This window comes from Lycium barbarum, chromosome 8, assembly GCF_019175385.1.
Source record: "Lycium barbarum isolate Lr01 chromosome 8, ASM1917538v2, whole genome shotgun sequence".
NCBI lineage: Eukaryota > Viridiplantae > Streptophyta > Magnoliopsida > Solanales > Solanaceae > Lycium > Lycium barbarum.
This window is the reverse complement of record NC_083344.1, coordinates 132,135,603-132,200,374: the sequence shown is the minus strand read 5'-3', so window position 1 is coordinate 132,200,374 and position 64,772 is coordinate 132,135,603. Positions and strand designations below refer to the sequence as shown.

Here is a 64,772-nt window from a genome sequence, read left to right as displayed (position 1 = left end):
CCGCCGCCCGACTAAACATACCAATAGTCACCAGATTCATATGAGCTACTGAGGAGTAAGCAATGATCTTCTTAAGATCGATCTGCCTTAAAGTGGTCGAGTTTTAAATTAGTTTAAGTTAGTCCATATTTTTACTTTTTATTGACGCCTTTCAAAAGAGGTAAGATCCGGTGAATCGGAAACAATCAATTAAGAATTCAAAACTTTTTTATGGAACAGACATATGAATATAAAAGATCATATAATAAAGTGGCGGGTTAGATAGCAAGAGCAACTAGATCAGAAATATTATTTTTATAATATTATTTATTATTTATTGATGTTATTTACCATTTATCATTTGCTATTTTAATTTTATTCGTCCGGTTAAATGTAAGTTTTTTTTTTCATTTTCTCCTGTAATTTTGTGTCGTATATGCTGACAAACATAAGAAATTAACAAAGATTTCACTTAACGTAGGATTAAGTTTTAAATTAAAAAAATAAATACAAATAACTTGTATCATAGTTAAATACTTTAAAAATGTATCAAAAATGCAAAGTATAGCCCTTCCGTCTCAATCGAAATATGAATTTCAAAGTACGGTAGTTAATTTATCAAATTTTACATGTGCATACTTTTGACATAAAATCTATCTCATAAATTACTATATTAAAAGAGAAATTATAAAAAATTATATTTATATATATTATGGAAATGTTCTTTTTTTTTAATATAAAAGTAAGTTATTGCAATGTAAATTTCACAAATAGTTCATTAAATTAATATAAAGAGAAAGATGTTATTTTTTAACAGGCATCTTTTGGAAGTAAAAATATAAGCCTAAAGTAAAAACAATTTAATTTTATACAGTCTTCAGTATTTTTTGTGTGGTTTAATTTGAAAGGAACGTCTACAAAAGTATCTTCCAGTATCAAGGTATTTAATTATTTATATTTATTTGTAAGTTAATTTTATTGATATCATCATAAAATAATATTTTGCATTAAATAATTTTGATATTAATTGGATAATGTAGTATCTTTTAGTAAAAAATAAGTTAGCCAATATGGTTCAATTTGAAGAAACAAATGAGATTAATTTAACATATAGAAGTTTGATTTGGATCATTAGAGACTTTAACCTTAATTTTAATAAATAGAAATTAGAAGAGCTTTCAATAGTTGATTTAAAAAAAATACTATATAAAATAAGAAAAATATTTTTTTTTTGACTTTCAAATATGTTTTTGTGCTTTAATATTTTAGAAGTCATTCGAAAGTGTTAAACTGATGTTACAAAAACAAAGAAGCAAGAGCAGAAAACAATTAAAAAATATCTACAAATTGAATTTTAACGTCAGTCTGGGCCCGGGCTTAGCACAACCCAAACTAAATTAATATATAGAGAAATGGAGGAAAAGGCCTCATCACGTGGTTTAGTATTGCCTCAAAATGGAGGCTCCATGCATTCATTTTTGGAAATTTTACATAGTGTAAAGAACATATAAGAGATATTTATATTTAGTAAGTACACTTTAGTTTAATTACATCTATCAGCTAAATATTGTATTTCAATTACACAAGGTAACTAACTCAAAACCCATCTCCTCTTATTCCATTGTATCAATCTTTTCCCTCAATCTCCTCTCTCTTTATCTTCTCCCTCAACTTTCTCTCCTTTTTCACTCTCTCTTCTCCGTCGGTCAACCGCCGCTGGTCGTCTTCTCCGATGGAGTTAGCTGCCTTCGCCGCCGGTCATCTTCTTTTGCCTTCGTTGAACCTCTGCCTAAAAAAAAAAAATATACACTGTACTCTAGTTTTTGGTCCAAAAATTAGTAGTGGAGTCCAATGGGCTCTTCTGGAACATTACTCATGGAAGACATGGAATTAACAGATAGACCTGTATGCTCCTTTTCTTGAAGGATGAAATACATTGCAAAAGGTGTCTGTGAAGATGTCTATTAAGACTCAAGATCGATCGCAACGGCTGACTTCGGCGCTGACGGTCGGACTACCCGGACGATGGCGCCGTTGTTGGATCTGAGTGTATTTGCTCATATCTGAATGTATTTTTCAGATATGAGTATTTATCATTGTTGTTACTTGAGATGTATTTGTTTTTATGTTGAAAATATAGAAAGAAATGATTTCTGGTTGGATCCTTACCGGATGATGGTGTCGTTGCCGACGATGGAAAAAATCTCCGGCGGTGTATTTTAAGATCTGAGTATATTCTATTTCTTATATCTCAAATCTTAGTGTATTTTTTTTCTTGTATCTCAAATCTAAGTGCATTTTTTTTCTTGTATCTCAGATCTGAGTGTATTTCAATGCATTCGTTATTTTTTTAGTGTCAAATAGAGTGTAACTTAATGTATTTTTCGCTTGTATTTCGAAGGAGTTTTTTTTTTGTATATAAATGAATACAATAAATTTTGAATACAGCTGAATATTTCTGTAATTTTTTTTGCATTTATGTTGCTTGAATACAACCGAATTTAGATACAATAAGTTGAATACGGTGTAAAAGTTGCTGCGAATGAATACAATCAAATTGAATACAGCGAAATACGGCCGAATTAGAATATAACCGAATTTGAATACACGTTACTGTAGTTACGAAATGTAATTAGCAAAAGTATAGTTATGTTTAAAAAAAAAAAAAACCCAAACTGTAGTCATTTGTGTAAGTTGCCCTTCACTTTTCCATCATAAATGAGGAGCATGAAAGGTCCAAAAGCTATTATCGAAATGTTTTCATGCATTAACGTGTGATGTTGAACATTTAACTGCAATAAGTATTATTTTGTATGATTGTTTATATTCTGCTTAATGTGCTTTTCTATTTAACATGTTGATCATTTAATTGCAATAAGTAATCTTTATGCTTGTATTGAAATTTTGTTTAACTACATGAATATATTAATTTTTTTATCAGAAAAATGAATTTAAGAGGCCAAAAAAATGAGAAAAAAAAGATAAATAAGAATGGTGGCCATAGAGAGGTGTCACATCATCTTGTTTATGTCTAGTTTTATATTATATATAAGATTAATGCTCATAAGTTAATCTCCCCTTTCATCTTCCTTCGTTGAAATTACAATTGTTTGGTGTACTAATCTCAATTTGTCATCCTTAGTAGTTTCCTCATTGCATTTTTTTTATTTCACATTTATAAGTTATGACTACGCTAGCTGTCATTTAAATTTTCACCTTTTACATGATGTGTGGTCCGGCCCTTTTCCGAATTCCGCACATAATGGGAATTTAGTGCACCGAGCAGCCTTTTTAATTTTATATGATATCCTTTTTCTTGTGGAACCAACATCACTTGTTTGGTCCTTTTGTCTTATCCAACTTGGCCACCAGCCCACCACCACAGAACCTGCTTCTCTGTTCTTTGGAAATAACTTTGTGTCATTTTTATGGAGTTGGCATCAATTTCCACTCTCCTATTTCCAAGTGAAATATCTTTTGATTACTTTTTTAAAAATAATTTAGGTTCAACATAGTCATGCTTATATATTTGCACCTGTGGAACTTTTGTACTAAGTGGTGGGAGAATGTGATCGTGTTTCTTCGATTTGGAGTGCGTCAAGAACGGAAATAGCTAAATCAGAAGTCTATTAAGTTATGTTGCTCGGACTCTCCAAAAAATAATGCTACACTCGTGTCATATTCCCCAACGATGATACTTTTGAAGAGCCCGAGCAAAACAAGGGCACTTTGCGCGATTGCCCTTATTCAGTGTGGTCTTTAATTTTTGCCCCTCAAATTGCTGGACTTTAATTTCCCTTCGCATAAAATTCTTGGGTTCAGGTTCGAACCCCTGCTCAGTAAAAAAATTAAAAAATAATCGCAAAACAGAGTTTGAAATTTGCCTCAAACTCTACCTTATCAAGCAGAGTTTGCCTCAACCTCCACCTTATTAAGCGGAACCTCCACCTTATTAAGCGGAGTTTTCCATTAAGATAATTTTTTTTTATTCGGCTGGAATTTTGTAAAACTCTGCCTTAAGGCCTAATTTTGCTACGAAACTCTGTCTTGCGATTTTTTTTTTTTTACTGAGCCGGGATTCGAACCCCAACAGGTATGTGGCGAATGGCAAAAATTAAAGACAAGCAATTTGAGGGGCAAATATTAAAGGCCAGTGCCTTTGAAGGGAATCCGAGCAAAATAAATGACAGCTTTATAGTTTATGAATTTGATAATGCTGAAAATTACCTTAGCTTGCAAATAGAAGAAAAAGTATTAGATTCTGAGACTGGTTTCTGCTAAGACAGTTGAGTGCTCCCAGTCTGATCAATGCTCTTATTGAAGATCAGAGAAAAAAGAAGATGTTTGTTTAAGTGTCCTTTCGAACAATGAGCACTTCTAAATGAAATTCCTCTTCTTCCTTTTTTCCTGATGACCCAGGAGTCGGTCTGGAGCCATTAGTTTGGGCCAACCATAGCCTTCGAAACTCGGGAATGATAGGCCTTTGGGCGCGCCTCTTTTCCCATCTCCACTTAAATAACAGACTTAAATCACTTAGTAGAGTCTAAAGTTGTGACCTAAGACACAAGTCCCTCAACTTTTGCCAATTGAGCTAACCCCAGGGCCCTTCCAAATGAATTTCCTAGTTGCTACTGCACTAAGTAGTTAGTTACCTAAAGATGATCAAACTCATGATGGTTTACTTTGTAGTCTTTCAGGTGCCAAAGGCTCTGAATCTGCTAGTTTTCTTACAATAGTTTACACCAGCAATTACAATTGTCCATTACTCCATTGATTTTCATCTTTTAATGCTTTCTTCTTCTTGGCTGCAGTTCTGACATTATATCTTGAATATCCATATTTTGTTGCTGAACAGTCTGATTTCTGTAAAATGTATTGAAACAAATGACATACACACTAATCACGCCCCTTCTCTTTTCTCGATCATAAAGCCTCCAGATCTCTTTATATGTTTTTCATCCCCTTGAATATGTAAGACTTCTTTCTATTTATTTTTTTTTAAAATAAAAGGACTAGGTCTATTTGCCCACGTAGTTCGTCAGTCAAATTGATGATCTTCTCAATGTAATAGAGAGTCATTTTTAGCCCCCATGTCAACACCGGGTGTGGAGGGGGGGGGGGGGGGGTTGGCACATGAGACGTACAAAAGGGGGTTCTATCAACTTGTTCCGGTCTAGGCGAAAGCCTACAACAAACGCAGCATGAAGAGATTTTGTGGATTAATGATATTAATAGTCATCAATCAAGTATAGATTAACATTTCCGTTTTAATCTCCCCTTTTTGTCTAGCTCATACACCTTGCACTATCAACATTAGGAATAAATTCCACTTAAATAATTGGATTTTTCCTAGGTTTCTAACTTGATTTCCAATTCGAATAGTCTATGAATTCTACTCTTGAGGATGCAAAGGGAATTTGTAAATGTATAATTTGCGAGTTACTTTATCTATTATGACAGACGATAAGGATAGAACAACAACAACAACAATGCTCAATCTAATGCAAGTTGGGTCGGCAAAATTAAAAAGATAGAGTCAACTGGCAAGCTGCATGAAATTAATGACTCCTATATTTAAAATTAACATCTATCACTCAACAATAGGACCAATGTAATATGAATTTTTTGTAGTATTAAAGAAAATGAAATTTATTAATAGTAGTGATGCTCGATAGTACTCTTATTAATTGTATCAAAAATAATAAGAAGAAGAAATACCAAATAATAAGTGATCCTCCTATACACGTCGGTCATATAATTCGCAAAGATATACTGATTTGACAGCTGAAAAAAAAATCTTCCACATAATCCAAACAGCTCAATACACCACTCCTCCACCCAATAATTCCAATATTATAATCCAATTTTTAGGTGATTGCCCTTCAAAGGCATTGGTCTTTAATTTTGTCCCTCAAATTATTGATCTTTAATTATTTCTCTTCCTTTAAAAAAGTGATGGAAAATATTATGAGGTTCCAGGTTCGAACTCTCGCTCAGTAAAAAATTTTAAAAAAATTACAAGACAGAGTTTCTCCGCATTATGCCTGAAGGCAAACTCTGCCTTAAGGAAGAGTTTCATGCAAACTCTGCCTTAAGGGTAGAATCGCTACCTTAGAACAACCTCTGTCTTGCGAATTTTTTAATTTATGACTGAGTGGAGTTTGAACTCAAAATCCAAATATTTTAGACGAATGACAAAAATTAAAGATCACGCTCAAATAAGAGCAATACTGCAAATTGCCCTAAAAAAAGAAAGTTCCAAATATCATACTCAATTCTTAAAAAGAATGACGAGGACCAAAGTATAATACCCAAAACAATAATGTTTTAGAGCGAAACTCGACATGAAGTTTTACTCGCTCCGTTCCCGTTCATATGATATTATTTTACTTTTAGTTTGTTTTAAAAAAAATGATACATGTATTTAATCTTAAACGTTTTATGGTTATCCTTACTGACATAATTTTGTTGACATGAAAATATCATGACATATTTAAAATGACAAGTTTTAAATATTATTTGAAATTTTTATCTGCAATAAAATATATTCACGTAAAATGAGATCGAAAAATCAACAATAACAGCGTATCCAGTATATTCCCACAAGTGGGTTTGAGAAGGGTAGAGTGTACGCAAACTTACCCTTACCTCGAATAGAAAGAGAGACTATTTTGAAAGATCCCAGCTCAAATGACACAAAACAAGGAAGTTAGAAAAATAAAATGCAGAATTTAAAAGGCATAGCAAGTAAGACATAACCAACAATAAAGCAAGCAAAAATCGGAGCAAAATAAAGTGATAACTGAAGCACAAGCAACAAACGATAGTAACAGAAGTTAACGCTTAACTACGTTCTAATCTTTTACCCTAATCCACTATCTTCATATCTTTTGAAATTGAACCAAATATATAAATCAAGAGAACCCCACAAATGAGCCACAAAATTGTTGGCTACAGGCTGTATGACATCCTAAAGACAACAAGGCCACCCTGTCAACTAAAGGGCAGCTTCCCGGGCAGCAATCAAAGCCTCAAAAAACGCCAATAAAGTTCAAAAATCTTGAGGCATATCATGTGGTTGAATGAACTGTCTCTTCGGGCAGCACTGCCCGTAATACTACACATATCATTTTCTATATAAACCTTAGTCCCACGTTCAACGTCAATAGAATTCTTGCTTATTTCTTTCCTTGCAACAATTGCTTGTGATATCTTTTTCCTTAAAATTTAGTTTAATTCCTTCAAAATTTCACTAATGGAGGCAATGAAGATGAATGTTTTCTTGGTGGTTGTCATGGTCGTGTTGGCAGCCATGTCCGGAATTCAAAACGTAGTTGCAATGGATGCACCTGCACCTGCTCCAGCCTCAGATGCCAACGTATTTGTGCCGACTATTGTTGCCTCTTTTGTAGCTCTTGCATTTGGGTTTTTCTTCTGATTGAGCTAGCTTGCGTTGATGTCGACTAATCAAGTGTAGCTCTTTATTTTGTCCGACTATATGTTGTTTGTGTAGAGTTTTTTTTTGCTTTTTATTAATCGTTATTTCAACTCAATCTGTTAGATCATTGAGATGAGAAGGAGATTGAGGTTCATTTATTTGTATTTTTAATTTTTGTACTTCATTGGGATATTGTCACCTTGTATATATATATATTCTTGCTCTGGATATTCTTAAGTTGTTATGAATATATAATGTTACTATGTGATTTTCTACTCTTTAATTTCTCTCTTTCCATCAATTTAAAGCAATATTGGAAAATTGTGGAGTGCAAGTAGTTTTTTTTTCACAAATAAGAGTTGGGATGACTCATTTTGCACTAAATTAAGTAAAGCATGATGATGCAGCATTTGAATTCTTCTCAAGGTTGTTATAACTACAACATTATATTACAAAACAGGAAAAAGATGATTCAAATTCTTTAGGATTTTGTGGACTTAAGAAGATAATTACATGTAATCATCATAGGAAGTAGAGTTAATTAGAACTAGGAAAAAGAAACCAAATAATTTGCGAGAACAATTTAAAATATATTGCAAAGTTCTTCTATTGTGCATATACATTAAATTTTTAAAAAAGTATGACTATGATTTGGAAGCAATTTGGATATTGCATTGTTCTACACCTCACATTTCGTCGGTGTAGTTCGAAGCATGTGACCTTATCCTCCTCTATGCTAATTGCTAAGGCAAGCAAACAATGACATACGCATAATTTTACGTGAATAATATCAATTTATTACTCCATGTATCTCAATTTATATAATTTTTTTTTCTTTTTGATCAATCCCAAAAAGATTGAGACATTTTTTTATTTAATATCAATTTAAATTTAAACTTCTCATGTTACCCTTAATTAAATAATCTCTAGCTACACATTTCAGTATGACTTGTTTTAAACCATACATTTCAATCTGTATGAAAGAGATCGTCCCTCGGGCTTGTAGAATCTCGTCTTTTCATATTCAAGTTTTTGCACGGATTGCCTTTCAAATGCATTGGCCTTTAATTCCCCCCTACCCCCCTCCCCACCCGCCTATTTTCAATGAAAATATCCGGACTAGCTTTGCTCGGCATAATTTCAATAACTTTTTTATCTTCGGAAATTGAATTATTGCCTCACTCGATATAAATTATGTCGGAATTAAGTTATGCGGCACAAGTTTTGTAGTATTTTCAGATTATATGAAGTGTTGAAATTTTTGGCTTGTCCGACATAATTTTGTGTGGATTTTATGATACATACGCTGAAGTTAAACATAAAATATGCTGAGTGAAATCCAAAATTACCTCGTTTATCAGATTTTGAGTGTCGGAAGTTTTTTCTTGTCCAGCATAAATTATGTGGATGTTATGATACATGTGTCAAAATTAAACGTAAAATATGTCGAGCAAAATATAAATTATGCCGTGCTTTTGAGGGCTAAAAATTAAAGGCCACCCTGAAATAGGGACGTTTGTGCGAATGACCCTTTCATTTTCCCTTATGTGGCCCAAAATGCAGTCCATCTAGGTAGTGTCTTTTGGCCCATAGTTGGAGTTTGGGACTATTATGTACTAATTAGAGACATTGAGGATATCATTTGAGCCAGACAAATATTTGTGGACCATATCACATCAAAGACCAAATCTTTATGAACCAAAAGTGAACATTTTCTCTAGTCTTTAGCTATGAAACCCTAAACACTCTCTTTAAATTCATCATATCGTACCCACAATACATCAAGCAGCAATATCACACCACTTAACTATTGCCCTATTCTTATTTTTCTTGTTGTGAAAATACTTTTAGCTTGTAGATAATTTGCAATATGTTTTATCAGCTAGTATTGTTTACTCATTGCCTCTTTGAGTAGCCTTATGGACCTATTTTAGTTTCATATTTGGCTTAGTTATGGGGCTGAGATTAAATCTTTTGATGCTTTCTGTTAAGGCCTTTTGAAAGAACTATTTGTTCTTGTTCATCAATTGTCCTTTTAAGCATCTTTTGTACATACCCCTTTCTTCAAATCTTCTCTATAAGTCTTACGTATGTATAAAAAAAAATCTTTTTTTTTCTAATTTTGAACATGGTGTTGCTAAATCCAAAAGGGTGTAAGAATTGATTGTTAGTTATTAATTTTTGCCTCAAATATTCAATCTTTGGATCTTTTAAATTAAGTCCATTTGAAGGGGCTCTTTGTTCTACTTCATCAATTGTCCTCCAACAAAAAATAAGTTTTTTTTTTTTTATAAAACTCTAATGAAGATGGTTTTTTGAAAATCCAAAATCGTATAAGAATTGATTCTTAGGCCTTTTTGAAGGGTCTTTTTGTTCTTCTTCATCAATTGTTCAAATCTTGTATATGTATGTAAAAAAAGGTTCTTTTTTAAAAAAATTCTATCCAAAAGGGTATATGGATTGATAGTAAATTATTAATTTTTGCCTCAAGAATTCCCAAATGAGTTACTGAAAAATTCATTCGGTTCAGACAGGGGCATAGAGTAAATTTCGAGAACTAAATCTTGAGCTGAGAAGTTTCAAGATTTCTTTTTTTATTGAATTTAGTTTGAGGGGTTTGAATTGTTTCATTCCTCTCTGCTGTTCCTTTCTATAGGATCTTTCAAACATTCAATGTACATTAATCAATTAATAATTTAGTCTCAAATCCTAAAGTTTGCTTCTTGATAAAATTTGTTGATATTTTAAGGATGTTTTGCTTTGATACATAATGAGGCAGATGATGATTTATTATTATTTGGACTGATCAAACTGTGATGATCCAAAATTCGAGCTTTTTAAAACTGATGCCTCCAATTTCTTACTTTTAGCTTTTTTTTTAATAAGCATATTGTACTAAATAAGGGAATTTAGCTCTTGCTAAATTTTAAAAAACTAAGATTAAGACTCTGCACTCATCCAACCTAAAGATAATTAAGGTTAAATTAGTTAATCTCTCTTAGAGATGTGGTCTGATCAAGCCAAAGTATATATGTGGAGGCAGATGATGATTAATAATAATTATTTGGACTGATCAAACTGTGATGATCCAAATTCGAGCTTTTTAAAACTGATGCCTCTAATTTGATTTTAGTTCTCGTTGATTCATATTTCTAAATTGAACAATCATTTGAAAATCAATTGGACCGTGCTTTTACTGAGCTTAACTATAAAGTTTAAATTATTTTGTTTAGTGTAAATATGAGCGTAACTAAGCATATATTCGACTTAGAGGTGGCTTAATCAAGCTAAACCCTAAAAGCTTGTAGTCAAATAGTCTCTTTGTCAAGTGTCATTTTAGTTAAAAATATGTATTTTAAGAAATCAATAATGTTATGTGAAGTTTATCAGATTATCTCTATATAATAAAAATAAATTGTTTTTATTTTTTGAGTAGAGCATGCATAGAAAGTAAATTTTTTGACATTGGGAATTTAAAGTTTGCACTTATTGGAGGTTTGAATCTGAATGATTTAGACTTTAGGCTATTAAGTTCATTTGTTTGTATTAAGATCTAAGCATTTATTAGGTCTGAATAAGTCTTAATCATTAAGATCTTAAATCAAGTCTTAATATCATTAAGAGGTATGCTTGTATGAATTTTTTTTTACCACAAGCTCCACTCCTAACCTCAGTTACCCCCCCGGCCACTACCCACCCTTTACTCCAACCCATTCTCATTCCCAACCCTACCCCACCACCCACCCTTCATTCTAACCCCACCTCTCCAACTCAACCACACCCACACTCCACTCAAAACCACCCTGCCCCCACCCACTCTTCCTATCAAAAGACAACATCTTAATCATTTTGATGTATATTCGGATTCAGACGTTTTAATCTTAATAAAAACAAATAAGGCTTATGTCACGCCTCGAAACATGGCCTGGTCGAAACACGACACTCGGTGCCTTGCTGCATGTGACCGAGCGAACCACATGACTTGCTGAATCATTATGAGACATAACATGAGCGGAATATAACGTAACGTACATGATGAGCCTTTATAAAATGTAGCAAGTCATAATACTTAATAAAAATACATTTCCGTTTTAATCTCCCCTTTTTGTCTAGCTCATACACCTTGCACTATCAACATTAGGAATAAATTCCACTTAAATAATTGGATTTTTCCTAGGTTTCTAACTTGATTTCCAATTCGAATAGTCTATGAATTCTACTCTTGAGGATGCAAAGGGAATTTGTAAATGTATAATTTGCGAGTTACTTTATCTATTATGACAGACGATAAGGATAGAACAACAACAACAACAATGCTCAATCTAATGCAAGTTGGGTCGGCAAAATTAAAAAGATAGAGTCAACTGGCAAGCTGCATGAAATTAATGACTCCTATATTTAAAATTAACATCTATCACTCAACAATAGGACCAATGTAATATGAATTTTTTGTAGTATTAAAGAAAATGAAATTTATTAATAGTAGTGATGCTCGATAGTACTCTTATTAATTGTATCAAAAATAATAAGAAGAAGAAATACCAAATAATAAGTGATCCTCCTATACACGTCGGTCATATAATTCGCAAAGATATACTGATTTGACAGCTGAAAAAAAAATCTTCCACATAATCCAAACAGCTCAATACACCACTCCTCCACCCAATAATTCCAATATTATAATCCAATTTTTAGGTGATTGCCCTTCAAAGGCATTGGTCTTTAATTTTGTCCCTCAAATTATTGATCTTTAATTATTTCTCTTCCTTTAAAAAAGTGATGGAAAATATTATGAGGTTCCAGGTTCGAACTCTCGCTCAGTAAAAAATTTTAAAAAAATTACAAGACAGAGTTTCTCCGCATTATGCCTGAAGGCAAACTCTGCCTTAAGGAAGAGTTTCATGCAAACTCTGCCTTAAGGGTAGAATCGCTACCTTAGAACAACCTCTGTCTTGCGAATTTTTTAATTTATGACTGAGTGGAGTTTGAACTCAAAATCCAAATATTTTAGACGAATGACAAAAATTAAAGATCACGCTCAAATAAGAGCAATACTGCAAATTGCCCTAAAAAAAGAAAGTTCCAAATATCATACTCAATTCTTAAAAAGAATGACGAGGACCAAAGTATAATACCCAAAACAATAATGTTTTAGAGCGAAACTCGACATGAAGTTTTACTCGCTCCGTTCCCGTTCATATGATATTATTTTACTTTTAGTTTGTTTTAAAAAAAATGATACATGTATTTAATCTTAAACGTTTTATGGTTATCCTTACTGACATAATTTTGTTGACATGAAAATATCATGACATATTTAAAATGACAAGTTTTAAATATTATTTGAAATTTTTATCTGCAATAAAATATATTCACGTAAAATGAGATCGAAAAATCAACAATAACAGCGTATCCAGTATATTCCCACAAGTGGGTTTGAGAAGGGTAGAGTGTACGCAAACTTACCCTTACCTCGAATAGAAAGAGAGACTATTTTGAAAGATCCCAGCTCAAATGACACAAAACAAGGAAGTTAGAAAAATAAAATGCAGAATTTAAAAGGCATAGCAAGTAAGACATAACCAACAATAAAGCAAGCAAAAATCGGAGCAAAATAAAGTGATAACTGAAGCACAAGCAACAAACGATAGTAACAGAAGTTAACGCTTAACTACGTTCTAATCTTTTACCCTAATCCACTATCTTCATATCTTTTGAAATTGAACCAAATATATAAATCAAGAGAACCCCACAAATGAGCCACAAAATTGTTGGCTACAGGCTGTATGACATCCTAAAGACAACAAGGCCACCCTGTCAACTAAAGGGCAGCTTCCCGGGCAGCAATCAAAGCCTCAAAAAACGCCAATAAAGTTCAAAAATCTTGAGGCATATCATGTGGTTGAATGAACTGTCTCTTCGGGCAGCACTGCCCGTAATACTACACATATCATTTTCTATATAAACCTTAGTCCCACGTTCAACGTCAATAGAATTCTTGCTTATTTCTTTCCTTGCAACAATTGCTTGTGATATCTTTTTCCTTAAAATTTAGTTTAATTCCTTCAAAATTTCACTAATGGAGGCAATGAAGATGAATGTTTTCTTGGTGGTTGTCATGGTCGTGTTGGCAGCCATGTCCGGAATTCAAAACGTAGTTGCAATGGATGCACCTGCACCTGCTCCAGCCTCAGATGCCAACGTATTTGTGCCGACTATTGTTGCCTCTTTTGTAGCTCTTGCATTTGGGTTTTTCTTCTGATTGAGCTAGCTTGCGTTGATGTCGACTAATCAAGTGTAGCTCTTTATTTTGTCCGACTATATGTTGTTTGTGTAGAGTTTTTTTTTGCTTTTTATTAATCGTTATTTCAACTCAATCTGTTAGATCATTGAGATGAGAAGGAGATTGAGGTTCATTTATTTGTATTTTTAATTTTTGTACTTCATTGGGATATTGTCACCTTGTATATATATATATTCTTGCTCTGGATATTCTTAAGTTGTTATGAATATATAATGTTACTATGTGATTTTCTACTCTTTAATTTCTCTCTTTCCATCAATTTAAAGCAATATTGGAAAATTGTGGAGTGCAAGTAGTTTTTTTTTCACAAATAAGAGTTGGGATGACTCATTTTGCACTAAATTAAGTAAAGCATGATGATGCAGCATTTGAATTCTTCTCAAGGTTGTTATAACTACAACATTATATTACAAAACAGGAAAAAGATGATTCAAATTCTTTAGGATTTTGTGGACTTAAGAAGATAATTACATGTAATCATCATAGGAAGTAGAGTTAATTAGAACTAGGAAAAAGAAACCAAATAATTTGCGAGAACAATTTAAAATATATTGCAAAGTTCTTCTATTGTGCATATACATTAAATTTTTAAAAAAGTATGACTATGATTTGGAAGCAATTTGGATATTGCATTGTTCTACACCTCACATTTCGTCGGTGTAGTTCGAAGCATGTGACCTTATCCTCCTCTATGCTAATTGCTAAGGCAAGCAAACAATGACATACGCATAATTTTACGTGAATAATATCAATTTATTACTCCATGTATCTCAATTTATATAATTTTTTTTTCTTTTTGATCAATCCCAAAAAGATTGAGACATTTTTTTATTTAATATCAATTTAAATTTAAACTTCTCATGTTACCCTTAATTAAATAATCTCTAGCTACACATTTCAGTATGACTTGTTTTAAACCATACATTTCAATCTGTATGAAAGAGATCGTCCCTCGGGCTTGTAGAATCTCGTCTTTTCATATTCAAGTTTTTGCACGGATTGCCTTTCAAATGCATTGGCCTTTAATTCCCCCCTACCCCCCTCCCCACCCGCCTATTTTCAATGAAAATATCCGGACTAGCTTTGCTCGGCATAATTTCAATAACTTTTTTATCTTCGGAAATTGAATTATTGCCTCACTCGATATAAATTATGTCGGAATTAAGTTATGCGGCACAAGTTTTGTAGTATTTTCAGATTATATGAAGTGTTGAAATTTTTGGCTTGTCCGACATAATTTTGTGTGGATTTTATGATACATACGCTGAAGTTAAACATAAAATATGCTGAGTGAAATCCAAAATTACCTCGTTTATCAGATTTTGAGTGTCGGAAGTTTTTTCTTGTCCAGCATAAATTATGTGGATGTTATGATACATGTGTCAAAATTAAACGTAAAATATGTCGAGCAAAATATAAATTATGCCGTGCTTTTGAGGGCTAAAAATTAAAGGCCACCCTGAAATAGGGACGTTTGTGCGAATGACCCTTTCATTTTCCCTTATGTGGCCCAAAATGCAGTCCATCTAGGTAGTGTCTTTTGGCCCATAGTTGGAGTTTGGGACTATTATGTACTAATTAGAGACATTGAGGATATCATTTGAGCCAGACAAATATTTGTGGACCATATCACATCAAAGACCAAATCTTTATGAACCAAAAGTGAACATTTTCTCTAGTCTTTAGCTATGAAACCCTAAACACTCTCTTTAAATTCATCATATCGTACCCACAATACATCAAGCAGCAATATCACACCACTTAACTATTGCCCTATTCTTATTTTTCTTGTTGTGAAAATACTTTTAGCTTGTAGATAATTTGCAATATGTTTTATCAGCTAGTATTGTTTACTCATTGCCTCTTTGAGTAGCCTTATGGACCTATTTTAGTTTCATATTTGGCTTAGTTATGGGGCTGAGATTAAATCTTTTGATGCTTTCTGTTAAGGCCTTTTGAAAGAACTATTTGTTCTTGTTCATCAATTGTCCTTTTAAGCATCTTTTGTACATACCCCTTTCTTCAAATCTTCTCTATAAGTCTTACGTATGTATAAAAAAAAATCTTTTTTTTTCTAATTTTGAACATGGTGTTGCTAAATCCAAAAGGGTGTAAGAATTGATTGTTAGTTATTAATTTTTGCCTCAAATATTCAATCTTTGGATCTTTTAAATTAAGTCCATTTGAAGGGGCTCTTTGTTCTACTTCATCAATTGTCCTCCAACAAAAAATAAGTTTTTTTTTTTTTATAAAACTCTAATGAAGATGGTTTTTTGAAAATCCAAAATCGTATAAGAATTGATTCTTAGGCCTTTTTGAAGGGTCTTTTTGTTCTTCTTCATCAATTGTTCAAATCTTGTATATGTATGTAAAAAAAGGTTCTTTTTTAAAAAAATTCTATCCAAAAGGGTATATGGATTGATAGTAAATTATTAATTTTTGCCTCAAGAATTCCCAAATGAGTTACTGAAAAATTCATTCGGTTCAGACAGGGGCATAGAGTAAATTTCGAGAACTAAATCTTGAGCTGAGAAGTTTCAAGATTTCTTTTTTTATTGAATTTAGTTTGAGGGGTTTGAATTGTTTCATTCCTCTCTGCTGTTCCTTTCTATAGGATCTTTCAAACATTCAATGTACATTAATCAATTAATAATTTAGTCTCAAATCCTAAAGTTTGCTTCTTGATAAAATTTGTTGATATTTTAAGGATGTTTTGCTTTGATACATAATGAGGCAGATGATGATTTATTATTATTTGGACTGATCAAACTGTGATGATCCAAAATTCGAGCTTTTTAAAACTGATGCCTCCAATTTCTTACTTTTAGCTTTTTTTTTAATAAGCATATTGTACTAAATAAGGGAATTTAGCTCTTGCTAAATTTTAAAAAACTAAGATTAAGACTCTGCACTCATCCAACCTAAAGATAATTAAGGTTAAATTAGTTAATCTCTCTTAGAGATGTGGTCTGATCAAGCCAAAGTATATATGTGGAGGCAGATGATGATTAATAATAATTATTTGGACTGATCAAACTGTGATGATCCAAATTCGAGCTTTTTAAAACTGATGCCTCTAATTTGATTTTAGTTCTCGTTGATTCATATTTCTAAATTGAACAATCATTTGAAAATCAATTGGACCGTGCTTTTACTGAGCTTAACTATAAAGTTTAAATTATTTTGTTTAGTGTAAATATGAGCGTAACTAAGCATATATTCGACTTAGAGGTGGCTTAATCAAGCTAAACCCTAAAAGCTTGTAGTCAAATAGTCTCTTTGTCAAGTGTCATTTTAGTTAAAAATATGTATTTTAAGAAATCAATAATGTTATGTGAAGTTTATCAGATTATCTCTATATAATAAAAATAAATTGTTTTTATTTTTTGAGTAGAGCATGCATAGAAAGTAAATTTTTTGACATTGGGAATTTAAAGTTTGCACTTATTGGAGGTTTGAATCTGAATGATTTAGACTTTAGGCTATTAAGTTCATTTGTTTGTATTAAGATCTAAGCATTTATTAGGTCTGAATAAGTCTTAATCATTAAGATCTTAAATCAAGTCTTAATATCATTAAGAGGTATGCTTGTATGAATTTTTTTTTACCACAAGCTCCACTCCTAACCTCAGTTACCCCCCCGGCCACTACCCACCCTTTACTCCAACCCATTCTCATTCCCAACCCTACCCCACCACCCACCCTTCATTCTAACCCCACCTCTCCAACTCAACCACACCCACACTCCACTCAAAACCACCCTGTCCCCACCCACTCTTCCTATCAAAAGACAACATCTTAATCATTTTGATGTATATTCGGATTCAGACGTTTTAATCTTAATAAAAACAAATAAGGCTTATGTCACGCCTCGAAACATGGCCTGGTCGAAACACGACACTCGGTGCCTTGCTGCATGTGACCGAGCGAACCACATGACTTGCTGAATCATTATGAGACATAACATGAGCGGAATATAACGTAACGTACATGATGAGCCTTTATAAAATGTAGCAAGTCATAATACTTAATAAAAATACTTATTTAAACATGAGTGTAGAAATAACATGAATGAGCCAAAATAGTTATACTACGAATGTCTGACATAACATAATTAACTTGTCTAGTCTATGAAACTTCTATCATGAGTCTGATTAGAAAACATACTTATTGGGACAAGGCCCCCAGCATACCTTAGATGCATAATTAATGATAAAACAGAAGTTTACTAAATCCTGAATGAGATGGGCTCACCAATAAGTTGATACAAATGCTGTCCTACTGAGTAGATGTGTCGTCCTGTATATCAGTACTTGCATCGTGAAATGTAGGCTCCCGGGCAATAAAAGGAGACGTCAGCACATTGAATGTACTGGTATGTAAATCAACTGAAAGAAACAACATGAGACATGCAATAATATGATAAGAACTGAAAACCTGGACATGAGCATGAGTATATATATATATATATATAACATAAGTAAAACATGATAAGTAGGGAGAGTATTTCATAAACCGACACATGATATCACCACGTGGATACGTGGAGTCTGGTACCTCGCCGGACCAGCAGAGCCCCTATACCTTGCTAGGGTATAAAGTGGTAACGTGCCTGATGGATCCATTCAGTGTAAAATTAAGGTATCGTCCTAACTGGGCGGAGCGATCCTTGTCCTATGGTGGCTACATAGTTTCAGGCTATCTGAGCCTTCTCGGTAATTCGTGCAACTCCCAAAAATATGAACATAATGGTTTAGGCGAATCCCACATCGGTTGGGGAGGAGAACGAAGAGTGCTTTATAAGTGCCTGGATACCTCTCCTTTGTAAACGCGTTTTAAAACCGTGAGAGCGAAGGTCCTAAAGCGGACAATTTCTACAAGCGGTGGCCTGGGCTGTTACAGTTGGTATCAGAGCCGATGACAGGCCGGTGGTGGGGCAAACCTCAGCGAGGACGCTGAGTCCCAAGGGAGGTGAGTGTAAGGCTTGGCTTAGGCGAATCTCACATTGGTTTAGACGAATCCCACATCGGTTGGGGAGGAGAACGAAGAGTGTTTTATAAGTGCTTAGATACCTCTCCCTTGTAGACGCGTTTTAAAACCGTGAGGGGCGAACGCCCAAAGCGGACAATTTCTACAAGCGGTGGCCTGGGCTGTTACAGCCTAAGTGTAGAATTGAAAAAAATTATTCAATTTATATCTTGATTTTTTAAGGTGATACTTGTTATGGGATAAAATTTTTGGCTAAGATGACACTTAAGCCTCATTTGTTTTCATTAAGATTAAGACGTCTAAACTCTCAACGGATCCTCCGCGCGCTGGGAATACCTCTTCCGTGCGTCTTTCTCGTGGCGGGAATAGAACAACAGGGAAAAGACCCGGCCCAGGGCAAGCTTTATTTATTTAAGAGAGAATGGGGAGTGAGATTCCATTGATACAGAGTCAATTCTAATAGACTTATTGGAGGGTCCCATTGGCGTGCATCCAGTAAAAATTGAACCTGAATGCACATCTGAATGATTAAGATGTTGTCTCTAGGTCTGAACACTGAATGATTGATACTGTTTAGTTTTTAATATATGAATATGCATAATATATTTATTTAAACATAATAAATATATACAATTCAAATTAAAAAGTAAATAAATACAAATTTATTAAAATAAAATGAAACATTTATGTTCACTAGTAATGGTGGGGATGTTTTGTAGTCGTGGTGGGGGTGGAGTGGTGAGTGGGTGGTTGGGGTAAGGGATGAGAGGTAGTGGTGGTGGGAGCTGGGGGTAGTGGGGAGTGGGATAGGGTTGGTAGGGAGTGGGGGTGGGTGGTGTAGCCTGGGATTGAGGTTGGTAGTGGGGTGGGTGTAACATCACGTAAATCCGAAGTGTGAATGTATGAATCTAGTATAAAGGTGATATTTTAGCTATACGAATCCATTCGGGATGAACTCGCGTGATAAAGAGTCGTTTTGAAATCAAATCAAAAAAGTGAAGTTCTTAATTCATTCTAAATTCGTCTAAATCTAAGACAGTCTATACTTATGGCCATTGTTTGGGTATTTGTGTTAGGAATTTGGGAAAACCTCCTTTATGAAAGTTGTAGATCTTTGAAATACCTTTCCAACGGTATATTATGAGGGTCAACCAAACATCTGTACAAAAAGTTATGGCCATTTTACTGAAGAGTCGCAGAGCAGTCCAAAAAATACGACCCATATTGTGAAATACGGACCGTATTTAGTGGCCATATAAGTTTATGACCCAGAACAGTATATATTCGTTCATATCAGTCCAAATTATTATTTTTCTTTCCTTCAAGCGCTAGAACGACCTTCTACTCTCTCCCATTACCAAGAACACCCAGGTAAGCTTATTTTATGCCTTCTAACTCAATTCTAATATATATCATTGTAATCTAAACAAGAAATCATCATTCCTAACCTAGGGTTTTTAAGAAAACTCATCTCAAGGTTCAAGATTCAAGATTTTGAAAATCTTCTTCAAAATTCAAGTCTTTAATTCAAGTTTGGGAGCGATTAAGGTATGTAGAACTTCTATCCACGTGTGGAATCTCTACGTTCCTCCCCACCGTTTCTTGATATCCATAAAGTTGAAATCCTAAGGCATTAAACCCAACATATTGATAGCCCGTATTGATGTATTTATGAACATGAATTTTGTATCTATATTCGTTATTGTATTCCTAATCTTCCATTACAGTTATTAGGAACCCTAGCTTAATCCTTGAATTATGAATTCTTCCTCATGTGTTCTCATTATGTTTATATGAAGCCTTATGATTTTATCTAGCAAGTTACAAGCATGTTTTCAAGTTAATTATATATATAATTATGAACTATTATTATTACTCACGAATCAAGATCATGTTTGCAAGATTATGACAAGTATCTCATGAAACCAAGGACTCACAAGCTATTATGATATTTTCAACAACAACAACCCAGTGAAATCCCACAACGTGGGGTCTGGGGAGGGTAGAGTGTACGCAGACCTTACTCCTATCAAGGTAGGACGGCTGTTTCCGAAAGACCCTCGGCTCAATAAAAAGCATAAAAAGAGGTCAGATAAGTATTATGATATTTTCAAGAAAAGCTATATATGTTTTAATAAGTTCATGCAAGAATAATACAAATGATATCCATGTACATGCATGATTCACGAAAAGCCATGGGTAGCAAGTGCCACTTATTTTTCATGTTCATGTTTTTGGGAGTTGCATTAATTACCGAGAAGACTTCAAGCAGCGTGAAACTACGGAGCCATCGTAGGATGAGGATCGCTCCACCCATGTTTAGGATGATCTCTCATAATGACGGGATCCTTTCATGCCATGTTTAAATCTCATTACCCTGGCAAGGTGTGAGTGTTCTGCTGGTAGGACGCAAGTACCAGACCATGTTGTTGGCTATATATTTATTGCTCTCCCAACTTAAAATGTTTTTACCAATGTTATATATATGTAATTATTTCCATGTCAGATGCTTATGTTCATGTTCAGGTTTCAGTTTCACCTCTTATCATGCTACTTCATGTCCTATGTTATTTCATTCAGTTGCTTTACATATCAGTACATTCAATGTGCTGACGTCCCTTTTTATTGCCCAAGGGCCTGCATTTCACGATGCAAGTTCAGATTACAAGACGACGCATCTGCTTAGTAGGATTCATCCGTATCTGCTTATTGGTGAGCCCCATCTCCTTCGGGGTTTAGTTAGTCATTTATCTTCTACTTAGTTATACATTAAATGTATGCTGGGGCCTTGTCCCAGCAAGTATGTTTTCCAGTCAGACTCATGATAGAGGTTTCATAGACTAGACAAGTAAATTATGTTATGTCAGATACTCAGAGTCGGTTAGCCATTTTGGCTCATTTATGATATTATCCGCATTCATGATTTAAACAAGTATTTCATTAAATTATCATGACATCTCATGTTTTACAAAAGCTCATCACATTTCATGTTATTTTCTGTTCATTTATGCCTCATGATGATTCAACAAGCCATGTGGTTCGCTTGGTCACATGCAATAAGGCACCAAGTGCTGTGTTTCGTCCAGGTCATGGTTCGAGACGTGACAGTGGGGGTGGTGGGGATTCGGGTGTTGGAGTGGAGGGTGGGTGGGTAGTGGGGTGGGGTCGGAGTGGAGAGTGGGCGGGGGTGGGGTTGAGGTGGAGGGTTGGGGTTGAGGTTGGAGCTGGTGATAAAAAAGTACTATACAAAAATACCTCGTAATGATATTAAGACCTGACTCAAGATATTAATGATTAAGACCTATTCAGACTCAATAAGTGCTTAGATTTTAATGTAAACAAATGCACTTAATGGCTTAAGGTCTGAACCATTCAGATTCAGACATCCAATAAGTACAACAAATGAGGCCTTATTATGGGATTGAGGGAGTAATAAATTTGTACTCCCTTCGTTCACTTTTACTTGTCCGGTTTTTCAAAAATAGATTTTAACTTTTACTTGTCACTTTTAACATATCAAGATAAGACAATTTTTTTTTTCTGTTTTACTCATAGTATTTATTACTCATTTTAAATTATTTTTCAAATCCAATAAAAATATGCACTAATTAATATGGGTACAGTGGTAGATTATGTACTTCATTTATTATTTCTTAGACAATATGAAAAAATCAAAATAGACAAGTAAAAGTAAACGGAGGGAGTAGGTCACAACTCACTATTCAACTAAATATCATTTATAGTGGGTGGTTCAACTTGTTCAATCCAAAATTGGAGGTATTATGACTCGCCGAGGTGAAGAAATCGATGGACACAATGAGATGTATCTAAAGAAGAATCAACGAACAGAAGAACCGTACCTTCGATAGCGGAAGACGGAGAACAATTTTCATTTTGATCTTGGCCAACATTTGCCCATAAGTGAAGACGAAGATCGTGAGAGGGAGGAGTACACTTTCCCAAATTCAATGTTTCTAGACTATTTCCTTTTCTGTATTTGCCTTTTGTTTACTGTATGTAATGGACACGTTTTTGCCTTAAAAAAAAAAAAGACTTGTTCAATCAGTCCCTTTCTTTACTTCTAGTGACTTTATTGTAACAAATTACGTAAAATAAAATATCTACCAACTTGTTTGAAACATAATTGATTTATCAGTTTATCCTTGCATAGTTCAAACAAATAAGACAGACGTCATCTCTTATCTACACGACATTTTCATAGCACGTTATTTTTAATAGTGAATATCATACTCCAGATGGGAGTGTAATTTACGTTTAGCAGCTTTAATCATTGACCAAGAATACTAAAATTACGGGTCAGATATCATAATTTATTAATTTTGCGAGAACAAGTCAAGGTAAGGACATTCTCTTCACTTTTAGCCCGCCCACAATTAACTGTCGGTACTGATTAGTGAATATAATTATATAATTTAAAACAAATACTGTATACTGTAAATTACAGTACTTAACCATTGCTAAATCTGGCACAATACATATATAAATTATAGTGCTTAACCATTGCTAAAACTGACACTAGTTAGCTTTTCCCAAAACATAACAAAGCCAAGTACCGAAAACTTACAAAAAATACATAAAAGCCTCAACAAAAGTTTACATTCATGAAACATTACTATTTTTATCTGAACCAAACTCCAATGCTTCATAATATTGACCTTTATATTTATGTACAACATATATATAATAACATTCCTATATATATGTACTATAATCTAATGGAACGTGAAAAGGATCCAAGATGCTGATAAACATTCTTGAACTTTGATTTAAAGAGCATCATAGTAACCTCCAACTGTGATATGTGCCCTTGTAACTGGAACTCCTCTCACTGCAGAAATTGCTTCATTCAATCTTGTTGCATGATGAACTACTTGCTTCATCCTCTGTAATCCCACAGGAAAAAAGAATTAAAAGAATTTCTTAGATCAAATCCTACAAATATTAGTTTTTGAAAAAGAGAATCAAGAACAATTGAGTGAAAAGAATGTTTAGCTGTGTGATCTATCTCATTTATAAATTTAATGATTAGAAAGAACTTTTAATTACTTAATAGCATAGTCCAAAGAAATAATCAAAATAATCTTGCCACACAGGAATCATTTCTTATCTACACAACATCTTGATAGCAACTTCTTTGTAATTTAATAGTGAAATATCATACTTCAAATCAGAGTGTCATTTACATTTAACAGCTTTAATCATTGACCAAAGAAATATCAAAATTCAGGATCAGATATCATAATTTATTAAGTTTGAACTAGTCAAGGAAGGACATTCTCTTTCATTTTTAGCCCACAGTTAACTGTCGGAACTGATTAGTGAACCTGATTAGATAATTTAAAAGATAAAATTAGTAATCTGCTAAGTATAATGCATACGTGAAGAAGTAAATGTGTGAAGAAGTCAATTAGATCCATCTACTACATACATAAAAGATAATTTTAACCTTGTGCAATTTATTGACTAGTACTACATATAAAAAGGATCATAAAAGAGGCGATTGGAATGGTAATAGAATCCATTTACGGGTTTCCAGACACTCTGGACTTACACTCTAGTCGAGGCTTCCACTCTGTCTAAGAGTGATCAAAGAAGAGTGAGGAACCTCTCACTGCTTTTTGGGATTCGAAATCCCGAAGTGTTTTCACCGACATCGATTTATCTAAATATTTAAGGAAGAGATCGACTATCCCAAGATCTTTTACCCCATTCAGAAAGTCTTTTTCTAACGGATGATTCGTAGGAGGTGATGGTCAAACACGTTAAAGTGCTCTTTGCCATTTAGGGGCAGAAAATTTTGATGAGATGATCCTGCAATTCAACACGATACTAGAGAGAAGTCAGAACACGGCCCCTTGGGTTCAGGGTCTTTGCTAGCTCTTATACCATGTTAAAGTGCGTGACAATGTATAAAAAAGTTTTAGTTCCTAGAGAGATCATACTTTAAACAATTAATTATATCATGTCTCTAACATAAAAAATGTTTTTTGAAAGTAATTGAAGATATGCCAAACCTTGTCATGAGAAAAGATTTGGAACCGAAGCTTCTGATTCTGCTTTTGTTTTTGGTGATTACCAATGAAGATGATGCAAATAGTAGCAGCAGCAGCAACCCCAAAAGAGCAAATAGCACCAATTCCATTGAAACTCTTGTTCAAAAAGTTCAATCCACCATTGTTTTCTTCAGTATCCTCTTTTTCCATGCCAATTTTCTTGATCACCATCTCTTTTTCAACCTCCAAGTCCTCTACTTTCTCCTCAAATTGGGACAAAAGGGGTTTGTTATTGGACTTTGGTGAGTCCATTTTCATGTTTTCAAATTCATTTTCCTTCATTTTCTTGAAGAAAACTTGTGATGACACTTGATCTTGTTCAACTTCCATCATATTTGCTATAAAAGTTGGATCTTCAATGTTATGTGATGGTAACATGTTGATTGGATCTTCAATGTTATGTATTGGTAACATGTTGATCTCAAGTGGGAAATTAGTGATGACTTGTTTGGTTATCACTTCTTGATCATCTGAGGTTTCTTGAATTTGAAAAGGGACTATTTGATTTGGCACTCTTGGGGGGTGCTCTGTTGTGTCAACAAATTGGGATGATTTTGGAGAAGGACAAATGAAATAATTCATGTTGAATTCATTCTTGGAATCAGATGTATATTTTCTTGAAAATATCATTTTGCCATCATCATCATGGATTTGAAGGAATCCATCATCAGGCAGAATCTCCCAATCTTCAAGATCCATTTTTTTTTTTTTTTTTTGTAAAATCTAATGAAGAAATGGTCTAGAAGAGTGGGATGATATAGTATTGAGATTTTGATTCTTTGGTGCTGAATTATTGGAGTAATGAGGGGGTGGCTTTCATAAAGCTGAATTGTATGCAATAAAGACACCTGTCTTCTTGCTCTTTGGGGGAGTGAAGGTTGAACTTTGCCTTATTGAGATTGTGACAGATTTTTTTTTCCTTGTCTTATCAGCTAGTTTTATTTGACCGATTGATTCATATTCACGTTTTCTAAAGTCTATCCTGAGTACAAAAAAGAGGCATTTTCTAATAATAATAATAACGCTTTAGTCCTGAACAAATTGGGAATGTTAAATGAATTTTCACATTTTCATTTAAACATGTCTCATAACATCATTATACAAATACTTGTGAGAATGCATCATGAATTGATTAGTTTTATGTTAGACTATCATTCTGCCAAAATTCTCTTTCTTTATTAGTGTTTGAGATCGACAATATAAACAAACTTGCACAATAAATATTTCCTAGAAAATTATAACCATTTTCAAGATTCAATCGGGAAATATTTGATTTAAGGGGAAAAAAAAGTTTCGTTCATCCCAACCTACTTGTTGGAATAATGAAATCATTTAGGTGGAACTAGGAAGCTTATCCCTCAAGTGTGTGACAAATTTAGGGATGGTCCAGTGGGACCCACGTAGAAAGAATCCTCATTTGTTTGGCTATTAGATATTTCTTTGGATTATTCAATGAAATAATATTAAAAGTACACGATATTAAAAAATATAGCCAAATAAATTGGGGAGAGAGAGATTTTATTGCTCTTTCAATTAATGTACAAATGAACTGAATTAACTTTCTATATATAGAAGAAAAGAAGCAGCTGCTAAGCTTTTCAGAAGTTGCTGACAAGCTGCCTGCTTGAGCTACTTGCAAGCTAACTGTTTGAGCTACTCGCAAGCTTCCTGCTTGATTGCAAGCCTGAGGAAGCTGCTGCAAGGCTTTTCAGGGAGCTGCTTGCAACCTGCCTGCATGAGCTACTTGCAAGCTGCCTGCTTGATTGCAAGTTTATCCAATCACAAGCTTATCCAATTGATTGTGTATTTGAATGGACATTCATAATACGGTTTATTTATAACACATACTCCCTTCGTTTCAATTTATGTGAACTCATTTGACTGGGCACAGAGTTTAAGAAAGAAAATAAGACTTTTAAACTTGTGGTCCTAAATGAGTCACATATATTTTGTGTGGTTATAAATTATTGTATAAAGTTAAAGTGTTTGCAAATATAGAAAGAGGTCATTCTTTTTGACACAGACTAATAAGGAAATAGGTTCACATAAATTGAAAGGAGTATCTTTTATGTCTTGATTTGATTACTTTAATAGTTTAATGTCACCTTGGATAAAAGAAAAATACTTCTCAAATTCCTTCTGTTTGATCCTGTCTGCTGCACACTTCTTAAGTTAAAAAAAAAAAAAAAAAAGTCATAGCCAAAGAGATTCCTTTTTAGTGTAACTCACTCACTCTCATGGAGCTTTTATGTATTTTCTGTCCAAAATAGCAAGCTTTAAGGGATGCTTCTAGAATTTAATTTTTTATTTTAATTAAGAAATTAGAAAACAATACAAAAAGAAGAAAATACAATAAGTGTAGGTTGCTTGTAGGAGTTCCCTTTGAATGGGCATTGATTGTGACATTTCTCATCACCACCCCCACCCCCACGCCCACTCCACATGAGAGATGATATTGAAACACTATAGAAGAATCCATAATTAGGTATATAACTTCATTGGAATTTAATTTAATCGATTAGAAAATCAATTATGATCTAATAAAAGCCTGTACAAGTTGATAAACTTAAGACCCTACTAAACAAGATCTTGTCTGAATTTCATGATGACATGACACTCTTTATAACAGTGGCATAAGCAGAATTTTTTACAATAGTGTTAGTTTATTGTCACCACGTTGGATGAGAGATTTAGGATCTCGATTTGTGGTGATTTTAAGATTTTACTTTCTATTCTAATTTGATTAACTTTATATCATTTCAAATTATGTTGGTTATTGTAAATATGCATATTGTATGTTACAAAATAATATTTACAACAATATGTAAGGAGAATCTTTAGTAAAAAGAGTAAATATTTGTCCATATCTGGTATTTACATCAAGTCGGTAAATGCATGACACATGTTTGTACATAGAGTTTTTAGCATTTAAACATGATTGATTAACATGTATTTTTACCTCATCAGATCACTCAACTATAATATTTTTACAGATATAAATACTGAATGCGAAAAAACTTGTACAAGTTAAAAGAAATTTTTAGTTCCCGCGGAAATGGAAGGGCAAAACACATTTAATGCCATCACATTCAAAATGAAGTAGCTAGAAATCATTTTTGTCATCACACAAAAAGCCACCAAAGAGGTCCCAAAGGAGATAAATTTGACACATATTCTAACTTATTACATTTGAAATGGCAAATAAATAGGAAGTTAAGGTTAGGCAACTAATAAACGTGGACCAAAAGGAAAAAAAGAAGAAGAAGAAAACAGCATTTAAGTCATGGCTATTTGGAGTTACCTAATTTTTGAACAGATGGTAGGCAATTTCTTCACGATTAAAAAATGATTTAAAATAAATTATCATACAAAAAATTGATGTGTTATTCATTGCTGATCTCCTGTATTATTCTTTGCTGATCTTTTGTGAAAACTATTATGTGACTAAAATAATCAGCCCAAAATTGCGATAGAGTCAAATAGGTCATTACACAATATGTTCAACATGGCATATCTCAAGTTCATTTAATTTGGTTTGCAATGAAAATAAAAGCTAATGTATTTTTCTTTAATTATTAGCTTGGGTTCTTTCAAATTTATGTAATTATTGATCTTCACATTTAATTTTCATGTCTGGATTATGAGTTTATTTTTACACGCCGGTTACGTTATTTGATCTGTTTTGATGTGTCATTTCAGATTCAACCCCTTGGAATGCCTCAACAAATGGTTATAACTCAACTTGATTAATCTTGGGATAGTCTGATATGTTACTACTAATGTATCAAGGCTGATTATTTACAAGATATAAGGGCCTTAGAAGAGTTGGAAAAATACTCCATTTAAAGATAAGTGAGCTAGCTACAACATTTTAAAGACTTGACCTCTTTTGTTTACATGAATTTATCAACCGCAGGACTAACAAATAAGGAAATTCAAAGAAGGGGGTCATAGAAATATACAAAAGGATTTTTGAAAGGACAAGTGGAGTGATATTTTTTAAATGATGGAGTTGTCGATGGATGGTTGTATTATAAACTCCCGTCTTCTTGATGTCGAAGTACTATCTTTCATCTTTAAAATGCTACCTTAAAACATATGGTAGCATAATGTATTAAGGTATCACTTTTAAAAATATGGTTGCATCAATAATGTTAGGAAATGTAATTCAAACTCGTCACACTATGATTCGAATTGCAACATTTTAATCACTCAATTATTTTTTAGATGCAATCTGCTAATCTTCCAAAATCATATTTCACCCTATCATAATAAACATTTCCATCACATCATTTAATTTTAAAATTTTAATAGATAAAAGTTTCTATTTTATGGTATTTTCGCATAAAATATTTGATTATATAGTAGAACCCATGAGGTCTCATCACGTGAAGCTCTTTTTTAAAAAAAAAAAAAAAAACATGGGAACATGCAGCCGCTACCCTTCGGGTGCGCACGGGATAAACCCAGCTCCTATGCAATAGCTCGCAAACCACATAGGAAAGATCTCATCACATGAAGTTGAGCATGATCCATCACATACTTGGGCTACGTAAATGGGCCGACCTGTAAATTGTTAGAATCGAGACAGAGACGGAAATTTAAAGAGACAAGAATAATGGGAGAATTATTTTTGTTTTGTATTAATCATAAGGTCCTGCTTACCCTAGTCTAATAAGATAACTCTATTCTAATAGGACTACAAATCCTAGATTTAGCATAATTATCTTGTACCATAAATAGACTAAACTACTACAATTAGACTAGAATAAAATTGTCAACCATCTGATTTGTGTTACTATGCAAATCATTATTGCAACCAGAGTATAGTCTACCATTGTCGATATTACAGCTACTCCACCACTGTAGAATGAGGATTACTAGATGAAAATATTTATATCACTACGGGGATTTTAGTCCGCTTTTAGACCGGACTAATTCGGATAGGTGTCATGAAGTTTCACTTTAGGACAAAGTGTTCATTTAAGGTGACTCCATTGACAAGGCCCAAACCCAAGATTTTTGATTAGTAATGGAAGGATATTTATCATCTTCACTACAACCTTCGACGTTAGATTATTATGGTTCGATATTGTACCAAATTGGATCGAATGCTCATAGTAACTATGAAAGTGAGGAAAGTCAGTTATTCATAATATTCCTTAGAAAAGAAACATTTAATTTTATTTGGGAAAGACAAAAGAGATATCTTGTTTCAGTACAGTTTGATTTTTATCTTTCAAGAAGTTATCACCAATACGCATAAACAATCATACATAAACGTGACAAAGGATGCTTTGTTTTGGTAATAAAAAATTGTAACAAATAGAAGAAATAATTATTTGAATTGTATGTCTAGATATAATAATCTGTGGTAAAAGAGAAAATTCCATCAAAACAAATTAACAATTTACATTTTGTTGCTATTTTTTGAATAAAACACAAAAAGTGAGAAATAATTACCGAGCACATAAACAACGAAGAATCAGAGTGGCGCAGCGGAAGCGTGGTGGGCCCATAACCCACAGGTCCCAGGATCGAAACCTGGCTCTGATATGTGCAGAGTGACTTTTTCTACAAAGTGCCCAATATTTTTGTGTTCTCTCATTTTATTTACCATTTATTTATGAGTGAAGCTCATACATTGAGAAAGACACAACCCTCCAAGCCTAATTAGTTTACCGTAGCATATACGTATCGTGAGAATGACTTTGACGTTTTAAAGACACCTCCAAATAAATCCCTTTTACTAAACCCGGGAGAGCCTCAAGTAGTTTACCGGATTAATTGAGTTGTTGTGACAATATCTTGAATATTGGAAAAGACTTCTCATCATCACGAGACTGGTTGGATCTGTTGTAGACACTCGAGTGATCTTCACAAGACAAGTAAAATAAAAGATCAAGAGGCGCTGCAAACGAGCAGAGGTTATGCTCTCTCTTGGTTCTTTTTAGTTTCACAATCAACTCTACACTACCTTTTATCTCTCTCTTTTAATTCCTCAAGGAGAGAAAGAGAAAACACATATGCTACAACTTAACATATAAGAAATAATGGTGACAGAATCTGTTACAATTTTAGGATAACAAAGAAAATAAAGGAGGAAGATCCCAAAGAGATAAATCAGCAGGATCATGAACAGTCTCCATATATTCTTGTACACCATTCACAGCATAAAGTGATGCTGATATCTGTCTTTCTACTTTCATCCTCTCAAATTCTGTATATCCCATTTCACGTGTACCCTCACTCAAAATTGGAAAATCTAACAATTCTTGAGCAAATTCAAAGCCCCATGACGCTTCAGGATGGGAAGAACACAAACTCATATCGAGTCCATCTAAGCAATTTATCATATCAGGCTTATATAAGTTTTTCTCGGCCTGAGATAAACTTTCATATAGCCGACCCCAACTTGTTTGAGAGTCAGGTGTAGTAGCAACAGTAGTTGTAGGCTTATGTAAGCTGTCAAATAGTTGATTTTCTTGTATTATCTCACCACAAGAAGAATTAAGTACTTTTTCATAACCCTTTAAATTCCCTTCAAGAAGATGACTTTCTTGAATTTTCTGACTAGAAGCTGAATCAACTACACTAATTGGATTTGAGCTATTGCTGCTGATGTTACTAGTACTTCTACTAGTGAAAACAGAGTTCCTCTGTTTGTTCTGTTTTGCAATTTTCTTACTATCAAGAAGATTTTTGATCCTGTAAGCAAGTTGAGAATCCGGAGAAACACGAGTAGTAACAAAGTTTGTTCGTGTGTTTGATCCACGAAGTAGACAAGCAGCTTGATCGTAAGCACGAGCAGCTTCCTCAGCAGTTTCGAAAGTACCAAGCCACATTCTTATCTTCTTATGTGTTGTGTCTTTAATCTCAGCTATCCATTTCCCTGAAGACCTTTGCCTTACACCAACAAACTTGTTACTACTACTACTACAACTTTTGCTTCTTTTTCTCCCCTTGAATTTGGTTACTTTCTTCATTGAGATTGCTTCTTTATGATGATGTGTTTGAAAGTTGATTTCCATTGGAACAAAAGTGTATGTAAAAGAAGAGGCAAGTAGGAGTTCTGAGGCTATTTAGTTTATGTTAAAGGTTATGTAGAAAGTTGCCTATGTCTTTGTTTTTGTTGTTGTGGCTATGTTTATATGCAGAGGTGTTTTAAATTATTGGGTTCTAAATTAATAATCTATACATATTCAATGGAATTTCAAGACAAATGAAATGTTTGAACTAAAGCTATTGGGTTCGACCGAATCGATAGCCGACACGCTACCTCCGCTCGTGTTTATACAATGAAGCTTTGAGATATGGAGGAACCTCTCGGGTTCAAATTTGGATTAGTCAGGCCAATCAATATCGGACCAATAAAAGCTTCGGTCAAATTTGAATTAGTCAAACCAGTGAATACCGTATATTTGTTATACTAAAAAAGGAAGCTTTGAGACATCTATAGTTCAGATTTCAGAAGTTGAGTTGTTGTCTCAATTTATGTTGTTTTCTTTTGTTTGTTGTGTTAGGTAATATTGTTCCCTTTTCTTCTTTGCAAATTGAAAATATATTATTATATCACGATGGTTTCATTGGTTTATCATAGTTGGACTTGGTAAAAGGTTTAACATTGTTTTAGGTCAATCAAACAATGAGAGGAAAACTGCAAAGCAAATGGAAATACTGCCACTTGGAGGAAAAAGAGAGCTTCTTAAATATTCCAAATAACAAGGGGTTAAAATTGATTTAGAGAAAATTCCTTAATTAATTAATGCAAAGATAATGACCAAGCAATTATACCATATCGTGCACGCTGCTCTTGCTACATGACCAAAAATAGAAAATGATCTATTTGTAATAAATTCGAATATTCCAATTTCCATCTAACATTTTTTTTTGTCAAAAAACACCAAATTTGTACTTTTGGTTACGGGAACTTCAAATTGAGTGATAAAGACAAGAAGACAACTAATATGAAGAGTGGAAATTGATAATATCAGATGCCAATTAAATCAGAGTTTAAGTTGTATATATTATCTATGTAAATTTTCCTATATGATTAAATCATTTATAAGATAATTACAAGTAAATTCTTGTAATAACTATTAATTGATAATTTGAAAAAAAAAAATTAACCTCCTATAACAGGTTAAAATACATTGATGTACTTTGTAATCAAGAAGATTAATGTCTTTTCAAGTATTATCATTCTATAGTTTTTTCTATATAATTAATCCTTATTGTAGTTGCTTTAGGATTAGGTTGCTAAAGCTACTACCTTTGACTGTTTTCTTGAAGTCGACCTCAACTTTCTGCTTCACTCATTCATTTGCTTGTTTAATGAACGAGTGGATGTCCATCAGACAATGCTAACATCATGCTAATTTAGTCGACTTAGCTAATTATCTTTCTGTGAAAGTGAAGATCTTACGTTTGATTTTTATTCTGTTATTCACTATGCAAGTGAAACAGGGCTTCTATTGGAATTAACAGGCATGGTCTATAATAAAGGAAAGTGCGTATTTCTTCAAGACCGAACCCTCAGTTCAAGGATCTTAGTCAACATGTTACCTTAACAAAAAATGCTGTGAAAAACACGGTCATGCTGCAACTTTACAAACGTACATGGGAAGAGGCAGTTCCTTATTAATCAAAAGCCATATATGAAAACATCATTTAGGCAAGGATTAAATCTTATTGATGTCAAGACATTTACAGAATAATTAATAAGTCACAAGCTATATCAACAAAAGATGTGATAGGCTGCTTTGGCCGCTTAAGACCCCATTAAAAATGCATGTTGCGCAACATTTCTCCACAGTTGAGTGTAGAACTTTTACTATTTTAGAATCTAAAGCAAAACCAAGCATATCAAGTATTAGCGAATAGACTGAGAACCCACGGTAAAGGAACTTCAAACTTTAACATCTATAACAAAATTCCAAGCATATCAAGTTTTAACAAGGTAAAAAAATCCAAGAAAATAAATCCATAAGGAACAGCAAATGCTGATAATCAGATCCTTTAATTTCATGCCATCCTACAGTACTACATGAAAACAGAAATGAGAAAACAGCATAACCCAAAACTCTCTTGTAAAAGGTGCTCCAATAACAAATCTCTTAACGATTGGCCTTGGCAACCCTTTCAATCTCATCCTTCTTCTTAATGGCATAGCTGCAAAAACAAAAATCATCCACAGTAGTAAGCAATAAAGTTGCAAATATCGATAGAATAGATTTGGAAATCTCCAGCATTTTACCTATTTGAAGAACCTTTGGCAGCATTGACGAGTTCATCTGTGCAAGGCACTCAGCTATGGTCTTGATGTTCCTGAAAGCACTCTCACGTGCACCAGTTGTCAGCAAATAAATTCTTGTAATAAATATTAATTGATAATTTGAAAAAAAAAAAAAAATAACCTCCTATAACAGGTTAAAATTCATTGATGTACTCCGTAATTAAGAAGATTAATGTCTTTTTCAAGTATTATCATTCTATAGTTTTTTCTATATAATTAAGTTTTATTGTAGTTGCTTTAGGATTAGGTTGCTAAAGCTACTACTTTGACTGTTTTCTTGAAGTTGACCTCAACTTTCTGCTTCTCTCATTCATTTGCTTATTTAATGCACGAGTGGATGTCCATTAGACAATGCTAACATCATGCTAATTTAGTCGACTTAGCTAATTATCTTTTTGTGAAATTGAAGATCTTACGTTTGGTTTTTGTTGTGTAATTCACTATGCAAGTGAAACAAAGTTTCTAGTGGAATTAACAGGCTTAGTATATAATAAATGAACTTATGAAGAAAAAGGCAAGTGTGTAATTCTTCCTTCGTGGAGACAAAGTCACCCCTCCTACACCGAACCCTCAGTTCAAAGATCTCAGCCAACATGTTCATAACAAAGAATGCAGTGAAAAATACGGTCATGCTGCAACTTATACAATATGCATGGGAAAAGGCAGTTCCTTATATTTTCGCGGAATCAAAAGCCATATATTGAAACATCATTTATAGCAAGGATTAACTCTTAATTGTAGTTAAGACATTTACATATCAATTAATAAGTTAAAAGCTATATCAAAAAAAGAAGTGACGCGCTGATTAGACCCCATTAAAAATTATGCACAAGTTGCGCAACATTTCTCCACAGTTGTGTAGAACTATTACTATTTTAGCATCTAAAGCAAAACCAAAACATATCATCTAAAAGACTGAGAACCCACGGTAAAGGAACTTCAAAATTTAACATCTATAACAAAATTCCAAGCATATAAAGTCGTAACAAGGTGAAAAATCCAAGAAATTAAATCCATATGGAACAGCAAATACTGATAATCAGATCCTTTAATTTCCATTCCATCCTACAGTACTACATGAAAACAGAAATGAGAAAACAGCATAACCCAAAACTCTCTTGTAAAAGGTGCTCCAATAACAAATCTCTTAACGATTGGCCTTGGCAACCCTTTCAATCTCGTCTTTCTTCTTAATGGCATAGCTGCAAAAACAAAAATCATCCAGTAGTAAGCAATAAAGTTGCAAATATCGATAGGATAGATTTGGAAAAGAAATGCACCAATCAAGTAAACTTTACAACTAAGAAACCAGCTTGAAATATCATATATATATATATATATATATATGTGATTTTCTAAGATCAGCTAACACTGCATCTCCAGCATTTTACCTATTTGAAGAACCTTTGGCAGCATTGATGAGTTCATCTGCAAGGCACTCAGCTATGGTCTTGATGTTCCTGAAAGCACTCTCACGTGCACCAGTTGTCAGCAAATAAATTGCTTGGTTAACACGGCGAAGTGGAGAAATATCAACGGCCTGACGTCTGACAACACCAGCTGAACCAATACGAGTAGCATCTTCTCTTGGCCCACTAAATGATTAAATGGAGAAGACAAAGCTATCAGTGAACATATATAGTAGGGATTTAGACAATATTTGGTTAAAGTTGGAAAAGAAAAGAATTTGAAATTGAAGTATTCGAAAGATGAAGTCTTAAGCTTCACCTGGAAAAAAGGATTTTTCACCAGCATTTTGGATACTGAAGATTAGTATTTGCAAAAATACACCAAATTTTGCAAATAGTGCACAAAGATTTTATTCCAAAACAAGCCCATATAGTTAACTCATTTGAAACAAGTAAAAGAACGGATTATTTGGCAAGAAAAGAACCAAGAAATTATAATCAGAGTAGCCTAATCCACCACCGTGCTGCCTTGCCCAAAAAACTACTTTGATGGGTAGTGAACAACTTAATCAAGACTGACAACAGTAACCATTCTTAAAGAAAATGAATTAAGCGTTCATAATCTATGCGCACCTGTTGATAACAGCATCAACAATGACTTGAATTGGGTTTTGGTCAGTCAGCAAATGAATGATCTCCATTGCATGCTTAATGATGCGAACAGCCATTAGCTTCTTTCCATTGTTCCTTCCATGCATCATAAGAGAGTTTGTGAGCCTCTCAACAATTGGGCACTGGGCCTTCCTGAAACGCTTGGCCTGGTACCTACCAGCTGTGTGAGGCATGTAAACTGGATGCTTGTTAGCAGTTGCTGTGATGTAATCCTCAACAGACATGTCATTGACCTTCACCAGAAAGTAGATCATCGTTATTGACAGATCTTTCAAATTGTATTCAAGATAAGTTTTCAGTCTTGCTTATAGAGCTTTAAAATAATACTCAAGTAAAAAGGCAAGAAGCAGAAGGAATAAGTTATAAGTCTTGCTAATAGAGCTTAAAAATAATACTAAAGTAAAAAGGCAGAAGCAGAAGGAATAAGTTTTAGTCTTGCTTATAGAGCTTAAAATGATACTCAAGTAAAAAGGCCAAGGAATAAGTTTCAGTCTTGCTTAGAGAGCTTAAAATAATACTTGAGTAAAAAGGCAGAAACAGAAGAAGCATTCCCCCTGGATGTTATTGAGAATAAAATTGCCCGCTTTTACTGGGTAACAACACCAACTACCAGAAAAAGATCCATAGGTCAATGTTAAGCCATGTTAGAAAGTGTACTTTAAGTGCAATGTTCACTCGAGTCTTTCAGCTTTGTAACAGATTTATATGGGGGGCAGCCCGCTGCACAAAGCATCTTTACTAGGGTTCAGGAGGGGGCTCCTCAAGGGGTGTGATGTAAATCTAGATTGTTACAGATTTTTATATACCAGTAAAAAAAAGAAAAGACCTTCTAGTGCTAAAAGGAGCAACATAGTCCGTGAAGATTCATATAGCCAGCCCAACTGCTTGGGCACCTGCCACCTTACTGTCCTACAACTGCCCTTTTTATCCTAGCCCTTAAGGGCTGAAAAAACAGTTCAATATTTTTGTTCATGGGAAGTCCATAATAATTACCCAGCAACATCAACTAGATTAGTTCATTCTTCAAGCTACGAGTTGCAAATTCTTCGTATAAAAGACACAAAGTGAAGTAAATTAGCTTAATACTAGGAAAGGCAAAAGCTGTTTACCAATTATAGACATGTCACTTTGAAAAAAAAAAAACTTTTTAGCAACATCACTATCTTAATGCTGGTTTTTTAACCCTAGCCCTTTGATTTGAAGAAATCACTTTTCAGATTTTTCAAAATCAATACTATACCAAGCTACATCAACTGGATTAGTTTATTCTTCCGATTTCAAATTTTAGATACTCAGATTTTACAAGTTGCAATCCTATCCATACAAAAAAAACACAAAACGAAGCAAATTTGTTTTTATTCTATTAAAACAAAGAGCTATTAGCAGCTATAAACATGTAACCGCGAAACAAAAACAGGACGTTTTTCTTTTGGAGTTCAAGGAAAGTCAATACAACTTCCTAATCTACATCAACTAGATTAGTATATCCTTCGAATTTCAAAATTTAGATATTCAGGTACTACAAGTTGCAATTTTCTTCATACCAAAAAAAACACAAAATGAGCAAATTAGTTTTATCCTAGTAAATAGACATAAATCTAAAAAGATTAGTTTACAAACTTTTAATCCATGTAACAAATATACGAATTACCAAACTACATCAACTAGATTAGTACATTCTTCAAATTTCAAAATTTACACTCTTCTTCGTATAAAAAAAAATTAGAAAACAATGAAATTTAACAAGATTTAGCAGTTATAACAACCTATACATATAATATTGGTAAATATACAGCCTATACTTGTGCAGTGTTTTAAAACTAGATAGCTGAATGGTATTTTAATGTATGTTTCCCTTTTATTATTTTACAGACTTTTCGTTGATGGAACATATATACAACTAAATCGAAATGCTAAGTATACCTGAACATCATCATAAGACCAGCGATTGAAAAGCATAACATCACTATGAATCTTATTCTCTTCCTTTCCATCTACTGCTACTGCGGTTGGCGCCACTGCTGCTACTACACCTGCGTCCATTTCTTCTTTTTCTTCTTTGATTCACCTGTTTAAAATAAACCCTAATAACTTATAAACACAATGCAATTTTGTATGAATTAGAGATATAGAGAGAGAGAGAGAGCGGCTTACCGAGAAGAGTTCTCTCTGCTGTGTGAGTGCTGCTGCGAATGGGAGAAGAGATAGAAACCCTAGAGATTTTATAATGTAGGGTTAAATGTGTTAGGGCCTCGGCCCATTAAATATTGGGTTGAAACTTATGTCAGGCCCAAATCCAATATTCAACTCAAGAAATTGCTCGGTTTTCCTTCTATTTTTTGCGCGGATTGCCTTCTTCATTTGGGATGGTCTTTAATTTTTTTCCTTCAAATTGGTGGTTTTTTAAGTTTTTCCCTACGCCTAATACCCCCGAAATTATGAGTTCGAAACACAGCTTAGTTTAAAAACAAAAAAAATCGGAAGGCAAAATTTTGCTTCAATTTTGCAAAATTCTGTCCATACAAATTCTGCTTTAATGCCAAAATTCTGCATTCGAATCCAAATTCTACCTTGCGAATTTTTTTAAAATTTTTGACTAAGAGGGTTTTCGAACCCGAAACCATAAAGATCACTAATTTGAGGGGAAAAAATTAAAGACCACCCCCAGCGAAGGACAATCCTGTAAATTCTTTTAAATCGGGTTGTCTTTAACTTTTGTCCTTCGAATGCACTGATCTTTAATTTTTTTTCCTTTAATAATTGGGTATAAACTCCTTAAGAGCAAGGTATAACTTATGAGATATTATGATGCAAAAATATAAAATTATATTTCAAAAAGAATTTACTTATTAAGAGAGACAAAAATAAAAAATCAGCACGAATTAGGGGAAAAGGTGCAAATGATCCATTGTAGAAGGGGTGTCAAAGGGTCGTTTGGACCTTTGACCCTATTTTGTGCTGGTTTTTAATTTTGTTCCTCAAAGGCACATAATTTTTTGGTAGGCATAAATTTATATTTTTGTATTATAATATTAACTCACCGCGCGACATAAGTTCTATTTTTGAAGGACTAAATTTAAAGACCGGCCCGTTGAAGGGAAACCGTGCAATTTCTTCTTTGTAACTGGATAGGAGTTAAATTATTCATGCATAAGTAATATCATATTTAGTAGTATTCTTTTCCTATGTATAAAATTCAACACACCTAATACGGTGTTTGATTTGTAATTAAAACTCACATAATTAATACATGTATAAGTTACAAAAGAATCTATATATTAGTTTATGCAGGATGGAAGATGAAATAACTAATAAATGAATAACTAAATCATGCATAATTAATCTCTGCATAAAATAATACATAAATTCTCTCATAACTAAATCCATTAATTATTAATACCTGCATAACTCTAACCAGTTACCAAACGATCACTTACTGTTGAGGCCTGCGTTGGGCCATAACACTGACGAGCACAGCGTAATTGAGATTTACTCAAGATTTCGGATAATTTTAATTAGATAAATAAACAATTACGAATGATCACACAAGAATAGGTTGGATGAATCCAAAAAATATAATTAAGTTAACATGAACGAACTAACAAGGAAACTATAAAGATTTTAAATATTCTAATCTCATTTTGTATTGTCGTTTTACTTTAAAATTTTGACAAGCAAGTTGAAAAATTTTAGCCCCATTTGTCGAAAGTTAATGTTATGTTTAGACATTATCTCAAAGCAAAGTTTGTTTATCAAACTGCAATATTTGTTTATCAAACTGACTCTTCGACTTCAAAATTGAAATATGAAATTTGAATACTATTGTCAAAAAAGCATTTTTGCAAACTTCAATTGTATTTACGTGTCCAAGCACAATTAAACATTAAATACTATTTTTTGCAACTATCAGCCAATTATCTCCGAACAACAATAACAACATACCCAGTGTAATTCCACAAGTGGGTTTGGAGAGGTTAGAGGGTACGTAGACCTTACCCCTAACATAGGAGATAGGAAGGCTATCTCCGAAGAAAGCAAGACAAAAGGTTAGATAAGGATTGAAAAAAAGTAAATAAGCCCTGACAGAATATTATAGATAAACACACGAGACACGCTCTACTACCTACTAACCTTCCATCCTAATCTGCGTCCTCTATAACTTCCTATCGAAGGTCATGTCCTCGGTAAGTTGTAATTGCATCATGTCATGCCTGATCACTTCTCTCCGATACTTCTTCAGCCTACCTCTCATTCCTGAAACCGTCCATTGTCAATCTCTCACACTACTGCACTGGGGTCTCCATGCCTCTCCTCTGGACATGCCCGAACCATCTCAGCCTCACTTCCCGCATCTTATTCACCACAGAGGCTACTCCCACAATATCTCGGATAACTTTATTTCAATTTTTATCCTTCATAGTTTGCCCACACATCTATCTCAACATCCTCATTTCCGCCACATTCATCTTTTGTACGTGAGATTTCTTGACTGGCCAACACTCCGACCCATATGACAGAGTAGGTCTAACTACCGCTCTGTAGAACTTGCCTTTAAGTTTTGGCAGCACCTTCTTATAGCACAAGACTCCAGAGGCGAGCCTCCATTTCATCTACCTCGTCCCAATATTATGAGTGACATCATCATCAATCTCCCCATTTCCTTGAATAATGGACCCAAGGTACTAAAAACTCCCTCGCTTTTGGATGGCATGTGTCTCAAGCATCACTTCCACGCCCTCATCATGCGCTACATCACTGAACTTGCATTCCAAGTATTCCGTCTTGGTTCTGCTCAACTTGAACCCTTTTGAACTCCAAACCTCCAGCTTAGCATTAACTTCATCGCGAGTCTCTTCAATCAAAACTATGTCGTCCGCAAATAATATGTGGTCTTGTTTCTGTTATTATATGTTTTTTTTCAATATGTATATGTGCAATCGTTATATTGACAACATATGCGCACCTCAACTAGTGTCAGTCATGTTTAAATTCCATTCCCTATTCGCGAATGCAATTGCTGTTTGTAATGGGCGTTGCTTTCGGAAATATTGAACTCTTCATTGAATTTATATGGCTTCCAAGTCGTAATGCCCCATACTCTTTTATTACTGAAGAATGCAAAAATAAAATGACATATAATCATACCATTCTCATAGAATATGAATGTAATGTCATATTTAACATTTTTTCTACTAGCAGTTTCTAAATTATTGCTGAGGGACAAAAACTTGAAGTGCTGTATGTAAATAAATAACAAAAAGGAAAAAGTGCATCGAGTTTCTTATCTATTAGATCTACCGAATAAAAATAAATCCAACAAACAGAATATGCAAGTAAATATGTATCCCTAGTCACAAATGTTATGCCTTTGATTCATCAAAATATCCTTTTTGGGTACAATCCTTCTGTATCAGAGTACCCCCACAGTTCGTATTCCAAGAAGACTATTTATTCAACGGAAAAGGTCCAAAAATATCCCTGAACTATTGAAAAAGGCTCATAACTACCCTCCTTCCACCTTTTGGTCTAAAAATACCCTTAAGGTTTGTTTTTGGCTCAAATATACCCCTCAAACTAACAAAGTTAAAGTTAACTCTTTTAAAAAGCCAAATGACATTTTGTGATTGGACACATATATTATTTAATTTAAAAATTAAAAAATATGAACAAAACTGATTTTTTTTTTTTGCATTTTGTGAATTAATCAACGAAATATGTTTTTTTTTTTGCATTTCGTGAATAAAAAAACGAAATAGGAAATTATAATTTTTTTTTGCATTTCGTGTATTGAAAAATGAAATAGGATAAAAAAATTAATTTTGTTCATATAAAAACAAAATTGGAAAATATATTTTGTCCAATTTTCCAATTTCGTTTTTATATGAACGAAAATAATTTTTTTTTTATCCTATTTCGTTTTTTAATACACGAAATGCAAAAAAATATTATAATTTCCTATTTCGTTTTTTTATTCACGAAATGCAAAAAAAAAAAAAAAAAAACAGTTTCGTTCATATTTTTAAATTTTTTAGTTTTTAATTTTTAAGTTTCCACACAATTTTTTTTTAAAAAAATATGTAAATTACGGAATTTTATTATTGGAATTTTTTTTTTTAAATCTGGAATTTTAAATTACTGGAAATTTATTATTGGCATTTTTTTTTTAAATTTGGATTTTTTTTTTAAATTACGGAATTTTATTATCGACCAATTACAAATTGCCATTTGACTTTTTAAAAGAATTAATTTTAACTTGTTAGTTTGAAGGGTATATTTGAGCCAAAAACAAACCTTAAGGGTATTTTTAGACCTAAAAGGTGGATGGAAGGATATTTTTAGACCAAAAGGTGAAAGGAGGGTATTTATGAACCTTTTTCAATAGTTCAGAGGTATTTTTGGACCTTTTCCATTTATTCAAACTAGCCTGTTCGAATAGGAGAATTCAGATACATGAAAGAAGAAACCAATTGACTCTGAAAAGAACCAATATAACCAAAATGACAGACTAGGAAGGAGAACAGATTCAAAATGATAGATGGATGTCCATCACACACGAACAAATAACAACCATTAAGTATTGCCGTGTCGACACAGAGCTAGTAAAATAATATCATAAAACTATTCCAAATGGGAGTGCACCAAAATTACACGACTATCATGGTTAAAACCATGACCAAAATTGATATGTCCAAACTTACGAGTCTAAGCAAACAAAACCGAAGAAAAAAAGGGACTAAATTCCAGCCACTATTGAAGTATCCAAGGGAAGTTCAATGTGGCATTCATTACTATGCGCTCAGCGCAATCTCCTGGCCTCCCTCTCAGACTCCAACAGTGTAAGAACATCACCCTCTCTGACTGGTCCCTTGACATTTCTCATGATAAACCTGTTCTGATCGTCAAGAAACTTGACTCTCACTTGAGTCACCTGTCCTCTGGATCCGGTACGACCCATGACTTTCACCACAACGGCATGCTTGGTTGCGGATTCCATTCTGCAAATGCAGAATATATTTGTAAGAAACCATAATGGATGACACCTTCGAGAGCGGTCAAATGAAACCAAAAGAAACTAGCATTCTATTACCTTTGAAACCAATAATACTAAAGAACATTCAATATTCCCCCCAAAAAAAAATTCCAACATTTTAACCTATTAAAGCATTTGTACAGATCCATGATCTAAATTTGTGCGTTCATAATGTCACTGCACCTATTGCACTTTCGCAACAACAGGTGTGGGACATAGTTTAAACTTTAAACATATACATTACAAAAGTTTAAAACAAATGCCAACGTATTTTATCCTATAACAGACATAACATAAGTGAATGACAGAGAAATAAGCATTGGAAGTAACTAGAAAGGATAGTAGCTTAGCAGCTTCGATTATTGCAGGTTCACATATCCTTTTTTTTTAAAAAAACAGGTAAAACATTTTGCAGGGTCATATCTTTCCTGACCAACAGCAGTGATATGACCGGAATAGGGCTGAGACAGTATCAACTCTACAAGCTTATGTTTCTTAGTTCTGCGTGCTCCTTCCTAATGTACCTCCTCATGATCAGTTTGTTGTGAATAATTTGTGTATGCAAGAATGGAATTTTTTCCGTAGGATAATCATTTCTTTCTCCCCCCCCCCCCCCTTTTTTTTTTTGACAAGGAACTAATCTAACAGATAATAATGTAGTTCCCCAACGTCCAAATACACCACGAAAGGAGCAAAGGATAGCGAGAGGAACAATCTTTCTAGCTTCACTTGTAAAGTGACACACCACAAAGTGTGACCCAAAAGATAATTTAGCAAAGCATTAACGTAATCTTTTCTAATAACATAGTGTGAAAATCATACAATGTAATACATGGCAGTATGAGCTTCACAATACTATGCTGATCTACATAGCTCAGAAATGGTCTAATTTCATTTACGCAGTGTTAATAACTCAATATTATATTGGTAGTTCAAGTAGACCCTTATTTGTTACTCGTAGTAGTTAATTACAGAGTAAGGCCAGACAGGAGACACATCCTCACTACTTCGTTTTTTCCTTATGCTCTATATACATTCCAGGGTAGCATGTAAATGTAAGACTGTTGAATGAAAAGTCATCTCTCTCTACCTACCTATCTATATATATAAATCCCTCATCTCGATTTGTGTGGCCCCTGGCGGATTTCCAGATTCAAACAAGTATTTCTTTGACCGTACTTTTTTCATATATCTATTAAATATTTTGAACGGAAAAGGTCCAAAAATACCCTTAAACTATTGAAAAGGGCTCATAAATACCCTCCTTCCATCTTTTGGTCTAAAAATACCCTTCCATCCACCTTTTAGGTCTAAAAATACCCTTAAGGTTTGTTTTTGGCTCAAATATACCCTTTAAACTAACAGAATATGTTTTTTTGTTTTTTTTATCGGAAAAGGTCCAAAAATACACTTAATCTATTGAAAAAGGCTCATAAATACCCTCCTTCCACCTTTGGACTAAAAAAATATGAACGAAATATGTTTTTTTTGCATTTCATGAATAAAAAATGAAATAGGAAATTATAATTTTTTTTTTGCATTTCATGTATTAAAAAACAAAATAGGAAATTATAAGTTTTTTTTCATTTCGTGTATTAAAAAACGAAATAGGATAAAAAAAATTAATTTCATTCATATAAAAACGAACTTGGAAAATATATATACCAACGAAATAAATAAAAAATATATATCTATATATTTTTTCCAATTTCGTTTTTATATGAACGAAATTAATTTTTTTTATCCTATTTCGTTTTTTAATACACGAAATGAAAAACAACTTATAATTTCCTATTTTGTTTTTTAATACACGAAATGCAAAAAAAAAATTATAATTTCCTATTTCATTTTTTTATTCATGAAATGCAAAAAAAACATATTTCGTTCATATTTTTTTAGACCAAAAGGTGGAAGAAGGGTATTTATGAGCCTTTTTCAATAGATTAAGGGTATTTTTGGACCTTTTCCGATAAAAAAAACAAAAAAACATATTATGTTAGTTTAAAGGGTATATTTGAGCCAAAAACAAACCTTAAGGGTATTTTTAGACCTAAAAGGTGGATGGAAGGGTATTTTTAGACCAAAAGATGGAAGGAGGGTATTTATGAGCCTTTTTCAATAGTTTAAGGGTATTTTTGGACCTTTTCCGTATTTTGAATTATCAATTATTGTGACTTATAGTACTTTAAACCTAGTTTCCAAATATGTAACTTTTATTTAATAAACTTAAAGATTCCATACCCAAATTCACGGTATGGAATGAACCTGTATCGACTCTCGACATCTAAATTGTGTAGCTCAGCTTTCCTTACATAAAAGTGGTATATAACGTAAGATTTCACCTTTAATCATAAAGAGACATTCTTTTTTTTTCTTTTTTCTTTTTAACAAGGCAGAGAAATTCTTATTTTCAATCAAACGTTTAAGACACTAATGACCACAAAATTTAAGGAACTAACCCTAAACAATGAGATAATTCAAATAAAACAGAACAATAACTTTAACACACAAACTTTGTACAAAAAAAAAAAAGGCACATGTTTTTCAATACCTATTTATCAACAGGCAACATTCAATTAAAACAACAATAACAAATCAGGACTTAAGGAATTCTTAATACATCCATTATTAAATCAATCAACACAAATCTAAGTTATGCTAACCGATTGAATCCTATTATAGAATTAGAGCAAAAGAAGAACAATTATTTAACACAACATTGAAAAACGTGACGGCTTACCTTTGGTGAGAAGAGAGGTTGCTTGTTGTATAGAAAATGGAGATTGTTAAAACCCTAGAAGTGTTTATAGTAGGGTTTCGCGGCTATAATGAGATAGAGCTCTCGGCCCAGTAACTATTTGGGCTTTTTATTAGATCCGACTGTATCTTTAGGCCCAAATCCAACATTCAAATTTATTGGAGCAATTTGCACGATTGACCTTATTCGGGGGTGGTCTTTAATTTTTGGCCTTCGCTAGGTTCAAACCCCCGCTCAATCAATTTTTTTTAAAAAATTGCAAAGTAGAATTTAAATTCGCAACGCAGAGCTTTTCCTGTTAAGGTAGAGTTTTACCTTCAGGCATAAGGGAAAACTCTACCTTAAGGTAGATGTTTACATTAAGACAATTTTTTTTACTCAATTGAAGTTTTGCAAAACTCTATTTTAAGGCCTAAATTTTGCCCTAGTTGGATTAATTTTACTACAAAACTCTACCTTGCGATTTTTTTTTTAACTGAGCAGGGATTCGATTCCTAAACCTCATGGTATTAGACGAAGGACCAAAATTACAGACCAACAATTTGAGGGGCAAAAATTAAAGACCAGTGCCTTTGAAGGGCAATCCGCACAAAAAAATGAATTTATTGTTAGAGTAGAACGTCGAATTTCTACACAAATAGTCTGCTTAATTTACTGTTTATTTTTCTAGAAGGTATGCATAGTTATATACTGATTATACACTGTCATACATATATTATACCCGAATTATACATATATTTTACTCGATTTCAAATATTAAATACTGGGCTTCTGAAAAAGAAAAATGGGGCCTTCAAAAAGTTATTGGCAGCGGGAAAAGGGATTCATTAGATCATCATTTAATACGTTTGGTAAAATGACATAATTGATAAAGGTTATTCAACAGACTTTGAAAGGAACTTGTTTACCCCGATTTTAGTAACCAATTGAATTTATACGTGGATATAGGATATGTGCTTGAGCCTAAATGTGGATCACAAAGAGTTGGTGTGAATGCTTGTCAATGCACGAATTACAAGTACAAATGCCGGATAATTGCATATATGACGAGTTGATTGAAGGAATATAGCATAAAAGACCGAATTTGTAATGGACTCAATCGTATTTGGATAACAAGAATTATATAACACAATATATATATATATATATATTGTGTTACAAATGTTCTTGAAAGTGAAAAGATGAGCCAACCCCCAAAGGGAGGAGGGAATACCCTATTTATACCAGTGAGCCCATGGGCCTCCTCCAATATGAACTAATAAAATAGTAATAAAAGGGACAGCCCCTGCACGGATTTGGTGGGATTAGACGGCGCCGTCTGACACACGCATAGTTGGTAGCCGACTATGACGTGACACCACTGATGCGTTCCAGCAACGGTCACAACGGACCAACGGACGCACGGAGACCAGATCAATGGGGATGAGACCTCGGAAAGGGACCCCGAACCTACGGTGGCATAGAGACCGGACCAGATGGAGCCTCTGCTCGGCTTTGATCAAAGCGCTTATCCGGAAAGGTGACTCCCTCGTCCGAACTCTCGGCCCCTTTCTTCCCCCGATAAATTGTTCCACCGGACTGACCCATATCCGGTTTTTTACCGTATACAGATAGCCCCACGCTTCCCGGACCAACGATCCATCGGAGTATCGGGAAGTGAATGAATCATACATCCGACCGCCCGGATGACCTATCCTTATCTCCTTATTTTGGCGGGAACAGATGCGTCACGTTTTCCCCTTTGCCGGCCACGTGTCCTACTACGGATGGTTCGCTCCTGTCAACCGCCTTTTGCACGTCATTTCGCATCGTTTCGCATTGATGATGGGACACGTGGCGATCCCCGATTGGCCGTCCTTGATAACCGTTCCCTTCCTTATGCCTATATAAAGCCCCTCATTTCCTCACTTTTTCACTTTTACGATCTGCTCTCTCGTTTCTTTTTCCCTCTGTGTTCTATATCCATCCTTTCTACAGCAAATTTGTTGCCAAATCTTCACGCATTTATACGAAAAGAAGGGGGGATTAATTTTGTCACAATTTTTGCCAACTGCTTTTTGCTTCTTCAAATCGTCATTTCCTTTATTTCCTTTGCATTATTTTCCAAAATCCTCTTCCCTCCATTCCTTCAATCATGTCTGAAACCACTTCTCCCGAAATTCCTTCAGTTTCATCCCCAGGGGCCGAGGCTGTGTCTCCGGCTAAACAAAAGAGTAACCCCGAAACTACGGCCTCGGATATTATACCGGCCAAATTTAACTTTAACAAAGACCTTGAGGTGGAAAAGCCCTCTGCTGTCTCAGACCGGGGATACGACGTGAGGCGATATCCTTCCTCCATAACCGAGGATAAGCTCGACACAGTCCGGGCAGACTGTGGGTGGAACACACGCTCGGTAAGGGTTTTTGCACCGGGTCCGGACGAATCCATTACCGACCACCGGGAAGGGTTCTTGTTCGTGTACACTTATCCCTTTACCCTTAAGCTCGACCCCCCGATTGATCCGGTCATACTGGATATGTGTCGGATCTATGGCGTGACTTTGGCATAGATCGGCCCAATTGTTTGGAGGGTCGTAGCTTGCCTCCGGTTGCTGGCTAACAGAGCTAAGAAGGAATTCTCACTGGGCCACCTAATACGCCTGTATTCCCTGAGAATATTCCGGGGCGGTGTCATAAAACTAACCAAGCGCAGCCGGAACCCGTTCTTTTCGAAGATGGACAAAGACCGGGACAGGGGATGGCTAGAACGCTACGTTCGGGTAAAAATCGAGGATATAATCCCGGCCGCCCATCTACCTTTTCCGGAGAAATGGAACGACAAGCGTAAGTTCGATCCTTTAAGCAATCGTTCTTACCTGTTCATCCGCTTAAGGTATCTTTTTCTCATCGCCATTTTCTTATTTTTGCAGCAAATGGATTTGTCCCCCCGGTTATTCGAGATCTGAGTGAATGGGTCACGACACTCCTCAACCAGCTTCCCTATGAGGACCGAACATGGGCCCACTTGTCACGCGGTCGATGGATCGCTCAAAATCATGGTAACGTTTGGCTTTCCTTCGATTTTGTTGCATCTTTTGCCATTCGGGGTCATCAGTTTTCTCAACCCTGCCTACGTCTTTGTCGTTCAGGTTTGCCGAAGGGCTCGGTGGCATCTAGATCAGAGTCGGGGGTCGCTTCCCCTGCATCGGCGTCGGGTTCCTCCCGCATTCTTGCTAAAGCCGCCAAAAGGAAACGGCCCTCCGAAAAGGGGCAGCCGTCTAAACGAAAGAAGGCAAGAAGTGTTGCCCGGCCCCCGAGAGAGGAAACGGAGCCCGACATCATAGTTCGGAGGGTCGACCCGGCTCCGTCAACGGCTTCAGTACCCGAGGAGACTGCCTCCGAACCGCCCTTGCCTTCTATCAACGAAGGTATCTTGATTCCCGCTCTCCCTTCAGGTGCGGAAGAAATCCTTTCCCCGGCTCCTCTTCGGTCGGTTGACTTTGTCGACATTTCAGGTGAAACTTCTTCAGAAGATACTCCCCTGCAGAGGAGAAAAGGAGCCGGGGAAACGGCTGTCACTGCGGCTGATCAAAGGACTGTTCCAGCTCCGGAGGCCGAAGCCCCCATTCATGCTCGTCCATCGCCCGTCCATGAACCTGTCTCTACTTCGGAGCCCCCGGTCTTTGCCAGAAACATTGAGTCCACGCCAAGTTCGTCTATCCCTACCCCGAGGGTTGAAGACTTTAAAGATATGTTTTCAACCACTCCTCCTGCTACCGGTGAAACTGCGGGTTTCGGCCATCTTCCAATTTCTCGGGTCACGAGGTCGGCTAACCGACAGTCAGAATCTGGTTCTAGAGATAACCTGGTGACCATCTTCCCAGCCCCGAGTGTAGAGCCAAGAAGGACCAGATCGGCCATAATCACCGTCCCCGAGGATTGCGGCTTCTATCAAGCCCGGTGGGAGTAGCAAGCTATTTGCGACCTCTTGTCTCCGACTCGGACAAGCGTAAAATGACCGGGGTCACCTGGCAGTGCCTTATGAATGATGGCATGCACGCGGGAAACCGGGTAAGAACCTCAGCCGTCTTTGTATATCAATAGACTTTATGCTCACTTTGTTTGATTCTTTATGTTTGCTTTTCTTGCAGAGTGTGGTACTGGTAAACGAAGCCTTCATCCGTGCCCAACACGAGATGGACGACCTTCGAGGCCAACTAGATGCCAAGGCCGAGAAACGGAGAAATACAAGCATCTCCTCCGAGAGAAAGAGGAAGAGTTGGGTCGGGCGGCTGTTCTTGCCAACCTTCGTCCCGAGCTTGATGCTGCCAAGGACGAAAATCATCGTTTGAGAAGTGATTTGGCCACCATGACCGATTATAACCGAAGCCTCGAGGCTGAGAAGATTGGCCTTAGCCGAGACAAAGCTCAATTTTCGTCGAGGCTGGACGAGCTGGAGACCACCGTATCCCAACTCCGGGAGGAACTGGACTTGGTGAAGGCCGATGCAACGAGCCTAGCCGAGAGGAACCGGCTACTAGAGTCCGATACCGCTCTGTATAAAGAACGCATGAAAGTTTTCGAAGAGAAAGCCGAGGAGCGGTCTCGGATAAGTGAGGGCTTAAAAGCCGAGCTGGAGGAGGCGGTGAGTGCCAACGATGTTCTTAAGGCCGAGCTAGAAGCTGCGGTTCACATGAGGAATATTGCTGTGGCAAACCGGGCTGAACTAGAGACTAAGTTGGCTAAAGTCGAGGCTGACTTGGAAGAAGCCTGGAAAGGCGTGCATACGGCCGAGGCTCATACTGCCATTGTCGCCGAGTATGAGAAGTGAAAGTCTCGGCGGCTCACCCTCGAAGAAGCCGAGCGCGGATTCTCCGATCTTCCGGCCCTGATAAACCAGGCCAAAGAGATGGAGGAGGAGGCAAACCATGCCCTTGGGTCCGACTCAGATGATTCCGAACGAACCGAGTCCGATCATTCTGCCTCTAGCCATGCCGAGTAGCATAGGATTTCTACTTGGCTTTTATTTTTTGCCTTCGCTGGCCTTTTGACTTTTGATGTAAAAGTACTCTTTGTAAACGTATCCTTTGTGCATATGAAAGTTGCACTTCTCTTGTGTATTCATTTGAGTGCTTGTTTTTATTTTGCCTTGAATTACGGGTCCGTTTTTCGGACAAGATGATCCGTAGTCATTGATTAATTCTGTCCGTAGGACTTACCAAATGTTTTGTGACTTCAGATCTTTCTGTGCCCGTGATAGGCGCTTCTTTAGGATCGGTGCTTTTCGTGGGCAGTCTAATTTCGACCATAGCCGTCCGGTGTAAGGCGTATATACTGAACAATGCCGAAATACGATCATTGCAATGGTTTCTGTATTGCAAGTGTTTGTACATATGAGAATTTTCATTTCTTGTATCTTTGCCGTAGCAAACACTAAATGGGACACGATTCATTATGATCGTTTGGTCCTTACATCGAAGGCGGTGGCCGGCCTTTGTTTTTGCCGTGGCAAATGCTGAATGGGACACGATTCATTATGATCGTTTGGTCCTTACATCGAAGGCGGTGGCCGGCCTTTGTTTATCGTGACATTCTTCGATGTGGGCACTGTGCCCCCCTAACACTTGTCCGAGCTGCGAGGTCAGGTGAGTGTTATCAAGCCCCTACTCGGAAGATGTGACCTCGGGTGTCCGAGTTCTGACCCCTTTGTCTTTGTTGCGTAGCACGTTGTATTTGTTGCCTCATTAAAAACCTCGTCGGAAAACCCATTTTGGGACAAAACCGTACTAAGGAAAAGAGTGCAACACGTGCTTTCAGTCCTAAATTCTATTTTTGTGCTGTCCTCGATTTCCTGCAAAATAGAAAAATATGGTTAACAAAAAGTATATGAGAAGATCATACCTTAGCAGTAGTATCTTTTTAGATGGGCCATGTTCCAGTTGTTGCGCAGGCGTTGCCCATCCATGGATTCCAGCTGGTATGATCCTTTGCCCGTTACACCGGTTACCTTGTATTGCCCTTCCCAGTTTGGTCCTAGCTTTCCCTCGTTTGGGTTCTTTGTATGCAAGGTGACTTTTCGAAGCACCAAGTCCCCAACTTGGAAGTGCCGAAAGTTGGCTCTCCGATTGTAGTATCTTTCCATTCTCTGCTTTTGGGCCGCAATTCAGACTAATGTTCTTTCACGCATCTCATCGGCGAGGTCGAGTCTTACGGCTATGGCCTCTTCGTTTAATTCCTCGATTGCATCCCTGAACTGGAGGGTCGGTTCGCCAACCTCAACGGGGATAAGGGCTTCGGCCCCGTATACCAATGAGAAAGGGGTCTCGCCCGTGCTAGACTTGGCTGTGGTCCGATACGCCCATAGCACCTCCGGTAATACTTCTCTCCAGTGGTGCTTCGATGCTTCTAGCCTTTTCCTTAGGTTTTGGATTATTGTTTTGTTTGTGGATTCCGCTTGTCCGTTTGCACATGGGTGATATGGGGTCGACACAATCTTCTTGATTTTCAACCCTTCGAGAAAGCTGTTGACCTTGCTACCCACGAATTGAGGACCATTATCACATGTTATTTCGGCTGGAATGCCAAAACGGCAGACGATGTGATCCCATATGAAGTTGATTACCTCCTTTTCTCTGATTTTTTCAAAGGCTTGTGCTTCAACCCATTTAGAAAAATAGTCAGTCATAAATAAAATAAAACGTGTCTTACCTGGTGCCCAGGGTAACGGACTCACGATGTCCATTCCCCACTTCATGAACGGCCATGGTGAGACCACCGAATGCAGCAACTCCCCGGGCTGGTGAACCATCGGGGCATGTCTCTGACACCCGTCACATTTTCGGACAAAGTTTCTCGTGTCTTCATCCATCTGATTCCAGTAATATCCGGCCCTGATAAGCTTTTGGACCAGAGCTTCCGCACCAGAGTGATTGCCACAGGTTCCTTCATGTACTTCTCTCATCACATACTCCGTTTCCCCGGGTCCCAAGCATTTAGCCAAGGGCCCGTGGAAAGAGCATCGGTATAATTGACCGTCCACTAAGCAAAAACGGGCTGCCTTGATTCGCAACGAACGCGACTCCTTCTGGTCACTTGGGAGCTTATCATCGCGCAAGTAGTCAATGTATTTGTTGCGCCAATCCCAAGTTAAACCTGTTGAATATATTTCGGCGTGTTCGCTTTCTATGGCCATTTTTTATAGCAGCACCGTTGATCTGGGGTTGATTTCGTCCCCTTCGACCGCAGATTCCAAATTTGCTAATGCATCGGCCTCGCAGTTCTGTTCTCTCGGTATATGCTGCATAGTCCATTTTTTAAATCGGTGAAGCACCACTTGAGTTTTTTTGAGGTACCTCTGCATCCGTTCATCCTTGACTTCAAACGTGCCATTCACCTGGTTTGCGACCAAAAGCGAGTCGCACTTTGCCTCGATAGTTTCTGCCCCCATGCTCCGGGCCACTTCCAAACCTGCAATCATAGCCTCATACTCGGCTTCATTGTTAGTTAATTTGGTAGTTTTGACGTACTGTCGAATGACGTCCCCGGCCGGGGCCTAAGGACAATACCAAGCCCGGAACCTCTGAGGTTCGAGGCCCCGTCCGTATACAGAGACCAAATGCCCGTGGCCTTCCCCGAGGTTAGCAGGAATTTCTTTTCGATCTCGGGGACCATAGCTGGGGCAAAGTATGCTACAAAATCGGCCAAGATTTGGGATTTGATGGTCGTCCGAGGTCTGTATTCGAGGTCGTAACCGCTAACCTCTACAGCCCACTTCGTTAGCCTACCTGACAACTCCGGTTTATGCATGATGTTTTTCAAAGGATAAGTAGTTACTACACATATGGGATGGCTTTGAAAATAAGGTTTATGTTTTCTGGAGGCGCTCGCCAGTGCTAATGCCAACTTTTCTAAATGGGGGTAACGGGTCTCCGCGTCCCCCAATGTTCTACTCACATAATAGATAGGGAATTGTGTACATGATTCTTCTCGGACCAAAACGCCGCTTACCGCCACTTTGGAGACAGCTAGGTACAGGAACAGTGTCTCACCCGCCTTCGGCGTGTGCAGGAAAGGGGGGCTAGACAAGTATTCCTTCAAATCCTGTAGAGCTTCTTGGCACTCTGGTGTCCAAACAAAATCGTTCTTCTTCCTGAGCAAGGAGAAGAACCGGTGACTCCTGTCCAAGGATCTCGATATGAAGCGACTTAGCTCCGCGATTCTCCCGGTGAGTTTCTGAACCCCCTTTATGTTGTTCACCACCTCGATATCCTCGATGGCTTTGATCTTGTCCGGGTTGATTTCGATTCCTCGGTTTGACACCATGAAACCCAGGAATCTGCCGGATCTTACTCCGAAGGCACACTTCTCCGGGTTGAGCTTCATGTTGTATTTGCGAAACACATCGAAGGTTTCCTGCAAATGCTTTAAATGGTCCTCTGTTTCCAGGGACTTAACAACCATATCGTCAACGTAAACTTCCATTGTTTTCCCTATTTGTTCTTCGAACATTCTATTAACTAGGCGTTGGTAAGTTGCACCGGCATTTTTTAATCCGAAAGGCATGCCATTATAACAGTAGGTCCTGTACCGGGTGATGAAGGATGTTTTATCTTGATCCTCCGGGTACATCTGGATCTAGTTATACCCGGAATAAGCGTCGAGAAAACTCAACATCTCGTGCCCGGCCGTCGCATCGATCATTCTATCGATGTGAGGCAACGGAAACGAGTCCTTTGTACATGCCTTGTTTAAATCTTTGAAATCAACACACATTCGAAATTTGTTACCTTTTTTGGGCACTACCACAACGTTGGCCAGCCACTCCGGGTATTTCACTTCCCGGATGGAGCCTATTTTCAAAAGTTTTGTTACCTCGTCCTTCATGAACGTGTGTTTAGCCTCCGCCATGGGTCTTCTTTTTTTGCTTCACTGGGGTAAACTTCTCGTCCAGGCTGAGTTTGTGAGTTGCTATTTCTGGTGATATACCTGTCATATCTATATGCGACCATGCAAAGCAATCAGCATTAACACGGAAATTCAATTAATTGACGCCTGAGCTCCGGGGTGAGCCCCGTGCCCAGGTATACCTTTCTGTCCGGGAGGTATTCGAACAGGATGACCTGCTCCAGTTCCTCCACAGTTGACTGGGTTGCATCCGATTCATCCGGCACGACGAACGATCTGGGTACCTCGTAATATTCCTCTTCATGTACCGGGTTCAATCCGGCGCACTTTGATTGCTATTTGGGAACTTCTCCTCCGATTGCATATTTCTCTTCCGGCCCCTTGGGCTGAGGTGCCGCTTCCTCTACTGCGAACATTTCCCTTGCAGCGGGCTGCTCGCCTCGGATGGTTTTCACTCCTTCCGGCATGGGGAACTTCAATAGCTGATGTAGTGTTGAAGGCACTGCCCTCATGCTATGTATCCAAGGTCTACCCAATAGTGCATTGTATTTCATGTCCCCCTCGATCACGTAGAACACTGTTTGCTGAATGGTGCCACCCACATTTACAGGCAGTGAGATTTCCCCCTTTGTGTTACATCCGACATTTTTGCATATTCGAAAAATTCGAGATAACTTGGCTTGTAATGAATGAGGCCATACTTGGACCTTACTTGGTATGAATGTGTCGGCTAAGAATACATTGGTGTGGAATTACGAAAGGAGGCCAAGGACAAAATTGGAATTTTGGAAACTTGTTCCATGAATTACAATTATTTAGCCAACAATTGGACTCAAAAAAATAAATAAGAAAATGAGGCCCAAACAAGGGAGGCCCAACCGGCCACAACATGGCCCAAGTCCATGGAATTAATGAATTCCCATGTGACATTATATAGTCATCTATATCCAAAGAAGTTTCAAGAAAAACAAAGAAAGAACAAGAAAAAAGAAAGAGGAGAGAGTCACGGCTAGAGAAAAAGAGAAAAGAAAAGGAAAGAAAAATTCTTGGAGCTAAATCCTTTGGTTCAAAAATCCATTTCTTGTGGGATTATTACTAAGTGCAAGATTCTCTACAAGTTGGTACAATTATTTTGGCAAGAAAGTAGTTTTGGTGGCAAGTGAAGAACTTGAAGAAAAGGTAAGAATCAATTCATTTTCTTATGTTATGAAGTTTGGTTTATGATGTAGTGTGTAGAAATGAGAAGAACTCATGAAAATATGGAAGTTTGCAAAGTGGGTGTGTTTATAAGAAGGAGGCCGTGTGTATGTACATATTGCATGTTTATGATAACTTGAATTTATGTTATAATCTAGTTGTGGTTATGGTAGAAATTGTATTGGAAGTGAAAGTTGAATAAATTAGTGAAAGTTGGAAAATATGAGGCATGGCCGTGTGGCATCATGTTGATGATGGAATGTGAATTAAATCTTGTTAGTATGTTAAGTGTGTTATTGTGAAGTGAATGAAAGGATAATGATTCTTGTTGCTATGGAAAAATGGTTGTTAAGTTGTTGTAGAAAAACATGCAAGTTTATTATAACTTATGTAAATATGGAAGTGAAAGTAGTAAGATTGCAAATTATGATTGTCATTGAGGAAGTTGGAAGATAGAAATATGTCATGAACATATATGCTAAAGATTAGAAGTTGTGGGTGAAATATGACTTTGGTAGGAAGCTTGTATATTGTGTATACCTTATGAATATTTTGTGAAAACGATACGATATGCCTCCAAATTATGTTGTAATGACCTTGATAAGTGATGAATATGAAAATGGTAAGATTGGTTTGGAAGTGTAAGGTCGGAATGAAATATATTGTGTTATGTCGGAAAGATGGCTAGTAATGCCATATTGCATATTTTGTAATACTTGTTGTTGTTATTGATGTTGTTGTTGGGTGCTGTGTTGATATATTAAACCGAGCTAAGTCTCGGGGATGTTATGTATATAGGGGAAATGCTGCCGAAATTTCGGTAGGCAAGTATGTAATAAAATTTGGATTCTTAAAGGCTTGAATTTGACAATTGGTAAACATGACCATTTGTAGATTCTGGACGAAATTGGAAGTGAAGCCAAGCGAGCATAAGGCGCAATTGAGGTATGTAAAGCCTACCCCTTCATTCTTAGGCATGTTCTGAACATAATACGACTCCGTTCCTCGGAATTCGAGATGGAAATCCGCTCCAATTCCTTCAGTAAGATTGAATCACTTTTCTTATAACTTGTCTCTAAAGTGAACTTTTGTATGCAATTGTCCCAAACGGAGTCGGAATGCTTCCAAATAACTATGGATGACCTCATAAGGTCTATTATCAGTAATTTATGTATGTCGCCTCAAGTTGGTTCGAGGTGGGCCCACAAGGCCCCGACACTTTTTGTATGACCTAAATTGCCCTATTTCTGTCCATTTCTCACAGGCAACATCTGGACTATTATTTTGATCATGATATGACTACTTTTATATAAATCTTACAAAATGGTTTTGACATCTGGAAATCTGATTCCGGTAATAATCTGTCGTGCCTTCCCAAGTAGGATATAGGCGCGTATTATGAACACTATCCGAATACTCTGATTTGACTCGCCGTTTGGCATACTTCAGTTTGATTGAGTCTGTATAATGATCTGTATGTATGTGGTTTCTCATTAATCTGTTCGTCGATGTCTCAATGCTTCCTTCACTGCGTCCCGGGCCAGGTTCTGTTATCGTGCATATTCCTCTGCATTGTTCACCGCGTCCCTCGGTGTGCGGGCCGGGATCTGTTTATATCTGTATGATATTATGATTTGTGTATGGGGATGGCGGCCAAGATGGCATATGATCAGATTCTGTCTGTCCACCGCGTCCCGTACTAAGAGGGTCGGGTTCTGTTACCACGCCCCTCATGAGAGGGTCGGGATCTGTATGTATGTATGTGCTATCAACATTTATATAAGCACATGACTCTGTATGACTCTGCATGCATAATTCTGTCCGTCCGTTTGGATCATACTTCTGTCTGTCCGTATGGATTATGATTCTGTCTGTCCGTCTGGACCATATTTCTGTCCGTCCGTCTGAGTTATGATTCCGTCCGGTACACCTCTGTCTGTCCGTTGGATTATGATTTCGTTCGCTATATTTCTGTGCTTCTGATTCAGACTATGATTATGTTGTTATATTTTCGCTTTACATACTCGGTACATTTTTCGTACTGACCCCCGGTTCTTCGGGGGCTGCGTTACATGCCCGCAGGTACAGACGCACCCGGTGATACGCTGCCAGTCTAGGGCACAAATTCTGCTATTTTGGAGAGCTCCTTTGATCCGGAGCGTGTACTTTTGGTATATATCTTCTGACATCTGTATATTCTGTACGTATGGTAATTCTGGGTACGGCGGGGCCCTGTCCCGTCATATGATTCTGTATGTCTGTTAGAGGCCTGTAGATATGTATGTGGGTTACGGGTTGCTACGATTCGGGTAGGTACGTACGATTTTGTGACTCTGTCCGTTATGTTGGCCTCATCGGCTTATATGTAATTTCAGTATGTTCGGGTATGTGTATGTTGTAGCGCGCGCTGCACTTGTATTGGCTTAAGTCTGTATACAGCTTGTGCGAATTATCTGTCTGGTATGCCGATTCTGTCAGGTAGGTACGTTTGGGTATCCAGTTAGGATACCAGTCGTGGCCCACGGGATTGGGTCGTGACACTTTATGGTTTCGCTTGCCATATTGAACCCGCTTAATACTCGGGCTACTGGTACGATCTGACCGAGCAGTCCCAGCTGTTCAACCACCCTCCATCGGATGATGTTGGCCGAGCTACCTGGGTTAACCAAAATACGCTTGACCTTAGTTTTAAAGACCAGTACAGAAATTACCAACGCATCATTGTGGGGTTGGATGATGCCCTCCGCGTCTTCGTCATTAAAGAAGATAGATCCCTCGGTCGAATGATCTCGAGTGCGCTTTTCACGAACAATAGAAATCTTCGTTCGCTTCATTACCGGCCCTCGTGGGGCGTCAACGCCCCCCACTATCATGTTGATCGTATGTTAGGGCTCGACAGGCTCGGACCTTTGATAGGATTCTCTTTCCTTGTAGTGATTTTTGGCCCGCTCGCTCAGCAGATCTCGGAGGTGACCATTTTTCAATAACCGGGCTACCTCCTCTCTCAATTGGCGGCAATCTTCGGTTCGATGACCGTGGGTCCCGTGATATTCGCACACTACGCTCGGATCTCGCTGTCCCGGGTCCGACCTCAATGGTTTAGGCCATCTTACATCGGGGACACGCCCATAGCCGAGATAAGTCCCGAAGTACTAACGTTGAAGTTGTACTCCGAAATTTTAGGAGGAATTTTATTGCTGGCGGAACTTCCGGCATCGCTCCTAAACGAGAGTCCCCGACTGTTCGACGGGCGTTCGACCCGCTTGCTGCCCCGTCCAGAGAAATGGCTCGGACTCTCGATTGCTTTTTCCGACCTGAAGTTTTGCTTCTCCGGATGGGGATATGGCCGAAACCTCTCTTTCGATGATTCGGACTTGGTTTCGTATCCCTTCCTTGGTGCCTCAAAACCCCTATTTGCTTTGTTCCTTACCGGAGAGAGCTCGAATTGATCGTCCTCCACCCGAATCTTTGACTCATACCAATTGTGGACGTCGGCCCATGTTACAGCCTCGTATTCTAGCAAACTTTCTTTCAATTTGGCCGAGGCCACCGAACTTAACATGTTGAGTCCTTTTGTGAAGGCCTGTGCGGCCCATTCTTCTGGCACCGGAGGGAGATCCATCCGTTCCCTCTGGAACCGGGTGACGAATTCCCGTAGTAGCTCATCGTCCCTTTAGGTTATCCGGAAGATATCAGCCTTACGGGCTTGCACCTTTATTGCACCGGCATGTGCCTTTACGAACGCATCAACGAGCATTTCGAAAGAAGTGATCGAATGCTCGGGTAGATGGTCATACCACGTCAACGCTCCCTTCGACAGAGTTTCCCCAAATTTCTTCAACAACACCGACTCGATCTCATCTTCTTCCATATCATTGCCTTTTATGGCACAAGTATATGAGGTCACGTGCTCGTGTGGGTCTGTGGTGCCGTCATACTTCTGTATGTCGGGCATTTTGAACCTCTTCGGGATCAGTTTCGGGGCCGCACTTGGTGGAAAAGGCCTTTGGATGTACCTCTTCGAATTCGGCCCCTTCAGTAGAGGTGGAGCCCCCGGTATCTGGTCCACCCGAGAATTGTACGTCTTGACCCTCTTCTCGGTCGAATCCACCCATTTCGCCAAGGTCTCGAGCATTTTTAGGACCTCAGTTGAGGAGCCGGCTCCGGAGCCGGCGCTCTCGATCATTCGTTCTCCGTTTCTTCCGGTTTCAACCGTACCTTTTGACTTTACCGGCCCTGCTTCACCCTTTCCGCTCTGCAGTTGAGCAATCGCTAGCCCTTGCTCGGCGATTGCCGCCCTTTGTTCCTGCAGCATTTCAAAGATTAAACGCAAGTTAATGCCGTCGTTTGGCGCGACCGGTTCTCTCCGAACCCGATCCCGGGATAACGTAACGGAATGGTGAGTGTTTAGAGGATCGGTTGCCGGTGGAACGACATTCTCTTGATCTACAGTGTTTTGCCGGTTGAGTCCTTCCCTTGAATCAACGGGGTTCGGATCAGCGGGGTTCGACAATGCCCGCAGTCCGCTCCCTTCGTTTTCCGCCACGATCTCGGTATTATTGACATGACCGGATTGTTCGACGTCAGCCATTTGGACCGTTTTCACAGAGACGGAGAGGGAGTTTTTGGTTTCGATGAATATGATGGAAGTCAAGGCCAAAGACCACTATTATCCTAGCCCCACGGTGGGCGCCAAACTGTTTACCCCGATTTTGGTAACCAATTGAATTTATATGTGGATATAGGATATGTGCTTGAGCCTAAATGTGGATCACAAAGAGTTGGTGTGAATGCTTGTCAATGCACGAATTACAGGTACAAATGCCGGATAATTGCATATATGACGAGTTGATTGAAGGAATATAGCATAAAAGATCGAATTTGTAATGGACTCAATCGTATTTGGATAACAAGAATTATATATATATATATATATATATATATATATATATATATATATATATATATTGTGTTACAAATGTTCTTGAAAGTGAAAAGATGAGCCAACCCCCAAAGGGAGGAGGGAATACCCTATTTATACCAGTGAGCCCATGGGCCTCCTCCAATATGAACTAATAAAATAGTAATAAAAGGGACAGCCCCTGCACGGATTTGGTGGGATTAGACGGCGCCGTCTGACACACGCATAGTTGGTAGCCGACTATGACGTGACACCACTGATGCGTTCCAGCAACGGTCACAACGAACCAACGGACGCACGGAGACCGAATCAATGGGGATGAGACCTCGGAAAGGGACCCCGAACCTACGGTGGCATAGAGACCGGACCAGATGGCGCCTCTGCTCGGCTTTGATCAAAGCGCTTATCCGGAAAGGTGACTCCCTCGTCCGAACTCTCAGCCCCTTTCTTCCCCCGATAAATTGTTCCACCGGACTGACTCATATCCGATTTTTTACCGTATACAGAACTCTCAGAAAATCTTATCAGGATTTAGAAGAAAAGAAGAAATAATCTAAATAATCTTCTCAACCGCTTAAATTAAAATATCCGGTGAAAATAAGATATATGTATAATTCGTGTATAATACTTAAAACAAGTGAAGAATATATTTATCGCGTTCAAGGTTCATTGTTCCTCTAAAAAAGTCACAAAATATTGGATTAAGAAAATATCACAATCAACAGGGATAAATATTTGTTCTCTTTGAATGATATACTTTAGCTAAATTTGACTTCATCTGTTCACTGTTATGGGTTCAATTTCCATGTTCTAGAGTGCAATTAAAGTTGGTAAAGCTCAATTTGCTTTGGAAATATTGAAGTTTAGTTCACCATTTTTTTTGTGTGTATAATCATTTAGTATCCAATACTCGCAAGCTCATCAATCTTTACGAAAGCTCTCTTTACTCAAAACAAACAGATCGATTTTTTTATTTTTAAAAATAACTGTCGTGTCTGGGCTAGCTTGCGCTCACCCCGACTATTTTCAGGAGATACCTATCACCTCCCACCAACAATAGATACCACATAACTCTATCCAAGAACGTTACAACAAATAAAAAGAAATCACTTAAAGTTTGAACCTAAGACCTCCATTCACAAAAACAAACAGTTTGAATAATTGCTCAAGGCATTATGAACTACTAACACTCACTCTTGTCAAGAACAAAAGAAGCAGCAACAGAAAACTAACATAGGACAGAACCAATATAACCAAAATCACAGATTAGGAACAATGGAGAAAAGATTCAAGATGATGGATGGTCATCCAACACACTAAAACTAATCAGAACCATTAGTTACCGTCACTTTTGCAAAGCTACAAACTTTTAATCAGAAACAATTCCAATACTTGGAAGTGCACCAAAATTACATGAATCATGGTTAACACCTCAAAATCGACATGTCCAAACTTACGTGTCTAAGCAAACAAAACTGAAGACTATTAAATAGGGAATAAATCCCAGCCAGTATCAAAGTATTCGAGGCATTTCATGTGGCCTTCATAATTATGCACTCAGCGCAATCTCCTGGCCTCTCTCTCAGACTCCAACAGTGTAAGAACATCACCCTCTCTGACTGGTCCCTTGACATTTCTCATGATAAACCTGTTCTGGTCATCAAGAAACTTAACTCTCACCTGAGTCACCTGCCCTCGGGATCCGGTACGACCCATGACTTTCACCACAATGGCATGCTTGGTTGCGGATTCCATTCTGCAAATGCAGAATATATTTGTAAGAAACCAAATGAAAGAAGAGCAGGCCAAAGCCAAACAAACCACACCAGCACCTAGCATTGTATTAACTTAAGAAACCAATAATACTCTAAAGAACATTCAATATTCAAAAGAAACATACTCCAACATGTCCACCTATTAAATCATTTGTTCAGATCCATGATCTAAATTAGTGGGTGTATAATATCTCTGCACCTATTACACCTAGGTGACAACAGGTGTAGGGCTTGGTTAACATATACTATACAAATTACAAAATTTCAACTATCCATCACACTGTTTAATGCTATAGCAAAGAGACATAGCATATGTCAATGACATAGAAAATATGCATTGGAGATAACTAAGACACCAACAAACAGTAACTTAGCAGCTTCCGCTATCGTAGGTTCACGTATCTTTTCCAACCCTTCACAATAGTATGCTGATCTTTATAGCTCAGATTTCATTTATTTCATTTTAGTGTCACTATGTATTGTTAGTTCAGTTAGACCCTTATTTGTTAGATAATTACATAGTAAGGTTAGCTATGTAATCATATCCCCCCACCCCACCCCACCAAATTTCTTCTCTGTGAAAATCTGACATTGTTGAGCTCACCGGAGCTCAACTTTGTTTACATACAAAGGGGTATGTAAACAGTAAGGGACCCATACCGTTCAAGGCTATGTAGCCAGGACTCTTCAAAATTGTTGACGGGTTCGTATCGGATCCTCCAAAAGTATTGCATTTTTGGAGGACCCGATAGGGGTGGTCAACCTTTTCGGGGACTCCGGGCAACATAGCAATGAATTACTCCCTCCGTCCCAAAATAAGTGTCGTTTTAGCAAAAGAAAAAAATTGTCCCAAAATAATTGTTGATTTAGGAATTCAAGCCAATAATTAGTAATTGCTTCCAACTATACCCTTATATATAAACAGTATTTCTTCTTAATAGTAATAGTGCTCAATTCTCAAAAAACATCTAAATAAGTAGGGGCAACTAAATGGTAACTTGTATTTATTGTTTTCCTTAATGAGCATGAAAAGAGCTAAAGCAACAATTATTTTGGACGGAGAGAGCAATTCAAGTAAAACAAAAAAAGGGCTTTGATACACATGTTACCTTCTTCTCAAATTGATCCAAAAAATGTTAACTTTTGCATACAAAACACCTTTTCTCAAATACCCATTTCATCAACAGACAACATTCAATCAGACAAAAAAAAAAAGAATAACAAATCAAGATTTCTCACAAACAAGTGATATTATAAACATCCATTATTAAATCAATCAACACAAATTTAAGTTGAGCTAAAATATTGAATCGTATTAATTAAATTAGAGCAAAAGAACGACAATAATTTAAAACAAAATTTGGTTACCTTGAAAGAACGAGTATAAAGCTATGACGGCTAAAGAAAAGCTCTCACAATGCTAGTGGATTTTGAAGCAAAAACCCTAAAAGAGTGTGTTTATATATTGAAGCTTCTTGGAATTACTTTTGTATCCCTAGTCATAGTCAATGCTGGAGATTAATTAATTAAGGGGTTGTTTGGTTCGCCGACTAAATTATGCTGGGTTTGTATAATCCTCGCATTAATTTATAATTTCAAATTTGATGGGATAAAGTGGATATATAAAATTAAGTCTGGGATATTGTGTTTGGTTGACGGATAAATTTATAGGTCAACCAACACAACATAAATTTGATCCTAGACTTAATATTGAATATTCCATCTTATCCTGCAAACCAAACGGCCGCTAAGGATATAGCTACAGGCGTTAGAATATAATGCAAATAAATAAAAATGCTAAAAAAATATATCAGTTATAAATTATATCAAATTGGATAATTATGCTTAAATACAGTCAAATTTCTATATAATGACATTATTCGTTAAGATAACTTTTATTGTTATACTGAAGATACAAAATAATCAACGTAGAAATTAGTTCTAAAGAATACTTGACTTTTATAATGAAATGTTGTTATAAAGGATCGTTGTTATAAAGATGTGTGATGGTATTTGTTTGTGCATATCATTGTGGTAGGATAGATA

The 64,772-nt window shown here is 36.4% G+C and overlaps 6 protein-coding genes and 6 non-coding genes across 14 annotated transcripts; 6 read left to right on the top strand and 6 right to left on the bottom strand.

Annotated features, from left to right (window-relative positions):
• The first annotated feature begins 10,190 nt into the window (after positions 1-10,190).
• LOC132608412 (small nucleolar RNA SNORD36) lies at positions 10,191-10,270 on the top strand. Its single transcript, XR_009570336.1, has one exon. It is a non-coding gene; the product is annotated as a small nucleolar RNA SNORD36 (small nucleolar RNA).
• A 184-nt stretch (positions 10,271-10,454) lies between these two features.
• LOC132608414 (small nucleolar RNA SNORD36) lies at positions 10,455-10,536 on the top strand. The gene has a single exon (XR_009570338.1). It is a non-coding gene; the product is annotated as a small nucleolar RNA SNORD36 (small nucleolar RNA).
• A 2,862-nt stretch (positions 10,537-13,398) lies between these two features.
• On the top strand, positions 13,399-13,947 carry LOC132607546 (arabinogalactan protein 14-like). The gene has a single exon (XM_060321561.1). It carries the CDS (start codon positions 13,497-13,499, stop codon positions 13,677-13,679), a length of 183 nt encoding a protein of 60 aa, XP_060177544.1. The 5' UTR covers positions 13,399-13,496; the 3' UTR covers positions 13,680-13,947.
• Positions 13,948-16,452: 2,505 nt separating this feature from the next.
• Positions 16,453-16,532, top strand: LOC132608411 (small nucleolar RNA SNORD36). The gene has a single exon (XR_009570335.1). It is a non-coding gene; the product is annotated as a small nucleolar RNA SNORD36 (small nucleolar RNA).
• A 184-nt stretch (positions 16,533-16,716) lies between these two features.
• Positions 16,717-16,798, top strand: LOC132608413 (small nucleolar RNA SNORD36). The gene has a single exon (XR_009570337.1). It is a non-coding gene; the product is annotated as a small nucleolar RNA SNORD36 (small nucleolar RNA).
• Positions 16,799-23,281: 6,483 nt separating this feature from the next.
• On the bottom strand, positions 23,282-25,619 carry LOC132607545 (uncharacterized). Its single transcript, XM_060321560.1, has 2 exons — positions 24,746-25,619; positions 23,282-23,614 (listed from the first exon to the last, which is right to left on the bottom strand). Exons 1-2 carry the CDS (start codon positions 25,481-25,483, stop codon positions 23,498-23,500), a joined length of 855 nt encoding a protein of 284 aa, XP_060177543.1. The 5' UTR covers positions 25,484-25,619; the 3' UTR covers positions 23,282-23,497.
• Positions 25,620-30,268: 4,649 nt separating this feature from the next.
• TRNAM-CAU (transfer RNA methionine (anticodon CAU)) lies at positions 30,269-30,340 on the top strand. The gene has a single exon. It is a non-coding gene; the product is annotated as a tRNA-Met (tRNA).
• A 521-nt stretch (positions 30,341-30,861) lies between these two features.
• Positions 30,862-31,998, bottom strand: LOC132605516 (ethylene-responsive transcription factor ERN1-like). Its single transcript, XM_060318647.1, has one exon. It carries the CDS (start codon positions 31,813-31,815, stop codon positions 30,862-30,864), a length of 954 nt encoding a protein of 317 aa, XP_060174630.1. The 5' UTR covers positions 31,816-31,998.
• Positions 31,999-33,822: 1,824 nt separating this feature from the next.
• LOC132607544 (small ribosomal subunit protein uS7) lies at positions 33,823-38,457 on the bottom strand. 2 transcript variants are annotated; one of them, XM_060321559.1, is made up of 5 exons: positions 38,315-38,457; positions 38,084-38,228; positions 36,122-36,393; positions 35,471-35,674; positions 33,823-33,955 (listed from the first exon to the last, which is right to left on the bottom strand). In XM_060321559.1, exons 2-5 carry the CDS (start codon positions 38,201-38,203, stop codon positions 33,901-33,903), a joined length of 651 nt encoding a protein of 216 aa, XP_060177542.1. In that variant the 5' UTR covers positions 38,204-38,228; positions 38,315-38,457; the 3' UTR covers positions 33,823-33,900. The 2 variants fall into 2 exon arrangements, with proteins under 2 accessions (XP_060177542.1, XP_060177541.1); XM_060321558.1 differs by lacking the exon at positions 33,823-33,955 and adding an exon at positions 35,009-35,281 and having other exon boundaries at positions 38,315-38,456.
• Positions 38,458-42,757: 4,300 nt separating this feature from the next.
• LOC132607543 (small ribosomal subunit protein eS28) lies at positions 42,758-64,169 on the bottom strand. 2 transcript variants are annotated; one of them, XM_060321557.1, is made up of 2 exons: positions 64,095-64,169; positions 42,758-43,155 (listed from the first exon to the last, which is right to left on the bottom strand). In XM_060321557.1, exon 2 carries the CDS (start codon positions 43,152-43,154, stop codon positions 42,957-42,959), a length of 198 nt encoding a protein of 65 aa, XP_060177540.1. In that variant the 5' UTR covers position 43,155; positions 64,095-64,169; the 3' UTR covers positions 42,758-42,956. The 2 variants fall into 2 exon arrangements, with proteins under 2 accessions (XP_060177540.1, XP_060177539.1); XM_060321556.1 differs by lacking the exon at positions 64,095-64,169 and adding an exon at positions 45,931-46,072.
• LOC132608574 (small nucleolar RNA snoR136) lies at positions 43,843-43,972 on the bottom strand. The gene has a single exon (XR_009570464.1). It is a non-coding gene; the product is annotated as a small nucleolar RNA snoR136 (small nucleolar RNA).
• Positions 62,202-64,231, bottom strand: LOC132607542 (small ribosomal subunit protein eS28-like). Its single transcript, XM_060321555.1, has 2 exons — positions 64,095-64,231; positions 62,202-62,707 (listed from the first exon to the last, which is right to left on the bottom strand). The coding sequence occupies exon 2, from the start codon at positions 62,704-62,706 to the stop codon at positions 62,509-62,511; it is 198 nt and encodes a 65-aa protein (XP_060177538.1). The 5' UTR covers position 62,707; positions 64,095-64,231; the 3' UTR covers positions 62,202-62,508.
• Positions 64,232-64,772: the final 541 nt, after the last annotated feature.

Excerpts from the sequence above, each read along its gene's own strand:
- LOC132607546 (XM_060321561.1), top strand. The coding sequence starts at position 13,497 with ATGGAGGCAATGAAGATGAATGTTTTCTTGGTGGTTGTCATGGTCGTG.
- LOC132607545 (XM_060321560.1), bottom strand. The coding sequence starts at position 25,483 with ATGGATCTTGAAGATTGGGAGATTCTGCCTGATGATGGATTCCTTCAA. Across the intron at positions 23,615-24,745 it reads AAATCTTTTCTCATGACAAG|AGGATGAAGCAAGTAGTTCA; the intron begins GTTTGGCATATC and ends GTGGGATTACAG.
- LOC132605516 (XM_060318647.1), bottom strand. The coding sequence starts at position 31,815 with ATGGAAATCAACTTTCAAACACATCATCATAAAGAAGCAATCTCAATG.
- LOC132607544 (XM_060321559.1), bottom strand. The coding sequence starts at position 38,203 with ATGGACGCAGGTGTAGTAGCAGCAGTGGCGCCAACCGCAGTAGCAGTA. Across the intron at positions 35,675-36,121 it reads GTTGATGCTGTTATCAACAG|TGGGCCAAGAGAAGATGCTA; the intron begins GTGCGCATAGAT and ends TTAATCATTTAG. Across the intron at positions 33,956-35,470 it reads GCCAAAGGTTCTTCAAATAG|CTATGCCATTAAGAAGAAGG; the intron begins GTAAAATGCTGG and ends TTGTTTTTGCAG.
- LOC132607543 (XM_060321557.1), bottom strand. The coding sequence starts at position 43,154 with ATGGAATCCGCAACCAAGCATGCCGTTGTGGTGAAAGTCATGGGTCGT.
- LOC132607542 (XM_060321555.1), bottom strand. The coding sequence starts at position 62,706 with ATGGAATCCGCAACCAAGCATGCCATTGTGGTGAAAGTCATGGGTCGT.